Raw genomic sequence first — 66,730 nt, 5'->3', positions numbered from 1 at the left:
TCCTTTGTAGGACTCGGGAAAGATGTTGTTATGAGGCCCCCATCTGGTGATGAAGAGGTCCCTGCCCCGAAGCAGGTTAAAGAGAGGAAAAGAAAAGATGCACCAAGTTCCCCGGCCTCGGACAAGAAAAATCTGGTGAAGAGAACTCGCAAACCCAAGGGGGCTCCGATATCATGCCTTTGGACTTGATCCGCTGATTAAGGGACGAGCCCGAACAAGAAGAAAAGAAGTTAGCCTGTGTACGGGCCAATGTTATGATACAACAATCCTCTGAATCGGCGGAGGTTAACAAGGGAGTTCTGGCCGTGATTCCCGAATAAGGGAAAGTCGAGAATATTCGATCTCGAGCTGAGATGGTCGAGGGAGAGACCAAGGGCAGGATATCTCGGTAGAAGATATCTCGAGGGACGAGCTTGGGGTAGTCGATATTACCCGATCCTCTCAGATATCGGATGCTATGATTCGTAAGGACAGTATGTTGGAAGGTCGATCGTACGAGGCCATTCATGACCGACCGATATCCACAGTTTTCTGGATGGGATCGAGTCAGCTGCCTCGGAGGAGGTTATCGGGTTTGATGGATTACCGATACCAAAGAAATCATCATGGTCGGGCTATGCTGGGTCTTCGTCAGTTCTGAAACTAGTAGACCGATTCCCGGCCCCGAGTATTGATCTCGATCATAGGCGGAGGGTAGTGCTCTCCGTCCCGGATGATACCAGAATGTTTTCTTCCCCCGTGGGGGTTTTTAGTTACCTTCGGTCCTTGGTAACAGAAGAGGATCAATCAATGATGAATGCGGTAGGACCCGCCTGCCTTTTCAACGAGGCCCAGCATGCTCTGAATCGGGTAACTTCGATGGCATATTTGTTGTTTCTTCTTTACATTTAGATATATAGTTAATTCTAACATTTTTCCTATGTTTGTAGGCTTCAGTGCTGCATCACGAGGCCTTCCTTTGAATCTGAGAGGAGCACGAGGCTGAGGTTCAGAACCTTACTAAGAAGAGTGACTCTTACAAGCTTCTTAGTGAGAAACTTCGAGCAGATTTGACAGCAGCTCGGGAAGAGCACATGGAGATAACTGAGAAGGTATTCCTATTTTTTCATGATAGTGAAGATGAATTGGATATAACTACTAACAATCTGATGCTGCAGGTTCAGCAGAGGATCGAGCAGATCAGACGGCTCAACCCACAGGTATATGGGCTACTGGCCAAGGTGGAAGAATTTAAAAAGAATATGGATATCCTTGCCTTGAAAAAGGAAGCTGTTCAAGCTCAGTTGGAGTTGTCTGAGGACCAACTTCGATCTGCAAAAGAAAATGCCTTGCGGCTGATCAAGAGGATGAAAGAGCTTTAACATCGGTTAGCTTTGGCTATTTCTGATAAAGCAAGCTTGGCTGATGAACTTGAAGTGGCCAAATCTGAGGTGATCGAGGCCAATAAATGAGCTGATGCTAAAGTGGCCCAGTTCAGGATCGATGTTGAGGTCAACCAAGCCAAAGCTAAGAGCATGGTCGAGCACGCTAAATGGCAGGCTCGGAGAGAAGCTCTCGAGGAGGTCAGTGCTCAGGGCTTCGATGTTGGGGCCGAGATTGAAATTGCCAAGGCGGAGAAAAACAAGGCTCGAAGGCTGGCCTTCCTTGAGGAAGACTCCGATAGCTCGAGCGAATCTGAAGATGGGGAAGATGCCGAGGACGCGGCCTCCGATGAAGACCAAGCCATTTAGGATATTAGTTAGTTGTTGTTATTTATTTTGAGGCTGCTTTTGGCCTTTGTAAAGAACTTCATTCGGGCTGAGTTGCCTTTGTAAAAGATTTGTATATAAAACTTTTTCCCTTCTATGGCTTTCTAATCTTTTGCCTTTTTAATTTGTACCAAGGTCAAAAGTGCCTTAGCATTGAATGATTATTCGAAGGTCCAAGATTGAGATAGTGAAGGACGGTAGTAAGTACTGCACTCGACCGTTTCTTATAAGCAGTCCTCGAGTGAATGTCCGAATTCGAACTGAGGTGGCCCCTAGGCTCGATGGATAGATGCCAAATAAAATGATTTGCTTAAACTTAAAATTGAGTATCCTTTTTAAGCTTGATACGTAGTCCCTGATTTGGGGAAATAGTTCAAACTTGAATCAATGTGGCCCTTGGGCTTAATGGTCGAGTGAGAATGATTTCTCCAACTCTAAGTGAAAAACAACCCTTATGCTTAATGGTCGAGTGAGTGTTTACTCAAACTCGAAGTAATGTAGCCCTTATGCTTAATGATCGAGTGAGTATTTGCTCGAACTCGAAGTAATGTAACCCTTAGACTTAATGGTCGAGTGAGTGTTTGCTCGAACTCGAAGTAATGTAGCCCTTAGGCTTAATGGTCGAGTGAGTGTTTGCTCGAACTCAAAGTAATGTAGCCCTTAGGCTTAATGGTCGAGTGATTTTTTGCTCGAACTCGAAGTAATGTAGCCCTTAGGCTTAATGGTCGAGTGAGTGTTTGCTTGAACTCGAAGTAAAGTAGCCCTTAGTCTTAATGGTCGAGTGAGTGTTTGCTCGAACTCGAAGTAATGTAGCCCTTAGGCTTAATGGTGAGTGAGTGTTTGCTCGAATTCGAAGTAATGTAGCCCTTAAGCTTAATGGTCGAGTGAGTGTTTGCTCGAACTCGAAGTAATGTATCCCTTAGGCTTAATGGTCGAGTGAGTGTTTGCTCGAACTCAAAGTAATATAGCCCTTAAGCTTGATGGTCGAGTGGGTGTTTACTCGAACTCTAAGTAATGTAGCCCTTAGGCTTGATGGTTGAGTGAGTGTTTGCTCGGACTCAAAGTCATGTAGCCCTTAGGATTAATGGTCGAGTGAGTGTTTGCTCGAACTCGAAGTAATGTAGCCCCCAGGCTTAATGGTCAAGTGAGTGTTTGCTCGAATTCGAAGTAATGTAACCCTTAGGCTTAATGGTCGAGTGTGTGTTTGCTCGAACTCGAAGTAATGTAGACCTTATGCTTAATGGTCGAGTGAGTGTTTGCTCGAACTCGAAGTAATGTAGCCCTTAGGCTTAATGGTCAAGTGAGTGTTTGCTCGAACTCGAAGTAATGTAGCCCTTAGGCTTAATGTTCGAGTGAGTGTTTGCTCGAACTCGAAGTAATATAGCCCTTACGCTTAATGGTCGAGTGAGTGTTTGCTCGAACTCGAAGTAATGTAGCCCTTAGTCTCGATATATCCATAGAAATCGGATGCAATAAATTCTTGGAGGGACCTCTTTTCATTCTTGTGTGAAATAATCTTACATGCGTACATATTTTATGCTTAAGGCTTGAGCAATCTACGTGGGCACAGTTGCTCGAACTCGAAGTAATGTAGCCCTTAGGCTTAATGGTCGAGTGAGTGTTTTCTTGAACTCGAAGTAATGCAGCCCTTAGGATTAATGGTAGAGTGAGTATTTGCTCGAACTCGAAGTAATGTAGCCCTTAGGCTCGATATATCCATAGAAATCGGATGCAATGAATTCTTGGAGGGACCTATTTTCATTCTTGTGTGAAATAATCTTACATGCGTATATGTTTTATGCTTAAGGCTTGAGCAATCTACGCGGGCACGGTTCATTTGACCATTTGGCCCATACAATAATCTTGTCTTCTCAGGGACCTTTTAACGTAAATCTTTTTCTTTGTTGCATGCGTGATATCCGAGGGCGACACCCCCCAGTATTCGAGGTTGATCAGATAGAGAAGCCTCGGTTACTGGTGATGCAACATTTAACATCGAACCATTGTTCTAAGTTACTTACAATATAGTTTTGAAGTATAAAAAAGAGAAACGAACGGGGATCGTACCTCAGCAGTAGTATCGCTTTTTAGGTTAGTTACGTTCCAAATCTCGGTGCTTTTTTAGGCATCGGTGCTTCTTTAGGCCCGACGGGCCTGTCGAAGTCGTTTTTGGTCGTGACCCCTGATTATTTCGACCTTGATTATTTCTTCTTTTGTTTCTCACATGGTTACGACCGGTCCGTTGCTCCTACGATCTTCATTATGTGGCCGATATTGATCCCTACTTGACCCTAGCCTGCGATCGGTGTCTCTCTTGGTTCTTTCAGGTTCTTGGATGGATAAATAGACTCCGAAGGGACTCCGAATTGACCATCTTCGACTATGATTTTTGATTGATACCGATTGTGCACATCGGCCCATGTAGTGGCAGGGTATTCTATTAAGTTTTGCTTCAATTGTTGTGAAGCTATCGAGCTTCGTTCGTTCAGTCCTTGAGTGAAAGCTTGTACATCCCAATCGTCCGTGACCAGTGGTAGATCCATTCATTCCGTTTAGAAACGAGATACGAACTCTCTTAGTATTTCGTTATTTTTTTGCCTTACCTTGAAAAGGTCCGACTTCCTGGTCTCGACCTTCATGGCTCCGACGTGTGTTTTTACGAAAGAATCTGCAAGCATAGCAAAATAATCGATAAAGTTAGGCGGTAAATTATGATACCATATCATTTCTCCCTTTGACAGGGTTTCACCGAATTTTTTCAATAATACAGATTTGATCTCGTCATCTTCTAGATCATTCCCTTTGATGGAACATGTGTAAGAGGTGATGTGTTCATTGGGGTCAGTCGTTCCATTATATTTAGGAATTTTGGGCATGCAGGACTTCTTGGGGATCAGTTTTGGAGCCGCACTCGGGGGGAAAGGCTTTTGCACGAACTTTTTGGAATCCACGCCCTTTAACATCGGCGGTGCCCCCGAGATCTGATCAACCCTGGAGTTATATGTTTCCACCTTTTGGTCGTTTGATTCGATCTTCCTTTTTCCTAATTCTATTTGTTTTGCCAGTACCTCGAGCATCTTAATAATTTTGGGATTAGTCCCCGATTCTTGTTCATTCGATCTCACTATAGTCGGTCCCGTTTTGTTAGTGACTTCTTGGGGTGGACTGGGCTCGAGCCTGGTCGGTGCCTGGGTTTGGATTTGCAACTGGGCTATTGCTACGTGTTGAGCTTGCAACATTTAAAAAATCATATGCAAGCTGATTCCATTTTCCTCAGCGTTTTGGGTATTTCGAGTTGCATATCGAGTTCCACCATGAATGTTATTTTTAGGATCAGAACGTCGGTTTGCCTTGATTGCCACATGTGAATTAACGTCTATTGGATCTTCGATCTGAGCTTCAATGGGATCGACAAGTGGCCTTTCACCCCCGGGCGTCAAGTTGTTGTTCTCATCTTGAAGGCCAGCTTCGTTGTCGATAGGTAGGGCCATTAATTGTGAATTCATCGTTTTAAGCCTGAAATCAAAAATACTTCCAAGAGCAAATGTAAAATAGTATGTTTCACGGAGATTCGTACCAAATAACCACTATTATCCTTAGCCCCACGGTCGGCGCTAAACTGTTTACCCGAAAAACAGATAGAGTTGAATTTATACGTAGTTCTAAGGATACGTGGTGTAACTTGGTACAAATCGAAAAAGTTAATAAAAAAATATTCAATATTGACTGTAAAAAAAGGAATGAAATACAAATCCAACTGAGTAAAAAATGATTTATAAACAAACAAGATGAATCAATGTCCAAGCTAAAAAAAGGATAATCTCAACTATATATCAATGTAATAATCTTTAAAATGTGAGTGTATCAATGTTTTCTTCTCTAGATGTTGAATCTACCCTTACAAAAATGATACCCACTCTTAATATAGTGGAAAAATCATGCTTTGGATATAATAAAAACTACATAGTGGAGATCCCATAATAGATTGTTTAATTAGCTTTTCCTTAATTCTCGCCGAGATTCTCTCCCTAAATACTGCTACAACGACTTTTTGTCTCATAGCTCGATCTTGGTTGGTCTTGGTACTGATCGATCTCCGGGTCTCGAGCTCGATATCGACTCGAGTTCGATATTGACTCGGGCTCGATATCGAGTCGAGCTTGATATTGACTTGGGATCGGTATTTGACTCGAACTCGATATCGACTCGGGCTCGGTATTGACTCGAGCTCGATATTGACTTCGAGTTTGGTATTGAATCGAGCTCGATATTTACTTTGAGCTCGGTATTGATCGATCCCTGAATCTTGAGTTTGATAACATGGCTTCTGATCTCGTTTCGATATTTTGAAGACGGCCCTTGGTCCATCATGTTCCAATCTTGACTAATTACACGAATGGTAAAATCGGTTTTGAGCGTATACAATCCACATGATATTTCGTTATTGTAAAGAATTTTATTAGAACTACTGCATGAAACTAACCGTTGTAGGCGCAACCTCTAGGCCTCTGGATGTTTTGCTTTATTATGCAACCCATTTTGGAGTTTGTGTGTTTTTGTTTCCTACTCAGCATTCAATATTAATAGAGAAATCCCAATTAATTCGAATCCGCGTTATGCAAGGTCATTAAAAGGAGAAATCCCAATTAATTCGAATCCGCGTTATGCAAGGTCATTAAAAGGAAAAAAACACTCCCTATTATTTTTTTTATTTTTTTTATTTTCAAGATTAGAACCCAAATTTTCTCATTAAGAGGAAGGGATCCTATCCATCACATCATAAGGTATGATGGTCATTTTTTGTGTCTTGCATTTTCTCAATAACACTACACGATGAATACACTTAGCTTGATAATATGAATGACTACATCTATAGTTGAATAACTATGTTAGTACAACTAATCAAGGGAGAATCAATTGATTCTTTTTTAAAGTTCTAAGTAAGTTAACTAGCGTGTACGGGTAAAATGAGGGATAAAGTTAACCTCGATTTTCTTAACAAAGAAACGAGAGACAACGTGGTTCGACGCTGGCTCGGGTAAAGCCGAGGGAACCCACAGATCATAGCCCGGGGGGACGAATGACACGTCAAGAATCTGGCATGGCCAAATATGGGAAGAATCAAGCTCAAGCAAAACAACCGGATATTACAGTGCGGATCACGCCCGATATCAACTGCAGATTGTGTTTTACTAGAAGAAAAGGACTTTTAACTTATTTAGACCTGTACTAGGATTGAAACTCCACTATATAAAGGGGTGAACAGTTTCATTTTTTTACCACAGTTGTCACACATATCTAAGCAAAAAAAGTCTATGTTCGTCTTTTAGCTATTGTTCAAAGTATTCTTTAGCTGTTCATTTCTTTGGTTGCAACCGAGCTCATCTCGAGGGCTCGATCGGAACCGGTTTCCAACATTAAACTTAATGCTAGGCTTAATTGTTTCATCACATTTGGTTTGATCGCCTTGTTTTCCTTTAATATTTTTTGTTGTTAGAACGTTCGTGTTAAATTAAATCATGTATCGTTTAAACCGTATACACATTTAATTATTACTCATTTTAAGGGTAAATAGTTTGGCGCCCACCATGGGACTAAGGATAATAGTGGTGATTTAATACGAATCTCTATAACACGCCTTATTTAACACTTGCTCTTTGAAGTTTGATTTCAGGATTAATCAAAATGTCAAATTCTCAGTCATCTCACTTGAATGTGGATGCAGGGTCAGGCCACCATGACGAAAATAATAACATGATATCAAGCAATGACGTACCCCATGTCGACCCTAATAGCGTTCCAACCGTTGATCCAGTCGATGCTAATTCACAAGTTGCAATCAATATCAACCTACTGATTGATCCCGGAAACAACATTTATGGGGCACCCCGACCATCGGCTCGAGAAGCGCCCAAAAGGGGAGGTGATGGAGTTAGCTTACATTTGATTTTTGAGATGTTACAAGCTCAATAAGTGGAGATAGAACAACTGCAGAGTCAAAATCACGCACAGAACGCGACCAAACCTGAACGGATTGGAGAAGATACTCGGAGAGAAGAATGGATTGTCACAGAATCAGATGGATTAGGATTCAGGGAAACTTCCTAGGTGATGAAAATGCTCGAAGCACCGACAAAACGGGTGGAGTCTGCCGAAAAGAAGATAGAGGCAAATGACAAGAAGGTGGAGACTTACAATTCGAGGGTCGATCAGATCCCGGGAGCGCCTTCGATAGAAGGGACCAGAATCCAAAAAGTTCATTCAGAAACCTTTTCCTCGAGTGAGGCACCGAAGCCAATTTTGAAAAGGTTCTGAATGCCCGATATTCCCAAATATAACATAACCACGGATCCAAACGAGCATGTGACCTCCTACACGTGTGCAATAAAAGGTGATGACCTTGAGGACGGCGAGATCTAGTTGGTATTGCTGAACAAATTTAGAGAAACCTTATCCAAGGGAGCAATGATATGGTACCATAACTTACCCCCAAATTCTATTAATTCATTTATTATACTTGCATATGCTTTCGTTAAAGCCCATGGAGGCGCTATCAAAGTTGAGACGAGGAAATCAGACATGTTTAAAGTCAAGCAAAGGGACAATGAGATGTTTAGGGAATACGTGTCGAGGTTCCAGATGGAACGGATAGACCTGCCTCTGGTTGTAGACGATTGGTCCGTTCTGGCATTTACTCAAGGGCTCAACCCCCGAATTTCGGTTGCTTCCCAACAATTAAAGCAAAACTTGGTAGAATACCCTGTTGTTACCCGGGTCGATGTTTACAATAGGTACCATTCAAAGATCAGAGTCGAGGACAATCATCTAGGAGCTCCCTCGGGGTTTGTTTACCCTAATAGAGTGAACGACAAGTTTAAAGAATTATGGATCAGGAGCCGAGACCATCCCAAAATCAATACCAGCCATACATCTTGGATATAAGGGGAAAGGGATACAATCGCCACCCGACCAGGAATGATAGAAGAAGCGACTAGGGTCTAAGCAACCGAAGTTTGGCAAATATAAACGGTTTTGACAGATCACCCGGGGGAAGAGATTCCCCGAGACTATCAAAATATAACTTCAACATAGATGCAACAAGTATAGTGTCGTCCATCGGTCGCATCAAGGAGACCAAATGGTCGAGGTCACTCCAATCTGATCCCGCACATAGGGATCACAACTTTATGTGTAAATATCACGGTACTCGTGGTCACAAAACCGATGATTATAGATAGTTAAGGGAAGAAATGGCTCGTCTATTCAACAATGGGCACCTTCGGGAATTACTAAGTGAGAGGGCCAAAAATCATTTCAAAAATAGGGACGCCAATAAACCAATCGAGTAGGAAGAACCTCAACATGTGATTAACATGATCATTGGAGGTGTAGATCTTCCACACGGGCCAATGATAAAGCGCACCAAAGTTTCTATCACAAGAGAAAAATGAACTCAAGACTAAGTTCACGAGGGATCCATCTCATTCAGCGATGAGGACGCTGAGGGTGCCATTCAACCTCACAACGATGCACTGGTAATATCTTTACTTATTAATAAATCTCGAGTTAAGCGTGTATTAATTAATCCAGGTAGCTCGGCTAACATTATCTAATGGAGAGTCGTGGAACAATTAGGGTTGTTGGATCAGATCATACTAGCAGTTCAAGTATTGAAAGGGTTCAGTATGGCGTGCAAGACAACGAAGGTTGAAATCACCTTACCGGTCAATACAACCGGAACTATCCATGAGAATTTTTTTTATGTAATCTAGGGAGATATGAGATACAATGCCTTGTTCGGGAGACTATGGGTCCACAACATGAGGGCGGTGTCGTCGACCTTGCATCAAGCATTGAAATTTCCAACCCCGAGTGGAATAAAAACGATCTACCATGAACAACCAGTCACAAAAGAGATATTCGATGTTGAGGAAGTGAGCCTGGTACCCGCAATCACGACATCAAAAAATGGGGGACTGTTCGAAGGGAAAGGCACCAAATAGCAATCACCGATCTCAACCCAGACCGGGCCGAAAAAATAGTAGGAACACCCAATGAATGAAGGAGATGACTTCGGGGTCCCGAGATCCTTCGTAGCACCCGATGATACCGATGCCTCCAAGTCGACGTTCGAGGAACTAGAGCAAGTCATATTGATCGAGCATGTACCATACAGAAAGGTATACCTGGGCAAGGGATTAACTTCCGAGCTCCGGAAAAAAATCATCGATATCCTTGAAGCTAATGTCAATTGTTTTGCCTGGTTCCACTTAGATCTGACCGGGATCCCGCCAGAGGTAACGACTTACAAATTGAGCTTGGATCCAAAATTTCACTCGATCAAACAGAGGAGGAGGCCACAGTCCAAAATCAAGCACACATTCATTAAAGACGAGGTATCTAAACTCTTAAAAATAGGTTTCATTCGGGAGGTGAAATACCCGGATTGGCTAGCTAACATAGTAGTCGTACCAAAAAAATAAACAAGCTTAGAATATGTGTAGATTATAAGGACTTGAATAAGGCATGCCAGAAGGATTCATTTTCTTTGCCTAACGTCGACCGAATTATCGATGCAACGGCTAGGCACGATACGTTGAGTTTTCTCGATGCCTATTGCGGGTACAACCAAATACGAATGGACCCGGGTTACCAAGAGAAGACTTCTTTCATAACTAAATTTAGCACATATTGTTATAACGTGATGCCGTTTTGGTTAAAAAATGCCGGTGCCACATATCAACGCCTAGTTAATCAAATATTCAAGGAATATATAGGGAAATCAATGAAGGTTTATATTGATGATATGTTAGTTAAGTGCCTACGAGCAGAAGACTATTTGAAATATTTGTAGGAAACCTTCGACATACTAAGGGAATACAACATAAAGCTGAACCCGGAGAAGTGTGCCTTCAGAGTCGGCTCGGGCCAGTTCCTCAGTTTCATGGTATCACCATAGTTGACAACGTCAAGGCGGTATAGAAACTGACCGGTCGGATAGCTGCATTGGGCCGATTTATTTCTTGGTCATCAAGTAGGAGCCACCGATTCTTCTTGCTACTAAAGAAAAAGAACTAATTCTCATGGACCCAAGAATGTCAATAGGCTTTAGAAGAACGCAAATTGTACTTATCAAGACCTTTTTTGCTGCACACCCGGAAGGAGAACGAGCAGTTATACCTCTACTTGGAAGTCTCCGAGGTAGCGGTAAGTGGTGTCCTGGTCTGGGAAGAAGAAGGTACGCAATTTCCTATCTATTATATTAGTAGAATCCTAGGTAATGCCGAAACGATGTATCCACACCTAGAGAAATTAGGGCTTGCCTTATTAACCGTATCTAGGAAACTAAAACCATACTTTCAATGTCATTCTATATGTGACGTGACCTCGTATCTGCTAAGGAATGTCATGCATAAACTCGAGCTTTTAGGTCGGCTAGCAAAATAGGTCGTAGAGGTTAGCGGGTATGATATTGAAGTACAAACCCCGAACAACTATAATGTCTCAAATTTTGGCAAACGTCGTGGCCAACTTCACACTGGCCTTAATCCCCGAGGTTGAGAAGGAATTATTACATGCCTTGGGGACTAGCTAGGGGGTCTGGACCCTATTCACGAATGGTGCTACCAATGCGAAAGGGTCCGGGTTGGAAATCGTGCTAAAACCACCCACGGGTAATGTAATAAGGCAATCTATTAAAATTGTGAAATTGACTAACAATGAAGCCGACTAAGCAACCTAGTGCTCTGATACCAACTGTCACGACCCGAAATTTCTCACCGACGGGACCGTGATGACGCCTAACATTTCACTTGCCAAGCAAGCCAATGTTAGAGAATCATTAAACCAATTCCTTATTTTCATTCATTAAGTAACAATAATTAACTAAAATAAAATATAATAAGTGCGGAATATTATTAAAAAATATATTAATTACTACCACCTGGATCTGGAGTCACAATTAACGAGCATAGAATTTACTACAAGTAATAGTCTGAAAGAAATACAACTGTCTGAATAAAAGAAATAGTAGAACAGAAATGATAGACGGGGACTTCAAGGTCTATGGACGCCGACAGATCTACCTTGAGTCTCCGGACAGCGGACCAATAGCAAAATCTCGATCAACCAAAGCCAGTATCAAAATTTGCACAGAAAGTGCAGAGTGCATCATCAATACAACCGACCCCATGTACTGGTAAGTGTCGAGCCTAACCTCGATGAAGTAGTGATGAGGCTAAGGCAAGGCACCTACAATCAACTTGTACAATTTAACAGTGTATACGCAAATAACATGAATGGAGAACTAAACAGGAAATGTCGGGAGGGGAAACATACTGAGGGGAATACAAGATAAAGAACTACAACAGAATGATCACCGGAGTAGTCAATATACCATGAATCAATAGGAATAGTGAATACAGTAAGAAAAAATGCACGACATCACCCTTCGTGCTTTTACTCTCAATCTCACCATAAAATTAATAGAAACGACACGGCATCACCCTTCGTGCTTTTACTCTCATATCATGGCACGACATCACCCTTCGTGCATTAACACTCACAATATGGCACGGCATCACCCTTCGTGCATTAACACTCACAATATGGCACGGCATCACCCTTCGTGCATTAATATCACAATATGGCACGGCATCACCCTTCGTGCATTAATACTCACAATATGGCACGACATCACCCTTCGTGCATTAACACTCTCTCTTACCATAATGCGATGCATAAATATCAACAGGGAGATAGAATAGCAAGTACAAACCTTACCTCAACATTTGGTTCCATAACATCAATCTCAACTTTGAAATAAAAACTCAATTATCACCAGAAAATCCGTAAACATGATGAGATGGCATCACCATTCGTGCATTAATACTCACAATATGGCACAACATCACCCTTCGTGCATTAACACTCTCCCTTACTATAATGCAATGCATAAATATCAATATGGAGATAGAATAGCAAGTACAAACCTTACCTCAACATTTAGTTCTATAACATCAATCTCAACTTTGAAATAAAAACTCAATTATCACCAGAAAATCCGTAAACATGATGAGAACGATAAATTGAACAACACTAGTATAACACATCGCAATTAGGCATAGGATTGAGACAATATAAGAAAAACTGAGAAACATGGAAAACAGGTAAATTGGCGGCGCATAAGTACTCGTCACCTCACATATACGCCGCTCACATGAATTTCACTTAGCAAGTAATCTAAGGTTCTAATTCCCTCAAGTCAGGGTTAGACACAACACTTACCTTGCTCTGAAGGCCACTTAATCCTCAATCACAACTTTTCCTTTGGAATTCACCTCCAAACCACTCGTATCTATTCAAAAATGACTCAATAATATCAAATATTACTAAAGGAATCAATTATATTGCATAAATTAAATTTTCCAAATTTTCCTCCAAAAAGTAGAAAAATCGACCCCGGGCCCGCTTGGTCAAAACCCGAGGTTCGGACCAAAATCCTTTTACCCATTTACCCCCGAGCCTGAATATCTAATTAGTTTTGGAATCCGACCTCAAATTGAGTTCTAGATACCCAAATTCCCAAAATCCCTATTTTCTACCCTAACCCCTAATTCTACCATAAAAACTCTAAATTTTTGGTTGATAATTCAAGGAATGTAATGGGTAATTGAAAGAAAATGGTTTAGAATCACTTACCAACACTTTGGGGAAGAAAATGACTCTTGATAATCGCCTCTACCCGTTTGGTTCTTGAAAAATGTTGAAGAAATGGCTTAAACCCGTGTTCGCGAGGCCACTGTCGCGTTCGCGAAGGGTACTGACTGCCAAGCCTTCGCGTTCGCGAGACGTTGCTCGCGTTAGTGATGGTTACGCTCCGCTGGCCTTCGCGTTCGCGAGACGTTACTCGCGTTCGTGATGAAAGAACGACCAACCCTCCCCCAGGTCCCCAAGTGCTTCGCGTTCGCGATGAGCAAGTCGCGTTCGCGAAGGGTAAATCCCCCATCACTTTGCGTTCGCGACCAGGCCTTCGCGTTCGCGAAGAAGGATTCTCAGCCTCACCGGATTACTCTTCGCGTTCGTGAAGAAGGATTCTCAGCCTCACCGGATTACTCTTCGCATTCGCGAGAGTACCTTCGCTAACGCGAAGAAGGACATGCCAGAACACAGATTCTGTAGAAAAATGAGATTTCCAAAGTCCAAAACATCCTATGGCCTATTCGAAACTCACCCGAGCCATCGGAGCTCCAAACCAAACATGCACACAAGTCTAAAAACATCATACGAATTTACTCGCGCGATCAAATCGCCAAAATAACACCTAGAACTCTAAATTTAGCACCAATTCAAATGGAATTCTCAAGAACACTTTAAAATCCATAACTTCTAAACTAGACGTCCGAATCACGTCAAATCAACTCTGTTTCTCACCAAATTTCACATACATGTCTTAAATATCGTAATGAACATGTACCGGGCTCCGAGACCAAAATACGGACCCGATACTAACAATGCCAAATATCAATCAATTCTTAAAAACAAATAATTTTCAAACTTTTAATTTTCATCTAAAATTTATAACTCAAGCTAGGGACCTCCAAATTCGATTCCGAGCATACACCCAAGTCCCATAATTTGAAACGGACCTACCGGGACCGTCAAAGCATGGATCCAGGCCTGTTTACCAAAAATATTGACCGAAGTCAACTAAAATAAACTTTTAAGGCAAAAATTCTTATTTTCATTAGTTTTCAACATAAAAGCTTTTCGGAAACCTGCCCGGACTGCGCACGCAAATCTAGGAGGGTAAAAAATGAATTTTTAAGGCTTAAGAGCGCAGATTCGAGTTCTAAACTATAAGATGACTTTTTGGGTCATCATATCTAGAACTAGCTAAGAGCCTGTGGGTTGAGCTGATCGAAGCCAATTGTGATTCCCTCCTCTTTGTTAACTAAGTTAACGGAACATTTGAAGTAAAAGAAGACCGGATTTGAAGATACTTGGATAAATTACAAGTAACATTACATCAATTCAAGGAATGGACACTATAACATGCGCCCCGAGATCAGAATAACGAGGCCGATGCATTGGCTAATCTAGGGTCGTCAGTCGACTCCGATGAATTTAATTTCGGAACAATGGTTCAATTGATGAGATCAGTGATAGATGAAGGTTATGCTGAGGTAAACTCAATGAGATTGACTTGGGACTGGAGAAACAATTACATAGACTACCTTCAGGAAGGGAAATTGCCATCGGATCCCAAAGAATCAAGTGCCGTTTCAAACTAAGGCTACCAGGTTTAGCATGTGGAAGGAAAACTATACCGAAGATCATTTTTTAGACCGTAGGCGAGGTTCTTGGGTCTCGGGGAGACCGATTACGTGATAAGGAAAGTCCACGAGGGTACTCGCGGAAACTATTCAGGGGCGGAATCATTGGTTTGGAAATTGATCAGGGTCGTTTATTACTGGAATGAGATGGGAAAATATGCAAAGGACTTTGTTAAAACATGTAACGAATGTCAAAGGCACGCCCCGATGATCTACCAACCGGGGGAGATGCTTCACCCAGTCTTTTCCCATTAGTCGTTCATGAAATGGGAAATGGACATAGTAGGTCCTTTGCCATGGGCACCTGGTAAGGCCCAGTACATCTTACTTATGACCGATTACTTTTCCAAGTGGGTTGAAGCACATACGTTCGAGAAAGTTAGAGAAAAGGAGGTCATCGACTTTATCTGGATCATATAATATGCCGGTTCGGGATACCGGTCGAGATCATGTGTGACAACAGGAGACAGTTCATCTGTAACAATGTCAATAAGTTCTTCGAAGATCACAAAATCAAAAAATTTCTATTGACCCCTTACCACCCGAGTGTGAACGGTCAAGCGGAGTCAACAAGCAAAACTATACTGCAGAACCTGAAGGAAAATATTGACCAACTCATAATGGAAGTGGAAAGAAATTCTGCCCGAGGTCCTGTGGGCATATCGAACAACTTCAAAGTCAAGTACTAGTGAAATACCGTTCTCTTTAGTCTACGGTGCAGAGGCTTTGATTCCGGTAGAAGTGGGAGAACCGAGCTTAAGATTCCGATATGCTACGGAGACATGAAACTATGAGGCCGTGGTCACAAGTTTAAATTTAGCAGACGAAAGGCGAGAAGCCGCTCTAGTTCGGTTAGCAGCTCAAAACCAGCGAATGGGAAGATACTACAACCGAAGGGAAAACCTTCGACACTTCCAAGTCGGGGACTTGTTGTTGAGGAAAGTCGCACTGCATACCAAGAACCTGAATAACGGGAAACTAGGCCCGAGCTGGGAGGGACCATACAGAGTCACCGGTATAACCAAGAAAGGCTCGTACCGGCTCTAGTCCGAAAGTGGTGTACAATTACCCAATAACTAGAATGTGGCACACTTAAAGCGGTACTATTGCTAAAGTATGCACACATAATTTTTTTATGGTTTATTACACTTTGAACTAACTCATGCAGGTACTCAATCAAAGTCAAATTCAAGGATTAGGTGTGAAAGCACATGTTGCACTTTTTTCTCTTCGACCGATTTTTTCCCAAGGTGGGTTTTACGGAAGGATTTTAACGAGGCAACAGTAAGCGTGCTACCCTAGTTTTGAAGACCAGTGATTGCGAGTCGTACGTATCAGATAGATAGTATTCGAGCCCTCAAAATTCAGTCTTTAATACTATGGGGCTACCACACCCTGAGTCAAGAACCAAAGTCCTAAGTCCGGAAATTTAGAAGGCACTCCTATTTGATATTGAAAGCCAAGGCTTTAATATTAGGATTAATTGTAAGGCTCAAATGGTCAAACGAACTGTGCCCGCATAGCACACTCTCGCCATGGTAGATAGCTTTTGTACCTGCAATTACTTACACTACATTCAAAGTAATAAAAATAAATTCGCTTTCTATGTTTCATCGGTTCACATTCGCACAAGCAATATTATCGTTACATCACTTAGAAATAATGGTGGGCTCAAAACTTTCCAGGCCTAGAGTTCACCATTAAACGGGGACATAAAACCTCGAAGGCAGTAAGAACCCACAATACCGTGCATAACCATCTAAAGACCCCTAAGCATACGGGTCACCCCGAACCGGGGACTGTTACCTGAAGTAGGATCGGGAAAAATCGGGCAACTAAATCCCAAAGGCACCGAGCCTACAAGGCAGGGCCCAAACACGAAAGGCCAAGACCAACTTAAGAAACAAAGCCTTTAGAGCTTGGATCATAACATATAAACGGCTCAGAGACGTCTGAATTTGTGTATAAAAAGTAAGGTCCTTATACATTTTTAATCCATAAAAGATCACTTCAGACCTAGTCAAGTTAATCGGTCTCAAACTACGACCCTGAAAAGAGCCACCTTCGGCAAAGAATAGTTGTGTCAGGTTAGATCGCTCAAATATTTTAGCAAAGACTTTATTTTTTATCGGGTCCTCCGAAGTCAAATCAACTCGGAGTTACAATTTAACCCAGGTCTCATCCGAGCTTTGGGAGATTGAAAAGTTTAAGCGATGTCAAATTCTATGTTAAGGCACTGATGTATATTATTAAGTCTGAGACACAAGTTATATATCATAAGTCTTAAACATAAGGAAATACATAAAAGTTAAAGGACACAACATATAGCCGAAGGGAAAATCATATATATATATATATATATATACCAAAAGGTATTTACAGAAGCACTATAAAACGGCCCTAAAATACAAAGCATGCAGGTACAAGAAAAAACAAAAATAAGCTAAGGTATTTCTTGCCTAGTCTTCGTCAAAGCCCAACTCGCTATCCGAACCATCGGGATGGTACCTCGCTCTGGTCTCAGCTTCAAGCCTCTTTGCCTCTTAGATCTTGGCCGCTTGGTCAACCCCCCGGGCTTGGATCTCCTCGAGAGTCTCTCTCCGAGATAGCCACTTCACATATTCGACCTTTGTTGCAACATAGACTTCGACTACCTCTACACCATTCTTGTACTGGGCCAGCATATCCTAAGCTTCATACACTACAACAAATTTGATTATCAGTGATGAATTATTTTGTCACCTATGATTCACTTTTCGTCACTAAAGATTTTTTGTGACAAAAAATTTGTTGTCAATATTTCGTCTCTAAAACACCGTCACTAATAATATACAAAGGCAACTTTATGTTTCGTCGCCAAATAATGATATATTAAAGACGAAATCTTTTTTCGTCCCCAAATACGTAATATTTATGACGGATTTATTTGTCATAAAAAGTACAAAAAATTGTACTTAATAGTATGATTTCGTCACTAAAAATGCATTAATGTCGACGAAAGTGGCTCGTCGCTAAATATTTAGTTTAATTGGTGACGACGTCAAATGTCTCTAAAGCTATGTGTGTTTCGTAGTTGAAAAACCGTAATTTTGTCACTAAAGACTACCTTTTATCCACAAAAAAATATTTTGTCCCTAAATATATAATTAGTGACAATTATAATTTTGTAGTTAAAACTATCATTTCGTCACTAAAAAAAAAAATTTATCGACAAAAAAAATTTGTCACTATAAATTGTCATGATTAGTGACAATTAAAATCGTCGAAAAATACAAAGTTGATTCGTAGTCAATAAAAAGATGATTTTGGGACATTATTTTTGTCACTAAATATAGTGAATTTATGACGAACTTAATTTGTTTCATGACGAAAATGTGATATTCCTAAAAACTATACATAAGTGAACTTTTTTGTCACTAATAACAAATGTTTGATGACGTTTATATTCGTATTTGCTTTAGATTGGCGTTATACGAATTTGAAATAACATAATAAAACAATCAAGGTAATAACAGAAAACTAAAAACAATCAAAGGTAATAACAAAAATATTCACCATTGATCATACAACTACGATTAAAACTATATTGAGATAAAAGCTCCATAAATTAAAAGAAACATAATTAAAGTAAATCTGTCCAACATAAAAGTCTAACTGAGAATTGAGATATACTAAATATTACTCCTAAGCTAGAACTGAGAAGTGGAGGAATGGAATGACACTTCACTTGCAATTAGTCTTGATCCAATATTTACCTTCATATACCTGTATAAAAGATAGAGACAAAATTAAGATTTAATTTAATACTTTATGGTATCATGGTATAAATAAAATATAATTGGTATAAACTACGACTTCTTGTTAAACGTAGAGTTTAATTGGTGAAACAAATAACTGAATTGTGATACAAAAAAATAAAAATGAGCAAAAAATAAATAGTGTGAAGTTTAGTGTACCCAAAGTTGATAATCTTGTGGAGCTTAATCTTCGCTGTATCATAAAAAAAAGCATTCGAACTTAGATGCTAAAAGAATTATAATTGAATTTATCATTTAAAGATGTAGTACTTCTAACCTTGATGGTGATGAGCCAATAAAATGACGCTGCATTTGGTTTAATATCTCCTCTTGGCGTGCCCGTACAGTACCCAACTCAGAAGTTAATGTTTGTATCTGTATCTGCTGATTTGCTACCTCAGTTTCAGCTGCATTCAAACGTTCTTGTAAACCACGTTGGGCAGTAGCAGCATCCTCTTTTGCCCTCCTAAGAGAGTCCTCTAATTCTGCTGTCCTTCTTTTTGTTGACGTAGTTGTATTAGGCTTTGGACCATAGCCAAGGCCTTTAATATATCCCGACCTTGTACCAAGTACATTATCAGCAATTTCATCAATAGTCATTGGATTCTGTTCAGAAACAGACCGAGCTCTCAAGTCTCTCATTTTGTTCTACATAAAAATATTACATCAATTAAATTAATGATAAGATAGAATGAATACATGTGACATGTTACTAAAATATTACTTACATAGTTAGTCTCAGCCTCTGGAGATGACCATCCTTTTTCACTCGAGTAATGGGTGCTTTTGTAGAACTCAATCCTATTTGGCTCTACTCCTCCATGTTCATTCACACCCTACACAATATGAAAATAATATGAAATATTACTAAAATATCATCTTAGTAATGAATGTGGAGGGTGATTGAACCACAACCACATTAACATGATTAGATTACAGGTTCAACAAAAGGTAAGGAATGTATTGTCTAATAGGATCGTGGTTCTTTATATTATGCAACTATCCATTGTATAATGGAAAATTGAAAACTAGTTTTGTGAGTTAACAGAAGTCATACGTAAGTTAGTAGAGATATAGACTCTTGTTCCCTTAAACAGAAATATAAAAGTAGTGTTATGCTTAATCAAAAGTTGAAAAAGACTCTTGTTCCCTTAAACAGAGATATAAAAGTATATGTATGTGACTTGTAATTTCATAAGCTTTCACAAGCAGGGAAAACTTACAGTTATACCCTCCATGAAGTTTTATTAAGGCTATACAAATTTATATCTCCCTGAGGTACTAAAAGTTAATTAAAAACCAGTGACTAACACTCATCTATTCATCTATTAACACGTATATATTTGAAGAACAAATGGCAAAAAATCAGTAGGAAAAATGATAGAAAGGAGACAAATAACAATACTAACTTTTATATTAAACATAAACTAAATAGTGTCCTTTTCTTTCTCTTTTAAGAAGACAAAGAATTGAAGTTATGATTTGAATTATGAATGAAAAATGACAATACTTAAAAGTATATGTCAAGTAGAATTAGAAGTATACCAAACTCATTGGCCTTTTTTTCTTTTCTTTTCACCATTTTGAATATTAAAAATGTCCCTTGAGAATTCACTCTTCGCCTACCAAGCAAAGGGATTGGAAAAGTTACAAAAAATAAAAATAGTATAACTTACAATTTCAGCACGAGCAGCTACAAAAGCTCTTGACCCCATGAAATGATTAGATTTCAACTTTGTTCGATTGACCTTGTTTATCTCGCATCGTCTCTACAAAGAATATATAAATATAAGTAAATAAAATTATAATGACACATCATTTTTTCTCTTTTTTTACTTCCAGTTTATTTTCTCTCTCTTATTTGTATCTTCTGTAAATGCAAATTTTTGAAGGGACTACTCATATCAATGTAAGCCATATCATCCATGACTGAATGTTGCAGCTACAAAGAAGAAAAAAACATGTTACTGAAAATATCTTCTGTACATTTTGTTCGTTTGTATACTTAATTACTTAAATTATATTTTTCTTTGAGAAATCGTGAATGTTGTTTGCTAGAAAAAATTACGACGAGATAAATATGAATAGAAATTACCTTATGCTCTGGATTCGCCCACATGTCACAGAGCCTATTCCAATTTTCCGGGGTCAACTCTGGCACTTCAATTTTACGAGCCTCTTCCTCAGAGCTTGCACATTCAAATAGCTTTTTTAATTTGTAGCGCCATTGTCGACTTCTATTTTTCAGAATATCCTCACAGCTATCTTTGGTGTAATGCTCGTCCAAGTTAATTTCAAACTTCTCCTGCAAAATGAGAAGTTTTGAAGACACTCACAAAACAATCAAAATTCCCTTTGCTTGTAAAAGATTGAAAACTAACATATTTAAAATGTAATAAAATGTACCAAAATATAGAATCCTTACATGGCATCTAATTAATGCTGCATCCTTATCCTCTCTTGTGAGTTCCTTCCACCTGTTTGGAAGCGAAAGAAAGTTGCGAGCAATAATTCCTAACTCATTTGATAGCTTTGCTGATGGAATTGCCTCAACTGGCCTTCCTTTACCAACTGGGATGTCTATAACCATCTTTCTTCCTATAGACTTCTTCATTTTCTCAAGACCTTTTCCCATTGTCCTTCCACGACCTTTCCTGATTCTAGTTGAATCATCTGATTTTAAAAAGTTAAAGTTAGTTTAAAATACTTGCTAAAAATTCAGAAATGGTAACCATGTATATATATTAGTAATTAATTGCTATGCTACAAATGAAAACTCTATTGTTACAAGTTTAACATAAATGAATGTTTCAAATGTTAATATATTTGGTTCCAACTTGAACACAAAAGAATCCTAGATGCTGGAATACAAAGATAGCTATTTCTTTCCAGTCGAGGAAAGTAAGAATTTATTGCAACTTCTTATTGGGCGACAATCAGAAACTTTGTTTATATCCCCTGTTTTAAAGACAATCCGTTTGTTTTATAAAGTTAAACTCAAGAATAATATTGCAGTAGGTGTGTAGTTCTTGGCTACCCTTAGTATCTACTAAAACCAGTAAGAAAGAATGGGTGCAATGTAATTTATCAGATAATGACTTCCACAGAAATGAAAATCCCCAATATACATTCGAATTGCAATGGAATTGACCCAACCATAAGAAATTACTTCAATTTTACAGCAAAGGTTTCAGTAAAAATAATACTACCAAAAGTCTGAATTAGAAAATGCAGGATATAGTTGATGCATATAGAAAAACAATATGGAATGCACTGCACAAGCCAAAAAAAAAAGGATCCATAAGAGTAAACAACAAAAAATAGGAGTATTCTGACAACAATGAGCAATAAGCATCAGAAAAAAGGAGAACAAACAATAACTAATAGATATACTCCTAGTCAATATAATAAAAGGTACGTATTACCTGTATTAGGAATAGGATTATTACTATTTGATGGATCAGATGATAGGCTTGCTTGAGTGGAAGCACCTGTAATTGTGGTTTGTCTAGAGACACGTCCGCCCGGTGCCATTGATTTGTAGAATTCTACCAAACATACTATATAATTTTAGTATATTCATTAGATGTAAAATATATTAGTTTAACAAACCAAAAGTTAGAAATAACTAAAGGAAAATTCAAAAAGAACATAAATCATCAATCTGGAAAGCCTGATGCCTATCATTTCCTAATAAGAGTTTACTGTCTTCTTCTCCTAATACTTATTGAACTATTGAAGCATCACTAGCCAACTTAAGTAATTAGTATAACATACCAAAGATCTATTTATGCAGGAAATTTTTAAATTTGAAGGCACATAAACTATGTTTTCAAAAACTTATATATGCAGCAAAGTTAAAAGAAGTTGTGTGTCTAACAAAGATTGAGCCTAGTGAAGAAATGTTTACTGATTTCAACAAAAAATATAAATTACCCTACATAATGTTCACATTAAAACACTTTGGTTCAGTTCATCTAAATTTAAAGTGCCATTATCCGATCAAACAAATTCCTAAGGGCCACCAAGAAGCATGATTTGACTCAAACAGAAGCTTTAATACCATATTTCCACAATCCATCCACTCTCCACTCTTCCCTAAAAACCAGACAGCAAAATTCAATATATATATATATATATATATATATATATATATATATATATATATATATATATATATATATATATATATACAAAATAGATGCCTACTCTGATAATCCCTAATATTTCCCCTTCAGTAGAGACATGCTTCACTAGTTGTATACCACACACCAACTGTAAAAATACACACCTTGCAAAACTCTAAATATACACAGTAAATTAAAAATTATAAATATACACAGTAAATTAGAGAGTTTCTGTTTCAAAATCTTCCAATTGATTTATTCTCGTCTAGATTGATCATATGAGATAAAATAAAGGCATATCAATGTCTATGCCACAAATAATTAATGAATTATTAATTCGTTATATGATTGTGGCAAATTACAATCTATTGAATCTTATTCAAACATAGAGTAGGTGGAATGATACATACCTGTTCAGAAATTTTGCTTTACTTTGCAATGTATTTTTTCCAGTAATTTTTCTCATATATATATAGTGGTTATCCTGAAATTCGTTTGGAGCCAAAAATCCCAAAATCCAGCGCCAAAAGACGGTTTCTTTCTCCATTTTACAGTCTTGTGGAATTCTATTTGGTGGGTATCGACGAGTTTGGTGGGTATGGACGAGGTTGGAGAGTTATCATGCCAAGGAAGAAGATTATCCAAAAAATTAGGAAGTGGAGAAGTGGCTTTACCCAAACTTTCTTATAACCCTCACCTTTATCTCTCTCTCCAGCGGATATAATACTGTCTACAACCAACTTATGGGAAACAATAGTAAAAAGAAACTTTAACTTGTGAAAATAATACTAAAATGAAACTTTATTTTAGAACTTATCCCAATTTTGGATGACTTTATGTTATAAACAAATTATATGAAATATATACTACAATAATACAATATTCAAAATAATTATTTCAAAAATTGATTTAACTATCTTGGCATAAAATAAAAAGTTAAACAAAGGGTGTTCACGAGAAATTGAACTAAACAGAAAACGGATCAAATCGGAGAAAACAATCTACATTCTTTATTCGATTTTAATTTTTTAGTTTTAAGAACATATAAAATTTAATTATTTGATTTTAATAAAAACTTAATCGAAAAGGTCAAACCAGATTAATTATATAAATACCTATTTAAAAATTATAACTACACAAAAATTTACATTACACATTGATTTTTGCGCTCTTGGTTCGTAGCTTAATTTTTGCACTTATAGTATAGTTTATATTCTATTTTGGTTTGTAGAATTTATTCCATGTTAAATTAATAAATTAAACATACATCGATAAAATTTAATTCCAAGAAAAATAATAAGACACCAAATAAAATTTACCCTAGTATCTGTCTTAGATCCTGCACAAAAAAGTGCAGCAAGTATAGTATGAGTACGTAAACAACGTGTACCCAGTAAGTATCAAGCCAAATCTCAAAGTGGGAGAGACGAGATGGCCGACTTTGACACTCACTAAGGGTCAACAATAATAAATAAAATAAATTATAATTATTCAAATCAGCATAATTCACAAAGTTAACAATAATTTTATTTAAGTAGCATAAATAATAAAAATCCTTCAAATGCAATAATTTCCAATATATTAATTAAATCATTCAATTTCAATAAATTTTCCAATTTATCAAATAGCTTTACAAACTGCAATTCAATTTCAATAAATTTTTAATTTATCAAATAGCTTTACAAGCTGCAATAAACTGCCAAGTATCGTGAAATTATTATTAAGCACGATTTATGCTGAGGTCGTACGGCCCGATCTAGAGTGTCGTGTACACTGCCGAGGGACGTGCGACACGATCCATAGATGCATATATCCTGCCGAGGCGTTCGGCCCGCTCCACAAAAAAAGAGGACATTTTCTTATGTACCTCCGGAAGGAGAGTATATTTATTATAATATAAATTCGGGAGAAAGAACAATTTCTCTTAACAATTAATTAATTTAAACAGAAAATCAAGCATATGAGATTTCCATCCCTTATTATTTTTATCTAACTATATATATATATGTATGTATGTATATCAAGTAATATTAATTAAACAAAGAATATAATTTACACAAGTAATTCATGCTTTGAGTCCTAAACTACCCGAACTTTAGCATTAATAGTAGCTACGCATGGACTCTTCTCACCTCGTGCGTACGTACCCCCCACAATTAGCAACAATTGTTACTTTAATTACCTATGGGGTAATTTTTCCCTCACAAGATTAGACAAGAGACTTACCTCGTCTTGCTCCAATTTAATCTACTAGCAGGCATTTTCCTCGATTATACAACTTCGATTTGCTCGAATTTAACCAAAAATAATTCGATACAATCACTAAAATTTATAGGAATCAATTCTATAAGAAAATACCACATTTTCAATAAAATCCCGAAATTAATTAAAAATTCGTTTGTGGGGCCCATATCTCGGAATCCATCGAAAGTTATGAAATCCGACAACCCATTCAATTATGAGTCCAACCATACCAGTTTCGCTCAAATCCGACTCAGAATCGATACCAAAATCTCAAATTCGTTTCTATGAGATTTCTAAATAATTCCCAAATATCAATCTCAAAACACTAATTAAATGGTAAATTTAATGATATATTTGTGTATATTGACCAAATCCGAGTTATAATCACTTACCCCAATGTTTTTCCTTGAAAATATATCAAAATCGCCTCTCCTCAAGCTCCAATTCATCAAAAATGACAAATGGGACAAAGTACCCTATTTTTATAACTTACAGATCTGTCCAGTCCGATCAGGGAGCTCGATCACGGAGTCCGATTCTGGGGTCCGATCTTGGAGTCCGATCAGGAGCTCGGTCCTGGGGGCCGATCAGGGAGCTCGATCACGGAGTCCGATTCTGGGGTCCGATCTTGGGGTCCGATTAGGGAGCTCGGTCTTGGGGGCCGATCATGGAGTCCGATCAGGGAGCTCGATCAGGGAGTCCGATCATGGGGTCCGATTTTGATAGATAAGGGAAAAAACCAGATCAGCCAAAAACCAGCAAAACTCACTTCAACAGTCTCCCGACTTCAATTCTTGATCCGTTAACCATCCGAAACTTACCAGAGGACCTCAGGACTTCAACCAAATACACCAACAAGTCCTAAAACATCATACGAATTTATTTGAAACCTCAAATCACATCAAACGACGCTAAAATCAAGAATTGTGCTCCAATTCAAGCTTAATGAAACTTAAAGTTTCCAACTTCTACATTCGATGTCGAAACCTATCAAAGCAAATCCGATTGACCTCAAAATTTGCACACAAGTCATAAATGACATACCGGAACTATAAAAATTTTCTGAACTGGATTCTGACTCCGGTATCAAAAAGTTAACTCCCCGGTCAAACTTCCAAACTTAAATTCCTATTTAGCCATTTCAAGCCTAATTTAACTACGTACTTCCAAATAAAATTCCGAACACGCTCCTAAGTCCAAAATCACCATACATAGCTGTTGGAATCGTCAAAATTCTATTATGGGGTCGTTTTCTCAAAATGTTGACCGAAATCAAACTTGGCCTTTTAAAGCCAACTTAAGGAACCAAGTGTTCCGATTTCAATCCAAATACTTACAAATCCAGAACCAATCATCCCCGCAAATCATAAATCATTAAAAGCACATACATAAAGTTTTATTTTAGGTAACAGAGTTCTAAAAGTCAAAATGACCGGTTGGGTATTACAAGACCGAACAATGAACACCTCAAGTTTTGTGTAACTATAGCATAAATGAATAAACAAATATTATTGTAATTAGGATATATGTGTTTTCACATATATATTTTTGTTCACTTTTCCGCATATGAGCAAGGTGAGCATAATGGATTAATTTTTCTTCTTCAAACTTTGATACCATTATTGGAGTTTCAATCTGTTCGGGAATTTGGATTACACCTTTTCTTCTATTTTTATAAAACAAATCTTTTGGTCACTCTTTTTGTCAAACAAGAAATTTTCACTGCAAGCCCTTAAACATCTCACCTCATCCGTTCTTTTCAGAAAAAAGAATTATCGCTACAGCCCTCGCCTGACGCTGCATCTCGTTGCTCTTGGTCCTCCCCTTCGTCGCTATCAGACCACTCTGGTAAATTCTCCTCTTTTATTTCTGTCGCTGCCTTCTCCTCTCTATTTATTTCTTAACATCTGAATACTAAGTTTTGATTTATGAATTGATTTGTCATAAGAATGAATTGAAGTTTGATTTTTTGTATGTGGATAGATGGGTACTTATTTACTTAACTTGACTGAGATTTAGAGGAAAACGATAAATTAGGAAGTCATATGTTGCACTAAATTTTAAGAAATCAGTGTACAAGCAAATATCACTTGAATGAAGGGACTGCCTTCACTAAGAAAAGCATTAGAAGGAGAAAGGGGGATTAGAGAATAGAGGGAAGAAGAGGGAATGGAACAGAGAGAAGTGAGAAATAGGATTTCGTTCATTGATTGATACTCCCAAGTGCTATATAATTGTGTATATATACAGGCTCAATTTATTTAGCTAACTATTTATTACCAATGCTAATCTAATGTAATTAGCTAACTAACACTTATAATTAGTTATTCTAGCCATGAAGGAGTAGTTTGGATCAAACGAAAATTGTGTGGCCAATTCACTAACAAATCTCTTAAGAGTTTCTCGTAACCATGTAACTATGCCATCCTCAAGTTTACTGTAGAAGTTAGGAGCAGAAGAACACATAGCAAGATTAAAGATAAATTCAAATAACCACAACCTTATGAAACAATAACTTATGGGAATTTTTTTTTACCTTTTTAGTCTTCTCAGGGGAAAAGCTAGAGAAATTTGAACTCAAAAATGGTTTTCTGTTCATATATTAGTCTTCTTTTTCTTAATTTTCTTTTGTAGTCCCTTCGTCCAGAAGAGTTCATGATCATATTTCGTTATTCAATTAAACTTGTTTCATCATAATGTACACCTTCCTATTACATGATCCTAATTCCTTTGTAAATCTTCTGTAGTTTTCATATTTTAATTAGATTTTAGACAAGATAATCTAATAAAACATTGAACTATGTCTAGCAATATTCTCATAATTTTTGTGTTTTTTTACTTTTGTTCTTTATTATTCTCTCAGCAGAAGTTTTATGACATGTTGAAAGATTATAAATGCATTTCTCTTTTTTTTTTATTAAAACTCAATTATTACCGCATGGCTGACTTAGCTTGCTTTGTCGATATGTTTGTGCAGTTGATCATGGATAAAGGTTGGATGCATGAACGAAAGTTTTCTAAAAAATATATTGAGGGTGTTCAATCTTTTATGCAACTCGTTCGGTCAAACTTTGATCGAAATTCTAAAGTTCGATGTCCATGTCAAGACTGTTTAAATATAGATTTTCAAACACAAGAAGTAGTGTATGACCACTTGTTGATAAAAGGAATTACGGGAAGTTACGTGCAATGGATATACCATGGGGAACAATCGCAAAGGAGAGATAAAGATGAAGCAATTTACAACGATGACGAGGACGAGGACGAGGACGAAGATGAAGATGAAGAACATGACAACAATGATGGAATTAACGTTATGTTAGAAGATGTCAGTGGAAGATCATTTGCCAATTTTTCGGGGGAGACAATAACTGGTAATAATATATGTGGTAATATGCATGAGAAGGAAGCCAAAAAGTTTGACAAATTGTTGGAAGAAGCTGAACATGAATTATACCCGGGATGTCAGAAATTCTCAAAGTTGTCATTCCTTGTGAAGTTGCTACACTTGAAAGTGTACAATCATTGGAGTAATAAGTCATTTAATATGTTGCTAGAGTTACTAAGAGAGGTATTGCCAAATGGTGAGGCACTTCCTAAGTCATATTATGATGCTAGAAACATGCTGCAAGGTTTGGGATTAGGATACATTTCCATCAATGCTTGCAAATATGATTGTGTGCTTTATTGGGGTGAGCTTAAAGATAGACAAGAGTGTCCACATTGTGGTACTTCGAGGTGGAAAATTAATAACAGAAAGGATAAAAAGATTCCTCATAAAGTCTTGCGATATTTTCCATTAAAACCGAGACTTCAAAGGTTATTTATGTCAAGAAAAACAAGTGAGGACATGAGGTGGCATAAAGAAAAACGTCTTGATGAGCCAAATGTATTAAGGCATCCTGCTGATTGTGAAGAGTGGAAAGAATTTGACAAGAATCATGAGTGGTTTGCACAAGAACCTCGGAATATTAGACTTGGCCTTGCAACCGATGGTTTTAATCCATTTGGTAACATGAGCACAACTTATAGTATGTGGCCTGTCATTCTAGTTCCTTATAATCTTCCTCCTTGGAAATGTTTTAAGGATCCATTTATGTTAATGTCATTGCTTATTCCTGGTCCTCAAGCACCAGGAAAGGATATTGATGTTTATTTGCGTCCTTTGGTTGATGAATTGAATGAGTTATGGAGTGAAGGTGTAGATACATTTGATGCATCAATAGGGGAGTCCTTCAAGATGCACGCTGCTGTTATATGGACCATAAACGATTTTCCAGCTTATGGTAAGTTCTTAAATTCCTTACTGTCCAAGATGTCTAAATAATTGTTAAATAGAAGATTTTGTATACATTTTACTAGTATACTACTTGTAAGTAAGTTTATTATAGTTTAGGAATATAAACTAATGTGAGCATATATTATTTCTTATGGATTAGGTAATTTATCTGGATGGAGTACTAAGGGATACATGGCATGTCCTACTTGCAATAAAGATGCACCTTCACACAAGTTAAGAAGTAAAATCTGTTATATGGATCATCGCCGGTATCTTGAACCTAAGCACACATGGAGAAGAAGCAAAAAATTTGATGGTAAGATAGAAAAAAGATTAAAACCAAAACAGCTATCAGGAGATGATGTCTTACAACAATTGAATTTTCTTAGTACTTATAGACCAGGAAAACACCCAAATAATAAGAAAAGAAAACGTCTTCTTGAAGAGTTGAATTGGGTGAGGAAAAGTATTTTATTTGAGTTGCCATATTGGAAGAGCTTGAAGTTGCGACACAATTTAGACATCATGCACATAGAAAAGAACATTTGCGAGAATATTTTGGGGACAATACTGAATATTGAAGGAAAAACTAAGGACACATATAAAGCAAGACAAGATCTTAAGGATATGAACATAAGAAAAGAACTATGGTTACAGGATAATGGTTCTAGTTATACAATGCCGGCTGCTTGTTATAATATGTCAAAAAGTGAAAAAAAAGAGTTCTGTAAATTTTTAAAATCAGTTAAATTTCCTGATGGTTATGCTTCAAATATCTCATGTCGTGTAAGTGCGGATGATGATAAGATAACTGGACTCAAAAGTCATGACTATCATGTTTTGTTGCAACGACTGTTGCCTATTGCTATTCGTGGATTTGTAAATAAAGATGTCTCTTCAGCATTGATTGAGTTAGGCGATTTCTTTCAACGAATATGTTGCAAGACTTTGAGAAAAGATGACTTAGAACAACTAGAAAAGAATATAATTTTAATATTGTGTAAGCTTGAGATGATCTTTCCACCTGCTTTCTTTGATGTTATGGTACATTTGGCTGTGCATTTACCACGAGAGGCTATGTATGGGGGACCAGTACAATATCGTTGGATGTACAAAATTGAAAGATTTTTGTGCAAGCTTAAGCGTTATGTGCGAAACAAGGCACGACCAGAAGGTTCTATTGCAGAAGGCTATCTTATTGATGAATGTTTGACATTTTGCTCTATGTATCTTACTGGCATCGAAACTAGATTTAATCGTGAAGATCGAAATGATCATGATGGATCTAGTAACAAAGATGAACTTGTTCTGGACATATTCTCAAAGTGTGCTAGACCATTTGGAGATGGACACTATGATACCATACCAAAGAAAGATTTTGATATGGCTCGGTGGTATGTGTTGACTAATTGCGAAGAAGTAGAACCTTTTCTTCGGTAAGTTATTTTTCTCTCTATTGTTATTTTTCTGTTTTAAATAATTTATAAGTAATTTATTTTGCATACAGGGAGCATAAAGAAGAGTTGATGAAGCAAGTTGTTGCGAATATAGAAGAGAAACATAGAGAACAATTTCCTTTATGGTTCAAAAGGAAAGTAAGTAACTTTTTACGATAAGAATCATCTTAATGTGCTTAAATTCTAATTTGTTTTCCTCTTTACTAATTAAAAGTAATAATTTTTTCATTGTAGATTATGCAATTATATAATAAGGAAAAGTCAGTGTCTATCAATAAGTTATATCCTTTGGCAATAGGACCTGATGTGCGTGGAAGAACATATACTGGGTGTACCGTAAATGGTGTTAGGTACCATATTCAAAGACGCGATGAACTACGTAAAAGTCAAAATTGCGGTCTAGTTGTTGAAGGCTATCATGAAAATGAGGTGATTGATTTTTATGGTATTATAACTGACATGATTGAGTTAGAGTATCTTAATGGCAATCCAGTTCTGCTATTTAAATGCAAGTGGTTTGATCTTCGCAAGAAGACAGGGATGCAAAAAGATAAAAATTTTACGAGCATCAATGTTAATAGATTTTGGTATGAACATGATTCTTTTGTACTAGCGACTCAAGCAAGGCAAGTATTTTATATTGATGATCCGAAGTTGGGAGAAAATTGGCGAATTGTCCTAAAATTTCAAGATAGACACTTATATGATGTGCCAGAGATGCAAAATTCAAAGACAGAAAATGGCGAATTGTATATTACAAATGATGAAGTATATCAAGATGTATCACTTGAAAGTAATTCAATTGTCAATGATGCGGATAATATGCTGAGTCAACTACATAGAGATGATGTTGATTCGATTACCCTAGATGCAACTGTAATTGAATTGAAGGCTCAGACAGAACATGAAGTTGGTTATGACGAAGAAAATTCTGACGAAGAGGATGACACAATGGTAGAGTACATTAGTGATCATGAGGAGAATGAGGGGAATGAAGGTAATAATAGTACTAATGACGATGAAGTCGATAACACAGATGATGATGATGATGACATTGGTTTTATGATGTAACCTCATAATAGTAAGGTCAGTAACCTGTTGCTGGTATGCATCTTTTTTAAATTTATTATGTTGGCGATTGGGCGAATGGGAGGTTTTAAATAATTAGGACATTTATAGATATCTTGAGGTAATATCCGCCTATGTAGGTCTCTCTGTCCTCTTTTTATTCTACTTTAAATGTCTAGAGTAAATTCTCCTTTTGTTTTCTCTTAAATGTTAACTTTATTAGTGTCTATCACATGAACTCTGAATAGTGAAAGAGTAAATAAATCATCCGCTTAATGCTTTAAGCGTATGAACAGATGGTTGGCATATTGCTATTCCTTTCTTTTATGTATCCCCAACTTGCTGAGGCCTTTCGTTTTATTTGGAAATTGTCTTGGTCCTCTTGGATGAGGGGGCTTCAAGAACTCATTCCTAGCTCGGAGGTATATCTTTTACAAATTTATGAGTTGCTTAGATTCATGCTTGTCGCCATGTCAACTCAGCTTTTTTCTAAGCCATCACAAGGAGCAGATGTATTTAGCACCAATGTGATTCGGTGGGAATCCTCGTTCTTTTTAGGGAAAAGTATATAGAGACTATACATTTTTCTTCTTCCTTTCTTTTCTCCTCTTTCTGTTGCGTTTTATCTTATACCTAGCAAGAGTGCTTTTATTGGTAGTAGATAATTTTGATAAGTATATTACTACATTTATGTTAAATTACTTATTTGTGGTGTTGTATGTAAGGATATTTATTTCTCTGAGATTCTTTTTGGTGAATAATATGGTCTGTCACATAAAAATTTATTGTCAGGCCAGGGAAAAAGAAAAAGAAGCAACAACTTTGGTTTGAGTGGCATTTGCAGAAAAGAGATGGAAGAGGCTTCTCTGCCAAATGAGACAACATTATTGAAATTCTTGTTCTCTATCTTATTTTGTTAGAATACAGTTTAGCAGTAGGCATATGACTCTTGTTAGCTCTAACTGTTGTAATAGTCTTGTAAACTCCTTATGTTGAGATGCCTTTTGTTAGTCATGTGTATGATAAAGTATTTGCAGATTTGTTGAGACTCTTGATGGTTTTGACAACTTAATTTGTAACTTTTTTTATTCAGAGTATCGTGATGTTTTCAGGCATTTTATTTATTTTATCACATGATATGTCAACAATATAGTCTAATAATAATAATAGTTCAGAGTAAATTGAGTTTGTGTTATGCATGTTTATTGACGGATATAGTTCTAATTTTTGTTGTGTTTTGATATTTGTGTTTTGGCGTCTCAAGGTTAGTTAGCCTAACAAGCATTCAGGCAAGGATAGACTTATTAATTGTGATTAGTGAGCTAAAGAAGTGTGCTATTTACTTTTATTTATAATAAAATGATGAGCAAGATATAAGATTAAATTGGTAAATAAAGGAGGGTCATTTAGGGTACTAACCTTCTAATCTCAAGAAATTTTGAAGTGGAAGCTAAATTTTTGTAGCAGCAAGTGTTCCTTGGGTTCTATTAAATTTTAATTTGGGTTTTTGGTTTTCTATTTTCTAAAGTTAGACATGGCAATTGAATCAAAATGCATATAGTTTTGATTTGAGTTCTTTCAATTTTGCAGGTCATATAGACTTCATAATAGAACTTTATAAAATGAGATTCAAGTTTCTCCAACTTGATAATTTTTCAAGGTGGGTGCTTCAGTCATAAGGTTAATTAGCCATAAAGTAATTTTATGTATCATACGTGAACAAAACTATATCTTTTAGTTTTTAACTATAATTTTTTTTTGTCGCCAATAATTGCACTATTCAACTACAAAATTCAAGTTGTAGCCATTTAAAAATTATATTTTTCGTGACAAAAATTTTGTTGTGACTAAATTGTAGGTTAAATAGAGACAATTAAATAATTGTCACTATTTGTTCGCACTATTAGCGACAAAAACTAATGTCATAATAAATTATAAACTTTTGTAGCTAAACTTTACCATGTTTATCTACAAATTTTATTTTGTCACTATTGTAATAACGCATTTTTTGTGACGAATTGTTTTCGTGTCCAAAGTGTTACTAATTTTAAGACAAATTATGATTTGTCACAAATTGGGTGCATCATTAGTGACAAAATAATATGTCACCAATAATATAAAATTCGTGGCTAATGTTATTAAATAATGGCGCCAAGTTATTTTTGGTGGGAAACTTTAGCGGACAAAAACTTTTACTACGAAATTATATGTTTCGTCACTAAAAGTATGCGGATTATGTATCTAAACACGAAACATAATTTTCGTCACGAAAAGTGAATAATTAGTGACGAATTTTATGTCGTGGCTAAAAGTTTTGTAGCTAAATATCACATTTGTTGTAGTGATAGGCCTCGTTCGAAGCCATTTCCAATCTGTATTTCAGCGTCGTGTACTCTTGGCCGAGGGCATCGCGTTCTGCAATGGTCGAGGCATGTTATTCACTAAGATCCTCATTCAACTGAGACCATTTATCGGCCTTCTCTCTCATTACTCGGAGTTGCACTTTGGTCGATGCCAGATCCTCTTTGGTGGCATCTCGCTCTGATGCTAGGAGATCCTTTTGCCCTTAAGCTCATCGGATGAAGCCTTGACCTCATCCATCTCTGACCTGAGCTGATCGGTTAGGGTTATTTTCTTCTGGACCTGCGAGGTTGCGGCGTTAGCATTTGCATTTAAATTCTCGATATCGATCTCTAGCACTTTTACATATTCAATAAGAAAGGCATGATCATGTTTCACTTTTGAAGCCTCCTTTTGGGCTTTCTCTAGCTCGGCTTGGAGGGCAGTACGGCCAGTCATGTCCCTAAGGACTTCATCCTTCTGCTCGCAGAGAGCTTTGTACATCTCTCTTTTCCGGACCTACTCCTTGAGCTCGAATTCGAGGTGGCTCACCTCCATATAGGACCGGTGAAAACTGTCATGATAAAGCACCGATGCCTAAGACATAAAAAGAGAAAAATCATTAAAATGCCGTTAAGGCAAAAAGAACTCTTTAAATATACGAAGAGAAGAAGGTATACCCTAATTAGCGCCCGCTGAGCTTCGTTGAAGAGGCTTGGCCTGTCTACCTCATTCATCTTTACTTGGTTCTCTTTAGTTACCAAGGAACGAAGATAGATAGCCACTCCGACTGGCCCGGATAGTGGGCTAGTATCCACCAGTACTGCGAACATGACTATCTTCTTCCAGTCAGGGTCCACACTCAGGGTTGGAAACTACCTCTCGAGCTTTGGGCTCGAACTCAGCCCATCTGACCCCAGCTGCACAACGCTTTTCGAGATCTCCAGGTGGCCAAAGCTGGAGTAATCCTCTAGCACGCCGACATCTACGCCCTCAAAAAATGAGTTAAGGGCCTCGTCCACGGCCCGGGACGCCTCGGTCGATTTTTCTGCGGCGGCCCGAGCCTCGTCCAAAAAGGCCTCTATATGAGGCGGTGACTTCAGAACGTGAATAACATCGGCCATTTTTCGAGGCGACCTCCCTCGAAACTGGAGGAGCTTCTTGCGAAGCAGTAGCTACTTGATCTTCTTCGATCCCCGAGCTATAGGGGACTCAGACTTTCGAGCATCCTCTTTTGGGGGCGCCACTCCAGGTCGACATTAATCAACTTGTGAGTGATGGAGAGATAATCCTTAAGCAGGAAAAGAGCTTCAGAATTCGGGACACGGGTATTGGAAGGTTTATTGGTGCTTATTCCCACCCCAACCATGATCCTTTTCTTCTTCTTAGCCTCGGTAGGAGCGTTCAAGGAGTCAGATGACCTTTTCTTCTTCGTCATTTTCTCCTTCCTCTTTGTAGCAGCTTCGGCAATAGGTTGCAGTGAAGCAGAGGTTTTTTTAGATGGGGACAAGGCCACGATGTTTGGTGGTCTTGGGCAAACCTATGGAAGGAAAAGACTTAGTCAAAATAATGATAAGATGAAAATGACCCAAAGGTAAATTCAACCAGAAGAAGGGGAACATTCACTATGAGAACGAGCCTCCCACTAGCCTTTGGAAAGCTTGCGCCACTCACGCGTGGAATAAGTGAGTTGTTTGCATATGCCCTGGACCTACTCCCTAAAATGAGGGACCGCTTTGGGGACTCGGGTGACAACTGCATGTCAAATAAGACAAATAATTAGAGAAAAGAGTAGATTCAAAGGAGTACTTTGACAAATTAAGAGGAAATAAACTTATGTTTTTAGTTCCACTTCTCGGTGAATGGCAAGAACTCGAAAGGAATAAGGTATTCGGTCTTTATCCGAACAAACCTCCCCTGCCAGCCTCGATCCCTGTCCTCGTCTACACAGGAGAATATAGGTTTCTTTGCCCGAAAGGTGAGCTTAATTGACCTCCATCAAAAGATTCGAGGGCTGTAAACTCGGAGAAGATAGTCAACCGTGAACCGAGGCTATCTGTATTGTTAGCGAATTGATGGAGAAGGGTCATGATCCTCCAAAAAGACGGGTGGATCTGCCCGAGGCGAATTTCGTACCTCTTACAAAAATTGAGGATCATCGTATCCACCGGATCGAACGTGAAAGGATACGTATAAATGCTTAAGTATCCTTCCACGTGTGTCATGATATCCTCATCGGGACTAAAAATGACTTTGTTTTTGCCTTCCTATCTGCAATCCTCTCGGACCACTTGGAGCATCTCCTCGGTTATGGAGCAGAAGTACCTCCACGCCTCTTCACCTCGGTCTCCTTGTTTGGAGACTTTTCCGACCTTGAAGTCGTTATCGATGGAGTAGCCTCCCGGGATAAATTCTATGAGAGGAGGTTTCGAGGCTATTACCGGAAGGGTTGCCTCGGTGCTTGTGGCCGAGATAAAAGTCGAAGGTGCAGTATTTTGGGGAACCAACATTTAAGTCTTAGCCATCTTAATCTGGAAATATGAACGTTTAAAGGTTGATATGAAGGTTTGAAGGTAAATTATGGAAGTTTGAAGACAATAGATGAAGATATGAAGATGTGAAGAACAACTTATGAAGATTTGAAGGATTGATGATGATGGTAGGCTATAATCTCGTGTTTTAGTCGCTTATTAAACTTTAATTTACTGCACTTTATTCGTGTTGAACTTTAATTGATAGTGTTTTGCACTAATTATGTATTTTATGCCTTGTAGGATTGATTCCGAGTTATGTAGATGTTATGAAATGAATTCGAGCTATTTGGAGCTTTGAAGTCTAAGTAAAAGCCCAGTGGATTAAGCCGGGATCGCATTCGGGGGCCAAAAACTACGTTTGGATATCAAAAAAAAAGGAAAATTCTGTACTCTGAGAAAATCCCACAGCCGCGGTGTGTGGGGCGCCGCGCATGTACAAATTCTTGATGCCTAACAAACTTCAACTCTTAGGAAATCCCCACTAACGCCCTGCATGGCGTGTCGCCCCATGCGGTGCGCTTGTGCAAATTTTACCGAGTAATTGTCCTATTTTGCGGGGAGAAGGTGTTTTTATCTGGGCCCGACCCTACTTGGTATATATATATATATATATATATATATATATATATATATATATATATATATATGGAAAAATATTATTTTCTGGAATTTTGACATATTGGAGACCTAAGGAGGCTAAGGAGGAGTTGGAGAAGCAAAATCACAAGGAATTCATCATCCAATCCTCACTCAAGATACGAGTTTGGATCGTTTTATGTTTTTCTTTACTTTAAACATATTTATGATGAATTGCTCCATATCTATAGAGTAGTTCTCTTTAGGATTTGATGGATTTGGTGTATTAATATTTGTTTATAGATTATAACTCTAGTTTTTATGTATTGAATCGTTTTGGATGGTTTAATTATTGTATCTATATTCACACGTTCATGTAATCGAAAAAGGCATAACTTATGATATCTTTGTATTATCTTGTTGGTCGAATTCATTCATTCTTCTTAGTAATCGAAGGAGGCTAGTTGAATTGTTGACTAAACCTAGTCAGGAGGATAATCGAGAGAGGTTCTCCTAAAGACACTATGTATTCTTGCATATCTTCACATGCTTAAATTGGTTCATCTCGTGAGGTTAAAACTTAATCGAGAGAGAAGTTTTTGCTGAACGTTTGAATTAATCATTGAGCGAATTCGAGAGACTCACTTGAACATTAAAAGTGAATTATCTAGAGTTAAATCCCATATAATTATCTTGTATCTATCCAATCAACTCCTATTTTTTCCCATTGATATCTTCCTTTGCTTGGTCCTTGCTTCAATTGGCATTAGTCAATTAGCTCTAGATTCTTAGTTAATTATAGTTTTAATCACATAAATCTAAATTGTTGATCATCTTGGATAGCAATCTAGCTACAACCTACGATAATACTGTTTAACTCCAATCCCTATGGATACGATATTATACTATACTATATTTGAATAGCGAGCATAATTAAAGTGGTGTTTAGCGCTCGTCAGATGAGCAGATAGAAAATTCGAGGGTAACTCAGGAAGGTTCGAAATCAGATAGTAAAAAAGTAAAAAAAAAAAGGAAATCGGAGCTTTTATAGGAAAGAAATAATGAATGTGTGGCGTTTCACATTCGGTAACTACCAAGGATGGTCAACCAGAGGCTGACACGTGTCCGAAGTCAGAGCGATATAACTGATAGGACGTTTCAGTTCGCCAGCTTGCTTATGGAGTACGAAGGAAGGAACCAAGGTCAATTAATCACTTCTCGTCGTTCCTATAAATCTACTCTCTGAGAAATGAGGGGACTATCAATGTACGGATAAAATTGGGGATAAAGTTACCCCCAATTTTTCGATGAAGAAACGAGAGACAACATGGTTCAACACTGGCTCAGGTAAAGCCGAGGGCGCCCACAGATCAGAGCCCGAGGGAACGAATGACACGTCAAGAATCAGACATCAACCAGATATCCGCCATCAAAGATTCGAGGTTAAAGGGAAGGCGGTTAGAGAGGACGAACGAGGAGCCGAAATATCCGCCATCAACCAGATATTACGGCGCAGATACGCCCGATATCAATTGCAGATCGTGTTTTACTAGAAGAAAGAGATTTTTACCTTATTTAGACTTGTACTAGGATTGAAACTCCCCTATTATATAAATGGGAGAACATTTTCATTTTTTACCACTTTAGCACGCATATCAAAGCAAAGAAGTCTACTTTTGTCTTCTAGCTATGTTCAAAGTGTTATTTAGTTGTTCATTTCTTTGGTTGCAACCGAGCTCATCTCGAGTGCTCGATCGGAACCGATTTCTAGCATTCAAACTTAACGCCATGCTTAATTGTTTCATCACATTTGGTTTGATCGCCTTGTTTTCCTTTAATTCAATTATTTTTTGTTCTTAGATCGTTCGTGCTAAATTAAATCACGTATCCTTTAAACTGTGTACAAATTTAATTGTTACTCATTTTAAGGGTAAACAACTAGTCTCAAGAAAGTGTTCCATTAGAAAAACATAAGGAGCTTAGCACATTATATAGCAGTATAATTTACGTAAAAGAATAGTCAATAGATTGTTAATTAGTCACAAGTTAATAAACCTAATAAATATAGTCTATAAGTTAAATTTTATAAATGCCGATGGTAATAGGACTGCAATCCGCAAAATATTCGAATGGGTAACGAGATTTAGTGAATAGAATCCAGACCTATATACGAGGTAATAGCCATTGTGTTACACCAAGTGAAAAGTTATAAGTCGAAGAAAAAAAGAACTTAGATAATTGATAAAATAGAGACCGAGCAAGTGTTGCCCGAAGCATGAAAAAAGGGGTTATTTCTAATGCGAACTAGTTTTTAGTAAGGGAAAATGATGCCGATACATCAAACATTTACATTATATTTATTATTTATAGCTATACTTTTAACAAATTTATCATCTGCAGCTATATTTGAATGTTATAGTAAATTCATAAAATAAGAGATTAACTGTTTCGAACTAAAATAATAGAACAACAAGCTCTCGTAGCTCAGTTGGTTAGAGCATCCGCTTAGTTACGAAGGTCTTGAGTTAAGACTCTCAACACGAATATTTTATTTTTCTGTATTCTGTATTTCACCTTGATAGTATTCGTTGTATCATTTGTATACACCCTTGTATTTCGCCTTGGTTACAATTGATACATATTGATACATATTGTATTCGTTGCACGAATGAATACAATTGCACGAACGAATACAGTTGATATACGTTGTATTCGTTGCGCGAATGAATACAATGGACACAAGCTATATCCGTTGCGTATTTGAATAGAAGTGATACAAGTTAGTAACAATTGAATAGTAGCTATAAATGATAATTAGACAAATTATAGCTACTAGGCTCTAAACTATAGCAGTTTATGAAAATTCCTCTTTCTAGTATTGCAATTTATGGGATTTAATTGGATTTTTTTGATGTTTCTAGTTAAATTTTCTTTTTTTCACACTTTCCGTTATACTTAATAGTCAGAGTTTGTCAAATACTTAGTAGAGATCAAAGGTGCTCATTTTTGATAAATTTAAAGGATCAAAATAGCTGAGGAGTATATTTAAGAGATTATTTATATTCAAATAGTCAAATATAAGGGATCATTTTTGTCACAGTTGGATTGAGAGCTGGACTCTTAAATGTGGGCCCGGTTTATAGCCCAAATGGGCTTGGGTTTTCTAAACCGAATAAAGAGGGGGATTGAGAGCTAGAAAACAATTTAGTCGGGACTCTGAAAAACCTCCAAAATCTTGCACTCTCCATCTTATCAAGCAGTGAGCAAAGAGTAGAAGACAAAGGGTTCAAAGGATGAGCAGGTCGGGTCAACCTCCGGATCTCAAAAAGTAGGTTTTTTCTCTCATGGACCTTAGCTTCTCATTTTCCTGTACTTTTTTTTTCCTTTTCCTATGTGAATTTGGGGATTTCTTATTCCTTTGAATTTATTCCGTTTTGTTTGCTTTCTGCAGGTATATGGACAAGCAACTTCAAAGTAAGTTACTAATGCTTTATGTTCTTACGTACTGCTTTATTTGGATAGTTAATTTGTTTTTTCTGCAGTTTATTCAGATTTTAAGTATTTTTTGTCAAACGTTTAGGGTTTGTGCTTCAGGCCTCTAGTAGACTACCCTTCTTGGGTTTACGGGATGCGTATGCGATTGACACATAGGGATTCTCATTTTGTTTATGCTGCTTTCATTCTTCAATCCATGTGAAATACCAACATTTACATACACCTATGCGTTTTAAAACTATGATGTTTGAGTGTGTTGATAACTTATGTTAATTTTACGTGCTATTTCTGTGTGTTGATAACTTATGTTAATTTTACCTGCTATAAGAAACAGAGGCTGTCAAAAACCTTTTGTATGCACGGGCCATTATCTTTTGTTAGACATTATTCAAAATAGACACTCTATGTCATCTGTGGACTAGACACGATAAATCATCCTCTCAGAAATAGATGTAAGCCAAGGATGAATCCGATGTGCTTGATTATATCATCCATGACTCAGCTTCAACAAAGAATATTGTCTAGAAAAAAAAAGAAAAATATTGATCTAAGCGGCATTGGCTAGAGACGCCTATTTTTCATAGTGTTCTCAAGGATTTCTTCTGAAACAAAAATATCCGTCGGGTTTGAATATCATAGTTGAACCACAATGCTCCCTTTAATTGGAAACATTACTTTGCTGTGTTTCCTTTTTCCTTTTTCTTTTTATTAGATATATTAAGGGGAACCTTGGCGTAACTTGTAAAGTTGTTGTCATGTGACCAGGAGGTCACGAGTTCGAGCCTTGGAAACAGCCTCTTGCAGAAATGCAGGGTAAGGCTGCATACAATAGACCCTTGTGGTCCGGTCCTTCCCCGGACCCACGTATAGCGGGAGCTTAGTGCACTGGGCTGCCCTTTGAGGAGGTGGTTGTAATGAGGAAAGAAGATAATAAAATTGAACTAATTCACTTGCTTTTTAATTAGTTGTTCCAAAAAAAAATCTGTTAAGTAAATCAGTCTCATTTCAAGCCCATAGGCAGACTTCTTAGTTAGTACACATCCTAGAACTGATGTCAATTTTTTAGTTGTTTATGCTTGGAAATTTCGATTTATTGCTATCCTCTTAAGGTCGTTCGTGATAGCTATCAGGGTTCGTCACTCATGGTTTGTGGTTGCTTCAGCGAAATCATGATTTCATTGTAAAGCCAAAGTGAGTGGAGATATTTTGGACTCCATTGTACTCCTTTGATTTCATATTTCACTCTTGGGTCAAAACTTCATTATGGCCATACAACTCTATCTTTAACATACAACACCACATTCTTGAACCTGCATTCTTGGAAGTGTTTTTTACAATAATCCAAAAGCTGGAAAATGCTGTATTTCCTAGTTGGGGCAAGTTGCATTCTGCTTGCAATTGGAGTGTAAATACATCTTTTCTAAATGCCTATTTGGTATTTCGGTTGTAGCTAAGCAGGGAAGGAAAGAGAAGTCCATCATTAAAGGATGTAGAAAATACATAACTTCTGGGCTTAGTTCAAGTGGCAAAGGCTAAGGAACTTGTGGCATAGGTCACTTGTTTGAGCATGGGCCACGCAAACTACGCCTAATATTTAAGTGGAGAAGGGTAGAGGGGCGGATCCATTATCCTCCAGTTCCAAAGGCTGCTATTGGTCCTAAGAATTGGACCTGGGCAGATTTCTTGGTCATAAAAAAAAATACATAATTTTAATAAGCTCGGAACTTTCTCTTTTCTTTTCCACATATCGATAAGCTGCAACAGATGCTCTTCGTGTGTTTCTTGCAGGAACTAGCGCTGTGTCATGGTTCCTTACTAGATTAGGAAATATTATCTTCCAAATGTTGCTCTATTCTTATGTTTAAAACAATCTCTTACTTTTCTTCCAAAAAAAAAAAAGATGGAAGAGGGAAGAAAATGACAAGTCATGAGTTAAAGTAATTCTTGTAAACTAGGAGGAGGTTGTGGTTCATGAGCAAGTGAACCGTGTTAAAATTGCTGAGTCTTAGCTCAGCTGATATCTGATGGATAAAAGTTCCTATTCTCTCTTTTATAGCATTCTCCTCATTTGCATTTTCTTTGCTTTCTGTCAATGTGTATGCTTTTCTTGTAAGTCATAAAAGAGGGTAACAACTGAACAAGACAGATCGATTTCGTTGAGTGAACCTTATTCTTTGTAAGGGCATTTGTTTTTTTTTTCTCCTTTTGATAAGGAAAAGTTATAGGAAAAGCATTCGTACCTATCATGAACCAAATGAAAACAAATAATGTTAGGCGATTTTAAATGGTTTAGTCTGATCCTTGTTTAATTTATTTTCAGTAGAACTCCGGTTAACTGCAACAAGCAAGCATTCGGCAGGCATGTCCTATCATTTTAATGTTAGTTTATTGAACTAGTCATTGGTTTTAAGATAAAGAATATTCTTTAAGTGGTTTTTAGGGCTCTTAAGTTTCTGGACAAACTGCACTGTGAAGTGTAGTTGCTTGGCTATTGCTATCTTCTGCACTGCTTACATTTGTCCATGCAAAATTGCTAGATATCTTTAGATAAATAAGGTAATGTTATATATGAAATCAACATCATTAGATTGCTGGTGGTGTGAAAATTACAATAAAACAAGTCCGTATTGACTGTGTAAATAGCGAATGAAGTTGAGCATGACCTTTACATCTTGCGTGTCATGTACAATTGCCATATTGCTAAAAAAAGACAGCATTGAAATGCATACAAACTTAAGACTATCATTTTCCATTGAAAGTGCAACTTTTGTCCAAGCATAGATGTCTCTTCACTTGAATAAATAACTTATCTTTTTGAAGCTGGAAATTGCATCAGCCTTGCATGCGTTCCTACATAGAACTTGTTGATAGTGCAATTGAACAGAGTTCTTTTTTAAAATTTCCCTATATCATTTTTTAATGAGAGAGGCTCAATCTTTATGGTCTGCACACACACACACACATATATGTTAGTTAATTGCCTTATGAGGTTATATGTTAGTTAATTGCCTTATGAGGTTGCTATCACATTTGAGTAATGCTTTTTATCTTTTATAGTCAAGCTGAATGCCAACCGCTTAGTCATCGGCACTCTTCGTGGGTTTGATCAGTTCATGAATTTGGTCATTGACAACACTGTGGAAGTTAATGGCAATGAGAAGAATGAAATTGGCATGGTGGTGAGTCTCTTATTCCCTTTTCTTTTTCTCCCTTCCTCTTTGCAGTTCATCTCTGGATGTTTGGATCTCATATCCGTGTATACAGGTGTAAAAGCCAGACTGTTAATATATGATCAACAAGCCTATTTTCTTTGGAACCGCATTTGATTTTTTCTAATTTGATGAGATTTTGTTGCTTTAACTGTTACTTTTTAATCTGGAAAAGCTACATAAGGATAAATGTCCCGTAAGTGAATGTAAGCTGGTCCTTAATTTCTCTTTCAGGTAATTCGCGGTAATAGTGTGGTGACTATTGAAGCATTAGAGCCAGTTGCCAGAGCGCAGTAGCTCTAAGGTATCTTTGTCTATGCTCTAGATTCTGCTGCTGCTCTTTAAGGAACATATATTTGTACCAAGTTATTCAGTATTTGACTAGATGACAGTTAACATGACAATGGATTTCAAGTTTGTTTTTTGATGCTCTCTCTATTCATGTAGAGGACAATGTGCTGAATGTAATTTCTCTTGTGTTTCATTTTTCCCCCAATTAAAATGAGCATAATGTGATGATTACTCCTTTTAACGCTCTAAAGTAAAAGGTGTTTTCTGCTATTTTCAGTAGTCATAAAAATAGGCTCTCATAAAAAGAGAGCTTTAGTACCATTTCTCAATGGAAGGGCTGAAAAATAGAAAGATACCTTCTGACAAACTGGAGAAAATTTTATTTGTTATTTTTTGCAGATTTGTTTGTCCAGCCGCCAAAGTTCTATAATACAGTCAAGCCTCTGTATAACAACCTCATTTGTTCAAGATATTTTTAGATGTTATAGCGAATTGATGTTATAGAAAATATATATTATTACAGAAAATGAAATTTGGTTCCGAAAAAAATTGGCTTTTATAGTGAAGTGCTGTTATACAAGGATGCAGTTATAAAGAGGTCTGACCGTATGTGCTATGTCAAGTGATAAGCAGTTCAGTGACCCAAGATTTCAAGATTTTTATACTTAAAAAGTGACCATTATACCAAAATCTTATTTATCAGCACTTAATGTAAATGGAAGATACTAAATTCTAGGTAAATAGGCTATGCTGTAATATCATATTATTGATACAGTGCGTATCTCAGTCATCAAATCACTTTTATGCTTTTATTACTCTTGTTAACTTATGATTTATTTTTGAACTAATAAAGGTGAACTTTTCAGTGAAAAGTCAAAAACCACTTGGTGGAAATCATGAGCTGATACTTGGTCAAAATACTAAGTTGATTGGCTGGCGAAAACTAATTGCATTCGCTAGCCTAAAAATGTATAAAATATGTATATTATATGTATGTAATCACACAAATATAAAAAATATATATATTATCGGCTATTACTTTTGAAAACGGATAAAAATAAATATTTCTCATGATACTTCCTAAAGAGTTAGATGGTAGCTCAATATAAGTAATTAAGAGGTGTTATATTTAGCCTATATAAATGTAATCTATTCAACCCATCCAAGTTTGATCGAGTTGGATCGGGGATGAATTCATTAATGGGCCGAATTGGACTGATTGGATTTGTGTGAAGATCCCTTTCATTAATGGGTCTATGCATCCCAAATTAACTCACTAGTGTTGGGTCAATTTGAACAACCGATATAGTGTAAATTAATTCGTAATGAAAACCCAAATAGCCGCTAACCTAATTTCTTAAACTATAAATAGTCGGGGGATGTATAATGTATATACGATTTATGTATAATATATGCATAACTATGTATAATGTATGTATACCGGCTAAAAAAAGTAAATATTAAATCTGACGGGCTATTTGTGTAACAACCCCTTTTTAACTCGCTCAAATTTGACATAAGCGCAAAGCTTCTGGGCCGTACTTGTATAACTAGGATTAAAGTGAGGAAATAGAGTTAATACGTTTTCTTATTACGAAAAAGTGAATTCCCGTCAAGCAATAGTACAATAATAGCAACAATCCAGTATAATTCACTAGTGGGGTCTGGGGAGGGTAGTTTGTACGCAGACCTTCCCTCCCTCCAAGAACTCCCCACCTTGCTCTTGGGATGACTCGAATTCACAACCTCTTGGTTGGAAGTGGAGGGTACTCATCAGTAGAGCAACCCTTTCGCAAAATTTTAAGATATTAATGGCTAATTTTAAAGCAAGAGAAGCAAAGTTTTTATTAGAAATTCTGCCTTTTCATAAGATTTAGAAGCACTTCTGCAACTCTCTCGCAAAATTTTTAAATTTATGGAAGTTTCTCAATGGTAATTTAGGCCTATAACATCAAAGCAGAAATTTTGAAATTCTATCCATTTTCACAAGTAATTAAAGTGAAATGCGTGGTGTTAGTATGTAAATTATAATTGCAAGATGCTCAAGGGCTATCTACTTCATTTGCTAAGTGACTTGTTTAGATTTAGTATTAAATTTATTACTTCTTGAGACAGGATTTTGGACGTTGACTGAAATACTTTGAATTCAAAATTTGCACTATCACCAAATCCTCCCTTGTGTAAAGAAATCTGGTATTACTACAGCAATTCTGTTGTGTTTACTAAGAGAAAATACAAATCTGATAAAATTAGAAACTATGTAAAAATAATTACATAATTTCTATAATTAAAAATATTTAAACAATATATAAAAAGTTATAGTCAAATGAAAAACTGTTTGACTCACCATAAGCCAATGTTCCTCACCTGCAACGTATTTTTGAATATTATGATTAATTATTAATATTACTCATTAAAATATTCTAAGCGAAGATGTTAGCAATACCACTAGATTATGGTGATATAATTAGCAATGGTTAGTAAATTACGGATTGATGTGTAAATTAAAATGCTATGCATGTGAATACCTTTTAATTTGCAAGCCTATTATTTGTTGTGAGTTTTTAAGGAAAATATTGAGGAATTTGCTCTTTCGATATTATCTTAAATAAGAAAGATTGAGACTCGTACTGTAGAACAAGCGAAAGAAAACGTAAAATTTCGCGTTATTGGCACTATTATGCATGTTATATTATAGCCTTTTCTTAGCAAATGGTTATTTTGTCTCTCTTCTTCAAAATATTCACAATACTATTAAATAACAATTTTGTTAAGCTAATCTAATTAACTTCATCTATTAATTGATAATCATCCATTCATTAACCACTCACCTATTCTCTACTCTCCAAAAACAAATAAAATTTTAAAAAACATTCAAAATTCAAATATAAATTCCCCTTATACCCTCATACTCCAAAGACCCCCCCCCCCCCCAAACACACACACACATCTTCTTTCTATATAAATTACTAGCACTTCCATTGACAATCAAGAAAATTAAGCTATGGCTAGTCAAAAGTTGTACACTTTTAGAGAGTTCATAGCAGAGTTAGATTCTCAAGAAAAAAAGTTCTTTAAGAAACTAACCTCTAATGATAAATTTGATGATAATCCATGTTTGGCAAATGAGATGTTTGGTGAAGATGGCTTTGTTCCTCTTTTGCCAAATCCTCAAAATGACAAGGAAAATGGTGAGATGAAAATGTTGGTTGATGAGAAATCTTTAAACCCTGAAAGGTAATCACTAACTTGTTTTAGAGATTAACCGTTCTCTCTGTACTATTTTATATGTTACTTTTTTCTTTTTAATCTGTATAAAAAAGAATGACACTTTTTCATGTTTGAAAACTCTGTACCTTTAAACTTTCTTTCTTTCTTTCGCCGGCCATATAAATGAAATAAAGGAGTAATTTTCGTGGATTTTTAACATCATTTATCTATTATTTTCCTATGTTTGTATAAAATTAAGCTAGTGATTTGCTCTTGATGCAGGAAAAGAAAGTACAGAGAATTTGATAATGAAGGTGATGATAAGATTCAAGATTTGGCAGTGGAAAATGAAACAAGAAAGTCACATGGGGAAGAAAACTGATAATGAAAAATGAAGAAAGGGATTATATTGAATTTGCCCAAGTGTTTAGGTTTTCCAGTTTGTTTATGAAAACCTTATTCTTGTCTATTAGTATTGTTGGAAAAAATTACTACTAATAGGCTTCTAGATCTCTATGAACAAATTAAATGTACCCTTTTACAGTTTCAGTCTAAAGATTTAGAAAGCATTAATTCAGTCTCTTAATTATTACCGTTGCTCCTCAATTTCTTAATTTGTTACAATAATTTTAAGTTATAGTTTTAGAAGATGTGTCAATGGATTTACAAAGAAACATAGGATTGAATATGTTTCAGCAATACTTAATTTCAAACTGAAAAACAAATTAAAATGAGCAGTAAATTATTCTCTTAATTAATCTTCTGATATTAATGAACTGAATCTCAGAAGGGAATTACTGAAATCTATCGATTAAGTAGCCATTTAACATCTCTGATTCGCTCACATTTTCCTTTTTTTCTCGGGTAATTAAAACCGTAAACCTAAGTTCGCTAAGTGTTTGCTCAAATACCGCCATATAATAAAAGGTGTTACGTGAATACATGTTGGAGGGAGAGAATTACGTACGATACTATTATTATAACAAATATGTTGAAGGGAGAGAATGATGTACGATACTACTATTATAACAAATATAATGTACTTCACGATTGAACTAGTTGACTCACGACCCGAAATTTCTACCGTCGGGATCGTGATGGCGCCTAACATTTCACTTGCTATGCAAACCAATGTTAGAGAATCACTAAACCAATCCTTATTCCATTAAGTAAATAACAACAATTAGCTAAGATGAAATATAATGAGTGCGGAATAATATAAAAACTGTATTAATTTCTACCACCCGGATCTGGAGTCACAATTCACGAAAATTCTAGAATTCACTACAAGTAATAGTCTGAAAGAAATACAACTGTTTGAATGAAAGAAACAGTAGAACAGAAAAGATACACGGGGACTTCAAGATCTGTGAATGCCGACAGATCTACCTTGAGTCTCTCGATAGCGGTCCAATAGCAAAATCTCGATCAACCCGAACCGGTACCAAAATCTGCACAGAAAGTGCAGAGTGCAGTATCAGTACAACCGACCCCATATACTGGTAAGTGTCGAGCCTAATCTCGACGAAGTAGTGACGAGGCTAAGGCAAGGCACCTATAAATTAACCTGCATAATTTAACAGTGTATATACAAATAACAGTAATGAAGAGCTAGACAGAAAATATCGGGAGGGGGAAACATGCTGGGGAAAATACGAGATAAGGAACTACAACAGAATGATAACTGGAACAACCAATATACTATGAATCAACAGAAACAACGAATACAGTAAAGGAAAAATACACAGCATTATCCTTCGTACTTTTACTCTCAATCTCACCATAAAAATAATAGAAACGTCACGACATCTCCCTCCGTGCATTAACTCTCATATCATGGCACGACATCACCCTTCGTGCATTAACACTCACAATATGGCACAACATCACCATTCGCGCTTTTACACTCACAATATGGCACGGCATCACCCTTCGTGCTTTTGCACTCACAACATGGCACGACATCACCCTTCGTGCATTAACTCTCATATCATGGCACGACATCACCCTTCGTGCATTAACACTCTCCCTTACCATAATGCAATGAATAAATAACAACAGAAAGATAGAATAACAAGTACAAACTTTACTTCAACATTTGATTCCACAATATCAATCTCAACTTCGAAATAAATACTCAATTATCACCAGAAGATCCGTAAACATGATAAGAACGATTAATTTAACAACATTAGACTAAACCTGTAGCAATTAGGCATGGAAAAGAGACAATATAAGAAAAACGGGAGAAACATGGAAAACAGGTAAATTGGCGGCGCATAAGTACTCGTCACCTAACATATACGCCGCTCACATGAATTTCACATAGCAAATAATCTGAGGTTCCTAATTCCCTCAAGTCAGGGTTAACCACAACACTTACCTCGTTTCGAAGGCCACTCAATACTCAATCACAACTTTTCCTCTAGAATTCACCTCCAAACCACTCGTACCTATTAAAAAATAATTCAATAATATCAAATATTGCGAACGGAATTAATTACATTGCATAAATTTAGATTTTTTAAATTTTTTTCCAAAAAGTCGAAAATGACCCCGGACCTGCTTGGTCAAAACCCGAGGTTCGGACCAAAATTCATTTACCCATTCACCCCCGAGCCCGGATATATAATTAGTTTTGGAATCTGACCTCAAATTGAGGTCTAAATTCCCAAATTTTTGAAATCCTTAGTTTCTACCCAAACCCCTAATTCTACCATGAAAACTCTAGATTTTAGGTTGAAAATTTCTGAAATGAAATGGGTAATTGAAAGAAAATAGTTTAGAATCACTTACCAACACTTTAGGGAAGAAAATGACTCTTGAAAATCGTCTCTAACCGTTTGGTTCTTGAAAATATTGAAAAAATGGCTTAAGTCCCGTTTTGATTCTGTTTTATACACTGGGCGATAGTGTGCATCGCGTTCGCGAGGCTATTGTCGCGTTCGCGAAGAGCATAGCTGCCAAGCCTTCGCGTTCGCAAGACCTTGCTCGTGTTCGCGAAGGTTACTCTCCCCTGGACTTCGCGTTCGCGAGACATTGCTCGCGTTCGCGATGAAGGAAAGACCAACCCTCCCCTAGGTCCCCAAGTGTTTCGCGTTCGCGATGAGCATGTCGCGTTCGCGAAGGGTAAATCCCCCATCACTCCGCGTTCGCGACCAGGCCTTCGCGTTCGCGAAGAAGAAATCTCAGCCTAACCAGTTTACTCTTCGCGTTCGCGATAGTACATTCGCGAACGCGAAGAAGGACATGCCAGAACACCTGCTGCAGCAAAATACCAGATTTTTCCAAGTCCAAAACATCCCGTGGCCTATCCGAAACTCACCCGAACCCTCGGGGCTCCAAACCAAACATGCACACAAGTTTAAAAAAATCATAAGAACTTGCTCGCGAGATCAAATCGCCAAAATAACACCTAGAACTATGAATTTAGCACCAAATCAAATGAAATTTTCAAGTACACTTTAAAATTTCTATCTTCACCACCGGACGTCCGAATCACGTCAAACCAGCTCCGTTTCTCACCAAATTTCACAGATAAGTCATAAATATTATATTGGACCTATACCGGGCTCCGAAACCAAAATACGGACCCGGTATCAACAAGGTCAAACATCAACCAATTCTTAAAAATAATTAATTTTCAGACTTTTAATTTTCATCAAAAATTCATAAGTCGAGTTAGGGACCTCTGAATTCGATTCCGGGCATATGTCCAGGACCCATAATTCGATACGGATCCACCAGGACCGTCAAAATACGGATCCGGGCTCATTTATCAAAAATATTAACCGAAGTCAACTAAAATCAACTTTTAAGGCAAAAATTCTTATTTTCATCAATTTTCAACATAAAAGTTTTTCGAAAACACGCCTGGACTGCGCACGTAAATCGAAAAAGGTAAAAAAAGAAGAAAAAATTTTAAGGCTTAAGAGCATAAATTCGAGTTCTAAAACATAAGATGACCTTTTGGGACATTATATTGACTGACTAGCATGACTAGCAAAAATTATAAGAGAAGAGTTTGATCTTGACCCAAATAAAAAATATTAATTAACCGCTTCATACATATACTAGGATGTGAATTTATAAGAGGCCACTATAAAAAGAATTTAGAATTTAACTGCCGAATCACCTTTTAAATTAAGCTTATGGGGGACAAAATTGTGATTCCCCCAAATATTGTTCCAAACTCCAAACAGCTCAAAACGGACAATACCTTTGCAATTAAATTTGACAGTAACATTTGAAGTCGATTATATAAATCCTTATTATCTCTCCATATTGTTTCAATTAAACCTGTCCTCATTCTCATATACCAAAATTGAGGTTACATTTGATCAACACCTCCTAGATAACAAGTTAGTGAAAACGTCAATAAAATTTGACACGTAACGCAGACCTTTATTTTCTACTAAATTTTCATTAGAAAAGCTCCATCGATAGCTTATCAAGAGATTCAGAGAAATGTTCCAGTTGGAATTATAAGGAATAGAAAATTAGAAGAGAAAGTGGATTTAGAATATATATATATATATATATATATATAATCAAATACCACCGTATTTGATGATTCCTATAGAAATTTTATTATGGTCTTAATTAGTTAGAGTCCAGAAGATGCAAGCCTTATGGTTACTTAATTTCTAAAACTTAAAATCCACATATGAGTGATTGCATCTCATAAATTTCTTTTGATCTCTGTATGTGACTATCTCGCTTAAGCTTATCATTTTCACCTAAGCTTAAGTTGTTAAAAATAATATATTTTTTTTATTAATTTATTTTATCTTTATATATTAAATATATTTTATATTTAGATTCTCACCGTGAAGTCCCATATAAGGGGACAAAATGTTCTTTAACAAAGACAAACTTCATACTCAAGGTTCGACTCTTGAGTATCGGCTTTAGAGATGTTTGATTAATAATAAAAGAATACTTACCACTTCATTCACACCTTTTATTGCTGCATAGCTTATCTCTTGTTTACATCGAAGATGCTCAACATCAAAAGCGACAGAATTTAAAGCTTATGAGTTGTGAATTTGCTATCAAGTTCATATAACTTATTTTAATTATTGAGTTTTACGATTAAATATTTATACATATTTAATAAATTTTTTAATACAATACATAATCTAAACAAAAGCTATTAGTTTTTGCTCGTAATACTCTAATTCCGCTGCTGATCAGCGTGTCACCGCTAAACTCTTTGGGTAGGTTTTGTAGTTTTGTGCATGCAGTTTCTAAGGAAAAGAAGAGTAATAGCTCTCATTTGTCTTTACGTGATTATTACACTTGATTCCAATACTCCAACTGTGTTTTCGGTTACAACACTTAAAAGTAATTTGACTAGCAAGGTTTGCTTTTGGCATTTAGCAATAATCGTAAAAACAAAGTTTAATTATTTCAAGCCACTGTAACTCTTTCTCAACTTTGAAAAAGTTACCATGGGTGCCACTCTTCATCAATTCTCACTTAAATCGCTTGATTTAATTAAAAAGGAAATTTTCAATGAAGTTTAAGAATTTATTTGATTTTACTTATATACCAAAATTAGTGTGCTAATTATAGAGGTGCAAGCACCATATAGAGATAGCATATTTCCTCTCAGAGGCGGAGCCAGGGTTTAAAATATATGAGTTCGGGATTCCAGATCTTTTAAAGTTAATGAGTTCTAAATTAATAATTTGTACATATTTAATAAATTTCTTAAAACAATACATGATTTGGACCAAAGTTGTTGTGTTCGGCCGAACCTGTATGTTCTACACTCCCTCCACCCCTATTTCCTCTTTGTACATTAAAAAAAGTTAAAGCTTTTCCCAGCTGATACAACTTTATAGTTTGTACATTTTATTCAAAAAATATGCAAAGGGCAAGGATATTCATGTCTCCAAGTTGAAAATTTGAGACTAAAAAAGAGTAAACAATATATATATATATATATATATATATATATATATATATATATATATATATATATATATATATATATATATATATATATATATATTAGTTATCTTTTTTTATTTTTATTATTTTTGGGCTAAATCGAATCTTTTAATAAAAATTTAACAAAGTCCTCGATATGTTCATGTTTGTAAGTTGAAATCAAGAAGACAGTAAAAATACTAAGAGCAAAGAATAAGCAACATATAACCTGGGAGGATTGTGGTAGATCAGTAAATACTTCTTTATCCTTAATTAAAAGTCTCGAGACTGAATATGAAATTACCTTTATTATAAAACACTTTAACCCCTAATATGAAATTTTTCGACGTAAATTCGAATTTAATTGATCCCCTATGTAGATAGACACCGAGTAGGAAACCAAAAAATTTAAAAAATTAAACAACATATAGTACTAGCTTTTTTCTTTTTGAGTGATTGAGTTAAATCTTTTAACTAAAGTTTAACAAATTTAAATCCATCCGTTACTAGTTTTTTCTCTCGTGTAAACCTCATTAGGGATGATATCATCACTCACTTATTACTCTTCTCCTCAACAAGAAATGTGAATGAAAAAAAGAGAAAACTCCACTCAACTAATTTTAACCTCATCTGCTCCATATGGTCTATATATATAGCACTAAAAATCAACTCCATTTTCTCCACCACTACACCTCTAATATCTCATTACTTCTGCATTATAAATCAAACAATTATGAAAAATCAGTTTCATGAATTAACACTTGAGGAATTTCTTGAAGAGATAACTAAACAAGAACAAAGTTTTTTCAAGAAAAAGGCTGCTGAGTCTGAGAAATCTTATGTTACTGAAATGTTTGGTGAGCTTTATTTTAGAGAAAATCCTGAGTCATCTATAAGTCACCTTTTTCCTCCAATGCCAAAACCTCCTTCTGCTAATGAAAATGCTAATAAAGCATCCATTTCAGAAGCTGAGTTTGAGAAAATTAGTATAAGTGAGAAGCTCCCAAATGGTGACATTGCTCTGCATGTGAATGAGATGCAAATAGGTATTGTTTTTTTTTTCTCTTCTTCTTAAAGGGTAAAAGGTCGAAAATACCCTTCTGCCTATAAAATTTCTTAATTTTACTCTTCGTTATACTTCAATTAGGGTCATTCATACCCTTACTGTTAGCACATCATCTCTTGCTCTTGACCTTAATGAGAGCTCCAACCCGAAGTTTAACGTAGGATCCACAATTTTAAACTATAGTTAAAAGTAGAGAGCTAAATTAGAATTCTTTTTTTTCCCAATTTTTTTTTGACACGTGAAATTAATCTGCCGAATCCACAGTACTGGAGCTTTGTTAAAATTAAAAAAACTTATAAGACGATTTGCTAACCATAAGAATATGAATGATCCCTAAGTATACAGTAGAGGCGTAGATTTGGATTTTTTTCATTTTTCTTGATAACATGTCCCTAGTAAAATGATGGAATTTTTTTGATCTTTTTCTTTTGGGTTTAGCAGGTTAATATGTGTTTGACTGTTTTATATCACTTGTTTTGATGCAGGGAAAGGGGGAGAGAAGAATCAAAAGTTTAATTAAAAGGAGGAAGAATGTGGTAGGAATGTGGCAGCTTAGAATAGTTAAAAATAAGTGGGCAAACTATAATGTAGCTGTAAAATAAATGAACTCAATGTTCTTGGTTTAATGGAGTCAATGTGATGCATGTTTGTGATGTCTTGATTAGTTAACTTGCTTATTATGAATTGGAATGAGGATGAGTTAAGTAATTGTCGATCTGTAAGATCATAACAAAAACATAGTTTTTGTTTTTCTTATAGGCTCAAATTGTTTTCTATATATATTTAAAGACTAATATTTAATTTTTCTTTTCCTTTTCCGGTTTGTAAGTTTTGAAATAAGACAAGTTTAATTTGTTACATTTTGTCAAGTAGGTAAACTACGCATATCATTGCTCACAATAGTAAAAACCAAAAAAGAAGAAGAAAAGGCAAACAGATTACAGTTTTCTCAGTGAATTTTAGGGAAATCATGACCAGCTCACAGAAGTGAAAAATACGGGGAAGCATTCAATCTTATAAATGACTCTGAAATATGAAGTTAAATTAAAAGATTAAAATAAACTTAAGAAATTAATCAGTACAAAATGCTGAAAAAGCTAGAAAATATATGTACATGCACTTATTAATTACGTAGAAAATAAGACAAATAACTTGTTACAGAAAATATAAAATTCTTTTCATTGTTAGCATATATCAGTTAAATCCAAACTAAAAAACTTTGAGCTTTGGACTAAACCTTTTGTTTCTTGCTTTTCTGTCCATATCTACCTTTGCAAAATTATGTTAGGTAGGTTGGACAAAACCATCCATTTTTATTTACTGTCGTCATCTAATTAGTGCATATATTTCTTATACGAAAAAATAGAAATTGCATAAAAACAGAAGCAACGACGTATATCATACAGACTGCTAGAAAAGAATTCCAATGTTACAAGGAAAATAAATTTTAATGGAACTAAATATTAAACTTTTCGCTGTGGTACTCCTCTTGAGGGCGACTTCACGGACTATAGGTTAGCACTTAGCCCTAGCCCGTATGAGACATGAAGAAATGATTCCCTATGATTAAAATAAAAATAGAAGAAAACAATTGTGGAAAAGTCTCATATAATTTATTTACTAATATCCTATTGAAAAGGGCATATAATTAAAATAACATTTGCAATGAACCATGTAGATTAAACCAAGACCTCGACTAGTCTACCAAATATCTCAGCCGGGTAAGTGTTTGACCAAAAAGTGTAACTTTCGGCTAAACTATTAAATTTAAGTAATACTAAATTTAACCCAGTATTACTTAAATTCTCTGCACTTGTACTATTAGGGTTACACTAGATGCAAATCTTGGAAGCGTGTGGGGGAGACAGATCCCGTAAAGAGTTGATGACAATAAATACAAAATATTCTTAAGGTATGGGCAATAAAGGAGGTGTAACTAGCAATAAATAGGAATAAATGACATTTAAGTAAATGGGGAGAATGATTCACCCAATAATGGATAAATTGGACGAATATTTCTCCTGACAGAAAGATCCAAGATTTGTTTGAACAATCCTCGGATCTGGTGGAAAGGTGTGGAATAATATGAACAAGAACTTTTATCAAAATGTAATCTTTGTATTTTTATCAGAGAGAGGGAATCTTTTTCTCAAAAGTGTTCTTATCAAATGAATATTACCCCCTTCTATCCCTTTCCTTTTTTTCTTATATCTTTGGCACATATCCCTAGCAAACCCTAATAGTACAAATGCAGAGAATATTCACTAGAATATTCTCTTTAGTATCTTATTTCGAAAACTAACCGATGCTATCCCATCAACGATGCTCGATCTCGGCCATCACTCGCTTCTTTACCGCGAACCTCGCTATCCCCTGGCCGTCCTCGACTGATTCTTTCCTTAACGATACATTTTTCTAAATATTTTAGGACAGATTTTGGCCTATACAGCTAGTCCCTCCGCTTATTGAGGCCGTCCTCAGGCGGGCTTGACGAGCGGATATTGTGTAACGTGACCGAAGTGTTTAGATGATATGAACCAGTCGTGATGATTGGGGCGAGTAGACAGCATGTCCCATTATGAGTCACAAGTTCTGGGGTTGTAACTCCCACGAATTAAGGTGACGTCATGGCGACTGATGTCATTATGACGTGATTTCTCGAGACATTGCTTTGTTTTGCGTGCATTTTCTGACTGAGTTTGCTGCTTCGGTTACAATGCCATGTAATGATGGCTAGTTCCTTGGTTTCGATGCCTGCATCCTTATAAATAGGGGTGTGTGGGTAATGTTCCCAACCTTTACGAGATCTTTTGCCCCCCAGCAAACTCTATATCTTCTTCTTCTTCTTCTTCTTCTTCTTCTTCTTCCATTATTTGAAACTTCTTTCTGGTGTTAGTGATTCTCGATACTTCTAACATTTCTATACCTGATGCATCTTCTCTCGAAAATATGGTTAACGTACCCACTGGTTCCGGCAACTGACCCTATCCCTTTGGCGGTGCGTATGCCTCCTCACGACGATAGTGATTCTGATGCCATTGAAGACGAGAACTTTCTTACGGTGGAGGAAATAATCTCTCGTAGTGAAAAAGTTAGGTCCGCCTTTTCGAAGATGCTTGAGGATGACCCTGAGGTCTCGGAATCGGCGATGAAAGAGGTCGATCTAGCTGAGCTTAGGGCAAAGTTCAAAATTCCTGCCCATATCGATCTGATCCCAACAGGGCACGATATGGTACAAATACACTGCCCCGGGTATTGCACGTTCTATGCATATCCTTTCTACGTTATCTATTCCTTTCCTCTTCTCCCACTTGCGAAGGAATTTTGCCATTATTACGGCATTTGCCTAGCCCACTCTCTCCATATATCTACAAGCTTATCCGCATGCTGACGAAATATGCAGAGTTGGCCGGAGTCGGGGTCACACTCCGCCACCTAATGCATCTCTTCGCCCTGAGTTTCTATAGGGGGACGATGTTGCACCTTCGCCATCGAGGAAGTAAATGTCTGGTGGTGAAGATGGACAACAAGGAAAATCGGTAGTTCTAGCTCAATTACTTTTTCGTCAAGACCGAGACGTGGTGGTCAACGCGCGCAGATTCCCTGAGACTTGGAATTTCGCCCGTAAGTATCCCTTCTTTTATTTTTTTCAAGAGTTTGTTCTACTTGTTTTAATCATTGTCTGACATTCCGTCTTTTCTTCGTGCATCCGAGACTAATCCCCCTCCTTTGGTCGGGGATATTCATGGCTGGGCCAGCCAAATTCTGCCTCACACAGTGGGGATTCGTGAATGGCTGGCCTTTTTCAAGAAGTTCGGGCCTGTGCCTTCCTCGACCGGTGAGTTCATCTATATATATATATATATATATATATATATATATATATATATATATATATATTAATATTATTTTGACCTCATAGTCGCTTGCTTGCTATAGTTTTGTATAGGAAGTGACTATCTTTTAATCTTTCTTTTTCAGCTCGAGGATCTTCAAGGAGACCGAGGACTCCTACTCCGAGGGCTCCTGCTCCTGCATTTCGTAAGAGGAAGGCTTCTTCTTCTTCCGAATTTGTTCCCGTCATGACCTCGACCAGGCTTGCCCGGTCGTCTGCTATGTTCCTTCTTCCGCAGCTAGGTCTGCTTGGTTGTCGACTATATCTGTAGCAGAACTCCCGACTTCCCCTTTGAGTCATCTAGTAGATGGGTATGATGAAGAGGAATTATTGCCGAGTGGTGGCAACTTGCTTCCCTACAAGAGGAGATCAGTGGACATCAGCGAAGGAGTTATCCGTGTGGTGAGTTCAGTGATGGGGGATTTCATCATCCGAGAGATGGCGACCATAGATCTTGACGATGACGCCGAATTACCACGCGTGATTCTGCCACCATTTGAAGCCGAAGAAGGCATGTCTCTCCATGAGACCGTGATGGAATTTGAAGGGCCATCAGTGAGAGTCCCTGATGACTTGTGGCGGGATGAGCCATCAGTCTCGCAACCAGCCGAGGATCCTTCTTCAAGGACCGACATAAAAGGAAAATGCATAGCCGAGGAAGGTTACGAGACGAGATCTGATATGGATGCCGAGGAGGTGAGGATGATGGGGGAGGGACTTCCTCGACTTGAGGTGAGATTGGAGGGGGCCACATAGACTATTGCGATCCCCATGGATCGGGATTTGCTGGTTGACACGGAGGACGTGGTCCCTTCTTTTGGTCCCATCTGTTCTGATGTGGAGGGTAAAACCTTTGAAAAGCTGAAGGATGCCACTTTATCTAGGAGCATAGTCGACCTCTCTCTTAGGGTAAGTTCTTGGATCCCTCTTCGTTTTTGTATGTAGACTTCAAAGCTTCGTTCTTATTCTTCATTTTCTGTTTTCCTTTCTTTCAGACTGTGATTTTGGAGATTAAGAGCACTCGACGAGAGGCGAGGCGTAAGGCTATTTTTCAGAAGATGAAGCAGAAATATCGTGAATACCGTAACAAGCACTGCGAGATCTGTAGACGGTTCGGTGAGAGCGGTCCAGGCTCTCCGAGATGAACTAAAGGAGAAGGATGACGAGTTGGTAAGAGTCATTGGAAAATGCAGCGTCCTTGAGGGGGCATTAAGGGACAAAGAATAAGAGCTTGAGGTGAGTAAGGGTGTCGAGGCTCAATGTGCTGATCTTCAAGCCCAGGTGGTCTCATTGCGCGCCGATCTCGAGGAGTGTCAATTCAAAGCGGATGCCCTAAGTGGTGAGGTCGCTGAGAAGGCAGGAAACTTAGAGGATGCGGAGTTAGCCCGATTGGGGGATGTGAGGAAAGCGGAGGCTTTGGAGATCGGGATCCACATTCTTCGTTCTGAGCGGGAGAGTGCTCTGGAGACGGCTAGGCTCAGAGAGGAGCGATTTGATGAATGGATAGGGGAACTGGAAAAAGAGGCTTCAGGCCTTTGTGATCGAGTTACTACTCTCAAGACCGAGAAGGCACAGTTATTAGCTCGGACATATTCTTCCCGTACTTTTGCTTTTCCTGACATTCCTCGGGATTTGTACGAGGAATGAAGTCACCCCAAGGCCCAGCTGGATATATTTAGAGATCTGATGGGGGCGGGAAATGTTTTAGAGGCTGACTTCGAGGATGCTCATGTTAAGGCACATGGAGCTCAGGTTGCTTGTGGCTATGATCCTGCTACACCGGAGGCTAGTGATGTCGAGGAGGGTGCGAGCGTGGATCAGATTGAATAGGACGCCTGGTATAAGGATGAGTATCCCGCTGGTGATGGCGAAGAGGCAGATGGAGATGGCCTAGGTGATCAAGCTGATGGCGCTGCTGGGACAATCAACGATTAGTTGTTTTTTCTTTCCTTCCTTTTAGTTTAGCCATAGATTTGTGTATTTTTTTGTGGGCGTGTTTTCGAGCCTTTGTAAAAAATATTCTAAGTATGAAATGTTAGTTCTGTTACTCGTACCTGACTCTTTTTCTTCTGTTTGGGTTTGTATGCTTTTTTGATTTTGTTGCTTGGTTGCCCTAGTCATAATAACTTTGTTCAAGTAGTTTGAACGAGGTTGAAACAAATTCTTATGTTTGATTATGGCTGAGGGCCAGTAGGTGTTGGTTCGAATGAGGTCGAACACATCACATATTTATTTATGGCCGAGGGACGATTAGGTATTGATTCGAACGAGGTCGAACATCACCTATATTTAGTTATGGCTGGGGGACGAATAGGTGTTGATTCGGATGAGGTAGAGTATAACCTATATTTAGTTATGGCCGGGTGCCGAATAGGTGTTGATTCGAATGAGGTTAAATATAACCTATATTTAATTATGGCCAAGGGCCGAATAGGCGTTGATTCAAACGAGGTCAAATATAACCTATATTTAGTTATGGCCGGGGGCCGAATAGGTGTTGATTCGAACGAGGTTGAATATAACCTATATTTAATTATGGCCAAGGGACAAATAGGCGTTGATCCGAATGAGGTCGAATATAACCTATATTTAGTTATGGTTGGGGGCCGAATAGGTATTGATTCGAACGAGGTTGAATATAACCTATATTTAATTATAGCCGAGGGCCGAATATGCGTTGATTCCAACGAGGTCGAATATGACCTATATTTAGTTATGTCCGAGGGATGAATAGGTATTGAGGCAACATTGCTTTGGCTGTACGTTTGGCAAAAACATAGGTAAACTTCATGTATTTATGCTTGGTTCATACACTTGGAGAAATTTACATATTTTCCGGGCTGGCATTCCAGTCCCAGTTTATCTAGTCCCTTCATTGGTCAACCTGGAGAAGCATATTGAGAGGTTGAGCAACAAACTAGCCGTCTTGTGCCTCCGTCTGTTCGTATTTCAACTTGAAGTGTCCCATTCGTCGCCTCGTTAAAAACCTTCTTGAGAAAACCCAATTGGGAAAAAACTCGAGTGAGGGAAAAAAGAGTACGACTTGGAGGATGTTTTTTCTTAAAAGTTGAAGTACTTGAGGTGTGTAATATTCCAATTATTTGGTAGTCGCTTTCCTTCCATTGTTTCTACTGTGAATGACCCTTTGTTTGCCGTCGCCGTGATTTTGTAGGGGTCGTTCCAGTTTGTTCCTAGTTTTTCTTCTCGCGGGTCTCTTCTTGCTTGTGTTTTAGCTTTGAGCACGTAGTCCCCGACTTTTAGTGGCGTGATTTTTGCCTTTTTGTTATAATAGCGTTCTGCTTGTTGCTTTTGGGCGACCATTCTCATGTAGGACATATCTCTTCTTTCCTTGACTTCATTGAGTTCCTGCATTCTACTGTTATCATTTTAGGGTCCGCTTTTACGGGAGTACGTCAGGCTAGGCTCCCGACCTCGACCGGTATTACTGCATTAGTCCTATAGACTAAAAAGTATGGCATTTCTCCTGTGCTCGTCTTTGGCGTTGTTCGGTAGGCCCAGAGTACTTCTGGTAATATTTCCGGCCATAGTCCCTTAGCATCTTCGAGTTTCTTCTTCATGATGTTCAGTATGGACTTGTTGGAGGATTCCACTTGCCTGTTACCTGCGGGGTGATACGGTGTTGAGAGTATTCTTTTGATATGCCATTTCTCAAAACATTCGATGATCTTTTTTCCTGTAAATTGGGGCCCGTTGTCGCAACTGATCTCTTTGGGGAGGCTAAAACGACATACAATGTTTTTCCATATGAAGGCGATCATTTCCTATTCGCGCATTTGGGAGAATGCTCCTACTTCTATCTATTTAGAAAAATAGTCAGTTAAAACCAAAAGAAATCGTACGTTACCTTACCCCGCTGGGAGGGGGCCCACAATATCCATTCCCCATTTGATGAACGGCCAATGGGAAGTGACTGAGTGGAGGTGCTCACCTGCTTGGTGGATCATCGGGGCTTACTTTTGGAACTGCTTGCATTTTTTAACGAAATTTGCGGCCTCTTTCTTCATGGCGGGCCAATAGTATCCTGCCCGTATAAGGCATCTGACCAAAGCTCGATTGCCGGAATGAGCTCCGCAATGTACTTCATGGACTTCTTTAAGGACGTACCGTGTTTGATTTGGGCCTAAGCATTTCGCTAGGGGGCCGCCATACGTCTTCTTGTATAGGTCGTTATGAATGATGTTGTACCTGGATGCTTGCATTCGAAGTTTCTTGGCTTCTTTTTTATCATCTAGGAGTACGCCATCCTGCAAATATGCAACAATACGGTTGTGCCAGTCCCAAGTCAAGTTTATAGTTCTTACCTCGATTTGATCTATCGATGAGTGGAGGAGGTGGACGACATTTCTTTCTCTGGTCGTAATGTTTTTGGTGGCTGCTGCTAATTTGGCGAGGCCGTCTGCCTCAGTGTTCTCTGCTCAGGGGATCTGGTCGAGCTGACATTCGTCGAACTCGGGTAGTAGCTTGCAGATTTCGGTCTGGTACTTTTGCAACCTTTGCTCCTTGATTTGGAAAGTCCCTGTGACTTGATTGATCATGAGTTGAGAACCGTAGCGCAACCTTAGCCGCTTCGCCCTATATTTGAGTGCTAGTTTCAGTCCTACAATTACGGCCTCATACTCGTCCTCGTTATTAGTCATGTACGGGCATCTTACGGACTGGCGAATCACTTCGCCTATTGGGACTTCGAGTACGAGTCCCAGCCCAGATCCTGACGCGTTAGATGCACCATCGGTGTGCAGGACCCAGAGGTCTTGTGTTTGGGGAGAAGCGTGGATGACTTCTTTTTTGACTTCGGGTATTATTTTTGCACTAAAGTCGGCGACAAAGTCTGCAAGGACCTGTGACTTTATCGCCGTTCGCCGCCGATATGTAATATCGTGATCGCTTAGTTCGATGGACCATTTGGAAAACCTGCTCGATAGTTCGGGTTTATGTAAAATGCTTCTCAAGGGGAAAGTCATGACGACCGAGATGGGGTGGCATTGGAAATACGGTCTAAGCTTTCATGAAGCTATGACTAAGGCCACACCCAATTTTTCAAGATGGGGGTATCTTGTCTCTGTGTCGACTAGTGTTTTGCTAATTTAATAGATGAGAGATTGCGTACCTTTATTTTCTTGGACCAGGACTCCTCTCACAGCTACTTCGGACACGACAAGATAGACGAGGAGGGGCTGTCCCGATTCTGATTTTGAGAGAAACGATGGCGAGGACAAGTACACCTTTAACTCCTTCAGAGCTTGGACGCACTCAGAGGTCCATTGGAGGCAGTTTTCCTTTTTGAGTACGCCGAAGAACTTATGGAACCTATTGGAGGATCGTGAAATGAACCTCGAAAGGGCCGCGATATGGCAAGTCAACCTCTAGACCTGTCTTTTTGGTGGTCAAGTGCTCTGGTATCCCTTCGATGGCCTTGATTTGGTCGGGATTGACCTCGATACGACTCTAGGAAACCCAAGAATTTTCCTGAGGCCACGTCGAATGCATATTTTTCGGGATTCAGTTTCATGTCGTATTGCCTGAGTATGCCGAAGGCTTCTTTCAATTGGTCGATGTGATCTTCTTTCCTTTTGGACTTGACCAACATGTCGTCGATGTAGACTTCCATCGTTTTACCGAGTTGATCTCTGGACATCTTTGTTACCAACCTTTAGTAAGTTGCCCCCGCTTTTTTCAGTCCAAAGGACATGACCCTGTAGCAGTACGTCCCCTGGTGGGTGATGAAGGTGGTCTTTTCCTGGTCCTCTTCCTCCACGATGATCTAATTATAGCCCGGGTAGGCATCCAAGAAACTCAGTAGCTCATGCCCGACTATTGCGTCGATGAGTTAGTCAATATGAGGTAATGGAAATGAATCCTGGGGCAAGCTTTGTTCAGTTAAGTGAAATCTATGCACATTCGCACTTGCCGTTCTTCTTTTTCACCATGACCATGTTGGCGACCCATTGGGGGTACTTCGACTCCCTGACGGAGCCATTTTCCAACAATTTCTCCACTTCTTCGCGTACTGCATTATTAATTACGGAGTTAAATGTCACGACTCGAAATTTCCACCTTCGAGACCGTAATGGCACCTAACATTTCACTTGCTAGACAAGCCAACATTAGAATAATATTAGCCATTTTTAAATAATTTTAAATTAATTAATAACAAGGGAACCAATGCGGAAGTAAAGTCTGAAATATAGTGAAAGATCCATAATAATAGCAGTGTCACAAGTGCATGAGCTTCTAGAATAATACAAATAAAGGTCTGAATAAAATAAAGTTGTCTGGAAACAAACACACAGCTAAAGTAAAGTAGACGGGGACTTCAGAACTGCAGACGCCGTGCAGTTATACCTCAAGTCTCCTCTGGTAGCTGAAATCCGAGCAAGTCTATGGTACACCATTGAGACTAACTCCGAAATCTGCACAAGAAGTGCAGAGTGTAGTATCAGTACAATCGACCCCATATACTAGTAAGTGCTGAGCCTAACCTCGACGAAATAGTGACGAGGCTAAGGCAGGTCACTTACATTAACCTGTACGCAATAATAGTTATAACCACAATAATAGAATTAAATTAGATAACTCATTTTTTATAGTTGAAGCCAACTCAGCAGTCATAACCAATTATTATTTCCGTTGCAGCGTGCAAACCGCTCCCACAATATATTCATTTTCAACCCTCCAATATATTTATTTTAATCAAGTATATATATATATATATATATATCCAATATAGACTTTTAAATAAGTCTGTTGCGACGTGCAACCCGATCCCCCAATATAGACTTTTAATCAAGTCTGTTGCAATGTGCAACCCGATCCCCCAATATGGACATTTTAATAAGTCTGTTGCGGCGTGCAACCCGATCCCCCAATATGGACGCAACCCGATCCCCCAACATGGACTTTTTAATAAATCTGTTGTGGCGTGCAACCCGATCCCTCAATATGGACTTTTAATCAAGTCTGTTGCGGCATGTAACCTGATCCCCCAATATGGACTTTTTTAATAAGTCAGTTGCGGCGTGCAACCCGATCCTCCAATATATTTATTCACTTACCAATTCTTATAAAAGAATTTGCCCCAATAAATGCAATAATTAGTATAAAATTATAAGACACCAAACATATAATAATTATGATTTATTCATGAAACAGACAATGATAAGTAGAAATTTATTTTGGAAATCACGGAGAAAATAGGCAGTTTAATATTTAATATGCTAAATGTCAAGTAACAGTTAAGACACATAAATCAAATAGCATGTAACAATTATTGCAAGAATTTAAGAATTAATATTTGACAAAGAATAGGAGAGAAATAATTATTATAACAATTAATTCGTATCTTAGAACAATTTATGATTTTCAAATAATTATGCAAAAATGGAAAATGGTTGAAAATGGGACGAATCCCAATTTCCAGAACTTAAGTTCTGTTTCTCGGATTTTTACCCTTCGCGAAGCACAAATTTGTGTTGTCTAATTTTTACTCTTCGCGAACGCGAAACTTGCCTGGCTTGGCCTTCCCAAACGCGAGCTGCCCTTCGCGAACGCGAAGGCAAATGTCTCTCTGGTCATTTCCCCTTCGCGAACGTAAAGCTTTGCATCTCGACCCTTTGCGAACGCGTTCCCTCTGTTGCAAACGCGAAGCAGAAAAATGTGCCAGTCCAATTTGCTCTTCGCGTTCGCGAGAGTTCCTTCGCGAACGCGAAGAAGAACACACCCGAAGCCTGAAGTTTGCAGAAACCAGATTTTCAAAGTTCGAAATCATCCCGTGGCCTATCCGAAACTCACCCGAGCCCTCGGGGCTCCAAACCAAACATGCACCCAAGTCCTAAAACATTGTACGAACTTGCTCGCACTATCAAATTGCCAAAATAACACCTAGAACGACGAATCGGACACCAAATCAAAGGAAATTTTCAAGAAAATTTTAAAACTTATATTTTCACAATCGGACGTCCGAATCACGTCAAATCAACTCTGTTTCTCACCAAATTCGGCAGACAAGTCATAAATATTATAGTGGACCTATACCGGGCTCCGAAAATAAAATACAAACCCGGTGTCAATAAATCCAACATCAGTAAATTTTTAAAAATTATTAA

At 37.6% G+C, this 66,730-nt stretch overlaps 4 protein-coding genes across 9 annotated transcripts; 3 read left to right on the top strand and 1 right to left on the bottom strand.

The window, feature by feature from the left end:
- Positions 1-18,905: 18,905 nt before the first annotated feature.
- LOC142168415 (uncharacterized) lies at positions 18,906-23,691 on the bottom strand. The gene is made up of 7 exons (XM_075229092.1): positions 23,417-23,691; positions 22,305-22,427; positions 21,305-21,552; positions 20,975-21,184; positions 20,556-20,648; positions 19,608-19,715; positions 18,906-19,527 (listed from the first exon to the last, which is right to left on the bottom strand). The coding sequence occupies exons 2-7, from the start codon at positions 22,411-22,413 to the stop codon at positions 19,135-19,137; spliced, it is 1,161 nt and encodes a 386-aa protein (XP_075085193.1). The 5' UTR covers positions 22,414-22,427; positions 23,417-23,691; the 3' UTR covers positions 18,906-19,134.
- Positions 23,692-26,814: 3,123 nt separating this feature from the next.
- On the top strand, positions 26,815-33,151 carry LOC142167909 (uncharacterized). Of its 2 annotated transcripts, none has more exons than XM_075228395.1 (6): positions 26,815-27,098; positions 28,228-29,536; positions 29,690-30,923; positions 31,037-31,124; positions 31,221-32,072; positions 32,847-33,151. In XM_075228395.1, the coding sequence occupies exons 2-5, from the start codon at positions 28,234-28,236 to the stop codon at positions 32,055-32,057; spliced, it is 3,462 nt and encodes a 1,153-aa protein (XP_075084496.1). In that variant the 5' UTR covers positions 26,815-27,098; positions 28,228-28,233; the 3' UTR covers positions 32,058-32,072; positions 32,847-33,151. The 2 variants fall into 2 exon arrangements, with proteins under 2 accessions (XP_075084496.1, XP_075084495.1); XM_075228394.1 differs by having other exon boundaries at positions 29,690-30,965.
- A 7,508-nt stretch (positions 33,152-40,659) lies between these two features.
- On the top strand, positions 40,660-45,311 carry LOC107817742 (putative small nuclear ribonucleoprotein G). 5 transcript variants are annotated; one of them, XM_016643608.2, is made up of 6 exons: positions 40,678-40,832; positions 40,956-40,978; positions 43,320-43,358; positions 44,057-44,178; positions 44,443-44,512; positions 44,899-45,311. In XM_016643608.2, exons 1-5 carry the CDS (start codon positions 40,798-40,800, stop codon positions 44,503-44,505), a joined length of 282 nt encoding a protein of 93 aa, XP_016499094.1. In that variant the 5' UTR covers positions 40,678-40,797; the 3' UTR covers positions 44,506-44,512; positions 44,899-45,311. The 5 variants fall into 5 exon arrangements, with proteins under 5 accessions (XP_075084494.1, XP_016499094.1, XP_016499095.1 ...); XM_075228393.1 differs by lacking the exon at positions 43,320-43,358 and having other exon boundaries at positions 40,660-40,832; XM_016643609.2 differs by lacking the exon at positions 44,899-45,311 and having other exon boundaries at positions 40,679-40,832; positions 43,323-43,358; positions 44,443-44,737.
- A 9,031-nt stretch (positions 45,312-54,342) lies between these two features.
- On the top strand, positions 54,343-55,481 carry LOC107817743 (uncharacterized). The gene is made up of 2 exons (XM_016643611.2): positions 54,343-54,692; positions 55,198-55,481. The coding sequence occupies exons 1-2, from the start codon at positions 54,380-54,382 to the stop codon at positions 55,230-55,232; spliced, it is 348 nt and encodes a 115-aa protein (XP_016499097.1). The 5' UTR covers positions 54,343-54,379; the 3' UTR covers positions 55,233-55,481.
- The last annotated feature ends 11,249 nt before the right edge of the window (positions 55,482-66,730 follow it).

This window comes from Nicotiana tabacum, chromosome 13 (assembly GCF_000715075.1).
Source record: "Nicotiana tabacum cultivar K326 chromosome 13, ASM71507v2, whole genome shotgun sequence".
Taxonomy (NCBI): Eukaryota; Viridiplantae; Streptophyta; class Magnoliopsida; order Solanales; family Solanaceae; genus Nicotiana; species Nicotiana tabacum.
This window is presented reverse-complemented; position numbering and strand designations above follow the sequence as displayed.

Excerpts from the sequence above, each read along its gene's own strand:
- LOC142168415 (XM_075229092.1), bottom strand. The coding sequence starts at position 22,413 with ATGGCACCGGGCGGACGTGTCTCTAGACAAACCACAATTACAGGTGCT. Across the intron at positions 21,553-22,304 it reads TAATCCTATTCCTAATACAG|ATGATTCAACTAGAATCAGG; the intron begins GTAATACGTACC and ends TTTTAAAATCAG. Across the intron at positions 21,185-21,304 it reads CAGCATTAATTAGATGCCAT|GAGAAGTTTGAAATTAACTT; the intron begins GTAAGGATTCTA and ends CTCATTTTGCAG.
- LOC142167909 (XM_075228394.1), top strand. The coding sequence starts at position 28,234 with ATGGATAAAGGTTGGATGCATGAACGAAAGTTTTCTAAAAAATATATT. Across the intron at positions 29,537-29,689 it reads AAACGATTTTCCAGCTTATG|GTAATTTATCTGGATGGAGT; the intron begins GTAAGTTCTTAA and ends CTTATGGATTAG. Across the intron at positions 31,125-31,220 it reads CTTTATGGTTCAAAAGGAAA|ATTATGCAATTATATAATAA; the intron begins GTAAGTAACTTT and ends TTTTCATTGTAG.
- LOC107817742 (XM_016643608.2), top strand. The coding sequence starts at position 40,798 with ATGAGCAGGTCGGGTCAACCTCCGGATCTCAAAAA. Across the intron at positions 40,979-43,319 it reads TATGGACAAGCAACTTCAAA|TAGAACTCCGGTTAACTGCA; the intron begins GTAAGTTACTAA and ends ATTTATTTTCAG. Across the intron at positions 44,179-44,442 it reads AGAATGAAATTGGCATGGTG|GTAATTCGCGGTAATAGTGT; the intron begins GTGAGTCTCTTA and ends TTTCTCTTTCAG.
- LOC107817743 (XM_016643611.2), top strand. The coding sequence starts at position 54,380 with ATGAAAAATCAGTTTCATGAATTAACACTTGAGGAATTTCTTGAAGAG. Across the intron at positions 54,693-55,197 it reads TGTGAATGAGATGCAAATAG|GGAAAGGGGGAGAGAAGAAT; the intron begins GTATTGTTTTTT and ends GTTTTGATGCAG.